At 41.0% G+C, this 60,948-nt stretch overlaps 3 protein-coding genes across 3 annotated transcripts; 1 reads left to right on the plus strand and 2 right to left on the minus strand.

Moving 5' to 3' along the window:
* Positions 1-3,454: 3,454 nt before the first annotated feature.
* Positions 3,455-15,443, minus strand: cnot6a (CCR4-NOT transcription complex, subunit 6a). Its single transcript, XM_070962260.1, has 13 exons — positions 15,337-15,443; positions 14,093-14,214; positions 13,014-13,200; positions 12,547-12,632; positions 12,345-12,449; positions 12,066-12,134; positions 10,500-10,657; positions 9,542-9,696; positions 6,951-7,105; positions 6,600-6,833; positions 5,279-5,481; positions 4,903-5,111; positions 3,455-3,802 (listed from the first exon to the last, which is right to left on the minus strand). The coding sequence occupies exons 2-13, from the start codon at positions 14,202-14,204 to the stop codon at positions 3,766-3,768; spliced, it is 1,710 nt and encodes a 569-aa protein (XP_070818361.1). The 5' UTR covers positions 14,205-14,214; positions 15,337-15,443; the 3' UTR covers positions 3,455-3,765.
* Positions 15,444-15,725: 282 nt separating this feature from the next.
* On the minus strand, positions 15,726-23,341 carry simc1 (SUMO interacting motifs containing 1). The gene is made up of 10 exons (XM_070963491.1): positions 22,739-23,341; positions 20,073-21,368; positions 19,686-19,933; positions 19,462-19,531; positions 18,993-19,153; positions 18,325-18,417; positions 18,039-18,170; positions 17,283-17,439; positions 16,918-17,002; positions 15,726-16,130 (listed from the first exon to the last, which is right to left on the minus strand). The coding sequence occupies exons 1-10, from the start codon at positions 22,871-22,873 to the stop codon at positions 15,922-15,924; spliced, it is 2,586 nt and encodes an 861-aa protein (XP_070819592.1). The 5' UTR covers positions 22,874-23,341; the 3' UTR covers positions 15,726-15,921.
* Positions 23,342-56,921: 33,580 nt separating this feature from the next.
* adra2db (adrenergic, alpha-2D-, receptor b) lies at positions 56,922-59,604 on the plus strand. The gene has a single exon (XM_070963510.1). The coding sequence runs from the start codon at positions 57,298-57,300 to the stop codon at positions 58,567-58,569; it is 1,272 nt and encodes a 423-aa protein (XP_070819611.1). The 5' UTR covers positions 56,922-57,297; the 3' UTR covers positions 58,570-59,604.
* Positions 59,605-60,948: the final 1,344 nt, after the last annotated feature.

Consider the following 60,948-nt stretch of genomic DNA (forward strand, 5'->3'; position numbering starts at 1 on the left):
TGTGTCTCCAGTTAAATCAAGTCAGAGAGAGTCGAGAAATCTTTAAAAAATGAGGGGAAAAAAAACAAGGAAGCAAAAGGAGGCAATACAAGGAGAACAGATATAGAATTTATTTTCAATATCCATTGCAAAGAATAAGAGGTGACACAGCTTGAAACAGATAATATAGAATTTATTTTCAACCAGAAGTAGGAAAATACATAGGTAGGTGTAAAGGAAACAAGCAGAACCTGTAGTCAAATGGAAAAAATAAAAGAACAAAACTAGTCCAAAGAGAATCGAGAGGACGGCTAAGGGGTACAACAGAAAGCATTGTTTACCATTCAGTTTCTTTTAAAACAGTATGTGTTGATTTGAAAACAGCTGCCTTGATTTCTCATCTGGGTTAATGGACATTCTACAACATTGTGCAAGTGGTTTGTCGTTATTCTCTCTTTTTTTTTTCTTTTTTTTTGCTGGTATTTCATGAATGGTAAACAATAGTTGGTCCAGTGCATAAACACAGTGACACAGATCAATATATGTACTCAGCTGACTACAGATAGACAATCCTGATCATTGAACAACTACCACTAGATTGGCAGGGAGAAGGAGATGAGCAAATATACAAGATGGATGATAAGAGGGAGGAGAAAAAGCATAAGAAGGTGCTCAGGTAACAAAACGGTCTTGAAGGTTGAAGATGGAGAGTTCAGAAGCCAAGAAAAAAAAAAAACAGACCACAGATTGAAAGATGAAATAGCTACATTTTCCGGAAAAAAACATCTAAAAACCCATTCTGAGTGTGTCTGAATGTTTCTGGGTATTATTGCCAAGATTTTTTTTTTTTCTTTTTTGAGAAGAGTGCGTTGAAAACAAGTTGAGACACCAAAGTCCAACAAGAGACGAGCGTGAATATGGATGCAGTGTGTTCATGTGATTCAAGGAAAAGGACAAAAGTACCTTGCTTTCCTTACAGCCCTAACATTTCATGACGACTATGATTCGGATTTAAAGAAAAAAAAAAACAAACAAACATGTGATTGATTGGTGGGAGAACTCGCTCGACAACAGAGAACTGAACTACAAGCAGCTTTGGTGTGCACCATTACAAAGAGATGCAGCCTGGGAAACCACTCTACGCCTAACAAGCCAACTATGAAACACAATGCAACAGTGGAAAGTACAAAGCCAACAATGTGATCACTCGCCGAAGCTTACAGGGTGACATAACTCGGCCCAGTGATTTGCCAGATTTTCAGTCAGAAGCCATAGTTTAACAAGACAGCGATGAAGAGGAGAGGGGGGGGGTCGACAACGGAAAAAGGTTCACGAGTCAAATCAGTGACTATCACTAGGATCTAGCTACTGTGACAGATTTAACCACTGTGATGCACAAGAACAGAGCGAGATGGACTAGTAGTACTCAAAATCATCACAGGACCAGTCTAGCGACCAGCAGCAGGTCATTAGCTTCGTCTTACAAACACGTCTTACGCCAGTCAGAACAGCATTCTCTAGTACTGAACGGCAGCCACAAGTAAGACAGCTCTGCTGCCCTAACCTACAGGCACCAGCACTCTCCAGCTAGTGCCATGCAACACCCAACATAAAGCTGAAAAGTAAAAAAGAAAAGAAAGAAACGTGAATATCCCTGTACTGAAAGTTTACCAATGACGCACGTACTTTTCCTCGGATAAGCACTCAATCCTTCATTCTACGAGGCTTCAACAGGAACATTCGACTCCTCTAATAAAACCACCAAGACAACGTCTCATCATGATTTCGAGAGGATTTGGTTTGTGATGGGAAATAAAGAGTATTATGGGAGGGGAGGGGAGGGGGGGGTATTGAGTAAAAGTAAAAACAATGTAGCAAACATAACACCATCATAGAATTCATGATTTACACATCAACAACACAATTCAATATCTTTTTAGAAAGGAAACATGAGATACATCTTTTATTCACACTTTACAAAAAAGCTAGCCTTTAAATCTACTACAATACTAATGCCATTCAGGAAAAAAAATGGACACATCAGTTTCCATTTGAAAACAAAGGAAAAAAGTTAAAAACAAACATGTCGGGAGGAAAGAAACGGGACAAGAGACCTTGATCTGAGGACTAAACTTATACTTCCTATTTACTCGCTTCCCTCTCGCTATAAAAATGTCATTTCAGCATATACATTAATGAGATCTTTATTCGCTAATACGATGGAACGGGGGTGTGAGGGGAGCTGCATCTGAATCTACTAAGTGCTCATCGTCTGTTGTGTCGTGTAGAAGCGTGGCTCACCGCTGACTGATTGCTTGGGATGGAACAAGTTAGATTCATAGCGACGCCTTCGACTGGTTTTCAGAGAGGAATAGCTGAGCTCACTGCCCCTCCAAAAGCAAGAGCAAAGTGGACCTTCCACCTTTTCTGATACAGAGGTAGGGGGTCCACAGATGGCACTATAGCTGCAGTGACAAGGGTAAGAGAACTATACAAAGTGGTTGAGCGAAGGTATAACAGACACAGCTTGAGTAATATAGTGGGCAGGAAAGTGTGAGGTTGGGCGGTTGAGGTTTAGGGGGTGTAGGGTGATGGACAGGCTTTAGGAGTTTTAAAATTCATGGCCAGGGAAGGAGCTAAGGGCTACGTACTCGGGGGGGGGTCTGGGCATGGAGCTGTGCTAGGGTACAAAGAGGGTGCAAAACAATCTGAGAATATGGATCCAATAAAGGTAAGACATCATACTCGTGTTCCTTAAGGAGAGCAGAAAGGGTCAGTTGAGAAAGCATACCTGATTACTAGAGCTCAATGAATAGGAAGGATATACACATCATCATAACATTGTCACAGCTAATAAAAAAGGAAATCAACATTAACAAAACCCAATAAAAGGACATAAAATCTTCACAAATGTCTCAACAGTATTTAAAAATAAAAGGAGAAAAGGTTGTTCAGGCGTTCGTCGTTATGTAAATAGTGCAAGACAACGACAACTGCTACAGTGAGGCACGATGTTTTGTTGTACATGTGGGATTTATATAGGTTTTGTCAGTCACACGCCACTGGTGGGAGTGTATGCGTGTGAGATCTATAGATAAACAGATGTGGAGTCACTGGTGGGCTGCGACTCATCCTTGCGTGTCCGTTTGTCTGAACTGATGGCAGCAGTGTGGATCAATGGCTTTGTTAATGGGCAAGAAGCAACAGGCAGAGTTTACTCAGTGTCTATTTACAATCGCAGCAATATGCTGGCAAATCAAATCAACAGCAAGGGGGGTGGGGTGGGCGGGGGGGGCAAAAACAATACTGATACATTAATTACAGTTCATCCCTAGGGAGTGCAAAGTAGTGACAGCGAACGCCTTGAACAACCTCTTCTTACGTCTTTTGTACAAGCTGGTAATATCAATTCATCTCAACATTAACTGGATAAAAATTTAGCCATAGTTTACAATACAATCTTTTTTTTTTTTTTCAAATCTGATCATAATTTACTCTTAGTACAAAAAACGCCAGAAAACAGGTCTTTTGTGGTTCATATACAATCATGTAAAGACTGAGTCTAGATTTCTATTCTGTACAAACACTTGTGAAAAAACCACTGCTTTTGTGTATGGAATTTATGGCTGGGGAAAGTCACTACTGGCCTCGGAGACAGTGCTACAGATCTGCCTGCAAATTACCTGTGTCGTGTGTGTATGCAAGTGCGTGCGTGTGTGTTTCTGTGTGTAAGCTTGCATGTGTGGAGTTGGGAGGCAACTCCAGACAGTGAGAGGAATGCTGGTTTTACTCCTGTGTATCAGCCATTACTCGCTCTCTCCGCCTAAAAGCAATCAAGACAAAGAAAAGATTTGTGAAAGCCCCTCATTGCTTTGCCCATCAGCCTAAATCCCTTGCCCCGTGACCAAACAATGGTGGTACCTGGGACACATGAGCTCCTAAGCACAAGACTAGCCTAACAACTAAATGAGCTGGGGTGAAAGCCTACAAACAGGACGGTAGCTGCTCTCAGTTTCTCACCGTACCCTTCCTTCACAAATTATCACCACACGCTGCCCATGTGAAATCGGGCAGGTCTAATTCTCAGATGTCTGCTTCTTCTTGAGGCATCTGTGGGTGTTGATAGCTAATGCACCAGGGCCAGGGTCAGAGGTGTAGACTATCTTGTAGCACCACGGGAGGCCGTGACCACACAAAAGGCCTCAGCACCACAGAATGACAGCAGGAAATCTCACCTCATACGAGCTGCGCTACATCCACCTCCAGGGATGCTTAACCACCAGCTAAAAGCTGCTCTAACCCAACGACATCCGACTCAACAAACATGTGTATCCAAGATTGACTGAGAAAGTACACTGGCTGCCCAGAGTACAGGGGGAAACGAGCACAAGCCAGTGATGGAAGTCTGAGACTGACAAGTCTGCTGTCTTTGCTGGTTTCAGATTTATACAGGACAGACAGACAGGCAGACCGTGGAGCTTTTCAGGTGAACGTCGTCCCCTCAGCCACTTCTAAGCTTCCTCTTGGTCTTAAACCAAAACAGCGCCCCATGTGACAAATCTGAATGAGCTACCATCCCCTCTAGTGTGAAAGACAGAAGCAAAGTGGGTGGGTGGGTGGATCTCTGGAGGAAAGGGAGTCCAAAACACAAAATATGATACACGAACGGGACTGAATCGAGCAGTTAAAAAAAGAACAAAAAAGAAAACGGAGAAAGAAAAAAAGAAAAATATAGAATATCTATAACATTATACGAAATCCCTGTCGGCCAGACCTCACTGTACGAATATTTTACAGGTTGTGTTTTTTGTCTTCCTCCTCCGTTGTGGAGGAGGGAAGAGCTGGTAGTGGGAGGGAGGAGGGTTGGAAAGGGAGAGGCTGTGGTTGCAGCTCCCCCCTGGTGATGTGGCAGGGACTCACTACCTGCGTGAAGGCATATGGAGCCCATTGATCTGGGGGGGCACGTTGAGGAGCAGCTCCAGCTGGGCGAAGAGGGAGAAGTGGTCAGAGGGGATGTGGGGATGTGGGCAGCCGCTGACATTGTTCTCTACAAGCCAGTGGGGGTCCAGAGGGCCCAATATGCCCAGCACGTTCAGGTGAGGCTTGGAGTAGAAAATATAGTCGATGACACCCTGAAAAGAGAAAAACACTGGAGTCACCTCACCTTCTACATCAAGGCAAGTTTGGAGGACAGGTTTAAAGCTGTGAAGTGTTACCAAAAGTGCTTCTTTGTTCATGGACAAACAAGATCATCAACTACAACCACAATCACAAACATATGTGCAGTCAGTGCCATCACCTTGAAGTCGAAGGTGTAGTTGGTATAAGGCATCAGGCCGTTCTCGTAGGCGCTCTTCAGCTTGAAGCCATGGGTGATCATGCCATTGGACGTGCTGTTCTTGCCATTGCAGTTGAATTTGGTCAGACTGTCGCTATAACGAAGCTCCTTGAAGTCCTTGTGGGTGCAGTCCACTCCACCAGAACTAAGGTACTCCACTACGCCTGAACAGAGCGGAGAGATGAGGAGTCGTCTTCATCAGAATCAAAAAATGTCAAGTGGCACTTCAGGGTCCCGACAGACCATGTCTGTTCATACTGTTACCATAGGTACCGCTAAACGGAGCTTCTTATGGCAGACACTTTGGATACTGTAGGTTATTAGTAGTATTAGCTGTAATCAGTCACCCCCTAATACTGAAAGTCATGCTGTGTATCACAACAATTTTGCATCTGAAGAATTAAATTTTCTGGCACATTTGCAGGAACAAACACCAAAATAAATGTCCCATCTTTTCTCATCTTGCCGGCTAAAGTGAACAATGCAGCAAAGTTGAAGCAGAAAAGCTTCAATACATCTTCAGGACAACTTTACCTTCAACTGCTGCACCTTAGCATAGAGGCTGAAAAGGAAACAAAGTCATGACGCTAAAGAAAAGAGCAAACAGCTCGAGATAATGGATCGATAGGTTTGACACATGCAGGTGAGTTAGCTACACCTTTTCATCCATCCACACATTGCCTGATTACCACTTAATGTTTGGTTACTGCCGAATTTACACTGATATGTGCGAGGTCTAGGTACATCTTATTTCAGGAGAGGCTTTATTCCATGCAAACAAACTGCAAAACATTAATACTGTAGTGACTAATCTGCAGATTATTTTCTCCATCAACTGAAAGTTGATAAAATGTTGATAAAACTGGAGAAACTTGCTCAAAGTGTTCACCACGATTCTTCACAGCCAATGGCGACATCTACAAAATCCTTGTCTATCACAGAAGACCTCTAATGTTTATGTTTTAAAAGTTATAAACACCGTTTTTGACATTTTTACGGTTGCCAAAATTGCTGCACATTTTTTTTTTGCTGAACGCCTGATCAGTTTCAGCTGTGAAAACCTTAACCTTGTCAGAGAGTCATTCTCTTCCATTTGGTCTTTTCTTGCAAACAGGGCTGCACATACCATAAGAAATTATTGGTATAAAGATATTTTAAAAGCTGTGAACCAGACATTTGGGTTATGTTTTCCTTTTTTTCATTAATCTGACGAAGCAGCCATGAAAGAGAACGACATGATCATTACATTCCACTGCAGCTGCATGTAGCCTTGCTTACTTACCAGAGTCGGGCAAGGAGTTGAGGTCAGCGCACAGCACCAGTGGAATGGCATTGGTCTCACCAGAGACAGAGGACAACTTGAGGCTGCGTGTGGCCTTGTCCACTATGTTCTTCACCTCTGACAGGAACATCATGGTCTGGACCAGCTTGACGTCAGAGTACTCTGGGTCCCAGTGCATGTGGGCATTGGCTACCAGCAGCAGCTGCTTCTCCATGCCGTGGAGTGACTTTCCAGCTGAAAGGAGGTAGAGGCGATACAAAGCGACCATCAGAACAGTTATTTATGCACCATGGATCAAGTCAATCGCAGATCTTAAAAACACAGGAATCGCAGCATAAGGTGTCTACTCACAGGAGACCTCCATCATCTCTTTGCGGACCTCGAGCAGTACAGCTACTCCAATGTTGTCCTTGGTCATCACCCTGTTCAGCATAGCCTCTGAGCCCTCGGAGTTAGCCATGGCCAGCTGGTTGAACTCCACTGTGTGCTTCTGCACTGCGCTGAACCTGGAGATGAACAGGGGGATATGAGAGAAGAGAAGGCTTAACACAAGTGAGCAGTGGTGGGAATAAATAAATGAAAACAAGCAGATAATTTATGATGTATAATAATCTCCAGGTTCAAAATTATTAAGTTATACAAGTTATAAGTTTATTTTTTCAACATTACTGACATGATGCATCGAGATCGCTCCCCAGACTGGGTCACACTTGGTTCATTTGGTAAACTGTAATGCTTCTCAATATCATGGACACACAGTGATATAAATTCTAATACGGCGTACCACTAAGAAATTTTCCCTTATTTATTGTTTTTATGAGTGGTGATCTATATGGCCGATAGCGTCCGCTCAACCTAATGATGCTTTAACAAAATACAGAGATCTGTACTTCCTGCTGCTGCGTGGATGAAGCTTCAAAAACATGCTGTTGTATTTATCTCAAGTCAGGTTGCATTGCTGTCAATTCACCAACACTTAAAGCTTCAGCCTTTGAGGAATACTATGTTAGCCACTGAAAGAACACTGATCAAAACTCAAAGCAACTGTGAGTTACTACTGGTTTGACTCAGTGTGTCAGAAGTGAGAGCAAAACACAAAGAGACTTTCAAAAATGTCTTCCTCTCCAGTCTCCTGAACAGACATGAGTTAAGTCTCACAACACCCGTTTGTTTGAGGGTGGGAAAGGGGGGGTCACCGTGGGTTGGTCGTGGGCAGGGAGATGTCACGGCAATCTGTTTGGGAGGCAGGTTTGGCGCTCTTTGGCCCAACTCCAGAGGTGGTCAATCTCGGCCAACTTGCCGTGTGTAAAGTGGTGCTGGAAACTGTACGCTGGCATTAGAAACGCAAGTCAATGCGGCACAGCTTGACTCAGCCGGCCAAAATCAAAGCAGTAGAACAAAAGTCTTTTTTATTCCACACGTTCCTCCCAGTCAAAACCAGATGTGTACATTAGTCACAATGAAAGTTGCCCACCAACAATTCAGTCAGAGGTTCAGGTGTGTTGTGCGAGAAAAGATTAATGTGGCTGCTCGCCTCAAGCAGAGATGAGGAGCAGGCTGGTAACTCACTTTTTTCTGACTCTACAACACCTAAGTTTTATTTTTTTCTCACTTTGAGTCCTTCAGCTCCTCTAACTCAAGTGATACCTTTAGAGGAAATTCATGCAGACTTCACACCGCTCCCTCTGGAGCCACAAAAGGCTTTAAACAACTTATTCTCATATCCAGTACCACTGCCAAGTACCTAAAAAACAGACTGTAAAATGAGCAGGGTACCCTTTAAGAAGAATCTAAATTGAACAGTTCAGGACTGACTGACCACAACAAACCCAATCTGTACTTTCAACTTGTATTTAAAATGTCCCACCAATGATGTGATCTGATTTGTGCTGCATTTTGAAAACAGCTACGGCAGACTCATAAAAGCACGACATCCCAACCACTTTCATATTCCACAATTAACATGTATGTTTATGCAACGTATTCAGAAGATGGTCTCTCAAAATGTGGATAAAAGATCTACTAGTCACATCTGTGGTTGTGATACAAATCAGAGCGCGACTTTAACACTGCTGTCAATGTCGGCCCTAGCATCCAGTCTAAGAACACACCATTGGTCTAGCATTTGTATTCAGCTGTGAATGAACTATGAACTGTTTCTAAAACTGTATTCAAGGGAGAAAGCAGAGTAAACATAGATAAAAGGAGTCTTGACACAAATGCTTTACCAAGATGAGTACAATCAACGTCATCACTGTCTGAAGGCTACAATAAAAACTTATTTGCTGGGTCATCAAACTGGTTAGATAGGTCAGCAGTGGTCACTTCACTCAGCTGATAGACCCCTCGACAAATACTAGAAACCATTAACATATCGAAGTCTAAAATAATTTAGTTAAGTTTCCCACTATTACAGATTAGACCTGGAATGAAAGGCTCACAATGTAACACGTAACTTCATTGTGAGAATTACTGCACCTGTTTAATGCAGGGAAAATCTCACAAGCTTAGAGATCAGCTATAATTGCACAGCAGTCAATCTGTATTAATCACTCAGGCAACAATATTAGGTGCTATTCTACAAGGAAAAGGTTTCCTCGTATGATACAAATGGACATTAAGTCATTCACCAGATATCCAGTGAAATGAAAAATCCTACACAAATCCGTCTATCTGTATATATATCTCAATTATTAATGAAGATTCAATTTTAGTCTAATTTTAGTAAATATTGTTAATTTGATGAGCAGAACCTGGACTTAATTTGGAACTTCTGTGTGATTGGACTATCTTAAACTACAAGCCAGTGATTACAGAATTTATACACAAAAATCTTTAAATGCATGTTTAACAGTAATAAAGATTTAACAAATAATTATTAAAGCTTGTCAAAAAGAGATACAGGCCACAACTACAGTAACTACAAAACTGTAGGTACATACTTTTCTGTCTTGTAGAAAATTGCACAACCGTCCACGTGTTTGCGGTCCGACTCTGACATAGTCCTGGCTCGTGATTTTGGACTGAAGAACCCGTCGTATCCCTGCTCCTTCAGTTCAGGCAAGAAGAAGTTGTAGTACTGCTCTGTCTCAACTTCCTGTAATCAACAACAACAACAACAAAAAACTTGTGTCAGGATAGACAACAGGAAAGGCTGACAGTCATGTAAGCATAACAAACATCCCCCCTCCTTCCAAGAGTAGGAGACAGACAGAGATACTTTTTCCACTGAAATGACTATTTGCACAAGTTGAAACAATAAAAATGTTTACAGCTGAAAAATACTGCAAAAGGTAGAGCAGATACAATAATACAGGCAAACAAGGCAAATGTGAGGGAGTAATTCTGCACTGATGAACATAAAGAAGCATCTGTGTGCAAGAGATCCATTATGGATTTTTTTATTTTTTAAAAGACATGGGTCCTTATAAAATCCAGTTCTTCTTGAAATAGTTTTCACATTTTAATGTTTTCCTTGTAAAGAGGAACAAAAACTATTCAGATACAAAAACACATTGAAAGAGATAAATGACAGAACCTACCAACAAAGATCAACCAGGATCTCAGCACCCTCCCAAAACACACCTCCACACATCATAAAATAGTCAAATTATGCAAATAGTGTAATAACTTTCTAAGATTAGTTGCAAAACATTCTGACCCATTCCAGGAAAATGAGAAAATGGTCACACATCAGTGGTCAGTGTTAACGCAGGCTCAACACTGAACACAGTGCTTCACAAAATGGAACATTTACTGCACAACACTTCACAGGTGTTGCTTTTATTGTGTCGGTCCCACCCAACCCAATTTCCTTTCCCTTGTTGGATCTACTCTGACATAAAATAAATATTAATTTCTGTGTGAACCTTAAGGCACGCTTTGGCGTCCATTTCTCACCTGCAAACTGACGATGTCTGCATTGCAGCCCAGGATCTCCTGCATGATGGATTTCTTCCTGTACTCCCAGTTTAGAGCCCAAGAGGGGCAGTAGCCATATAGCTGTCTTGTGGCGTACTTATCACACAGCACATTGTAGCACATCACGGAGAACAGTGCTGAGGGGAGAAAAATGTAAAAGAAGCTGATGATTTTTTGGTTCACTCAGATATTTTCAAGGTAACATACACTGCCACACTTGTTTGACTATTAGCCTTAAACTTAAGATGACCAAAATAAAATCTAGCTCTGTCCTGTACTCTGTACTCTTCCTGCCTCTACGCAGAAAACATCCACTTCATATATGCAGTATTTTAGTAAGAGGGTTAACTCTATGCTACTCTGTACTGTGTTTCCTAAAAACAGAATTTGGGTAACACATCCAAATAGATCTCTTAAAGCCATACAATCATGCAATCACCTGCAGTTGTAAATGACACCAAGCATTGAGTCAGTCAAAACAGTTATGGCTGCCCCCCAACAGGGTCCACCAACTAAGTAAATACTCAGCCCATTGGAAACACTGAAATAGTGTATAATCTATATATTGTATATTGTTTTCTCTATATTATTTAATTTGGAACTTCAATACAAACAAAAACGGCCTAACAGACACCTGAGTTTAAACACAAAAAGACACAAAGCAGTAAAACTAAGTTTCTTTCAAAATAGAAGCTTTAAGGTTACAAATGAGAACAGACATGCAACAGAGGTGCATTATTGTCACCAACTGTCACTCTCATGCCATGTGAGAACGTGCTAAGCAGTCCTGCTGCCCAAATCACATGACCTAGCCAGGCAGCTTGATAGCTGCATCGCACTGACCGCCCTGAATATATAGCAGAATAAAGCTGTTTTCTCATATGAACTCTGGACAATGCCCACAGAATCAGTCCCAGACATTGTCCAGAGTTGCCCTTTCATGCATGTAGCACATTTGTCAGTGCCAGACGCAATTTCACTGACTGGAAATACTCCATTAGGTTTAGGCGAGGGGTGGAGCCTGGGTCGAGCGTGCAGGAGGAGAACTCATCCATAATGTTGAACATAATGATGAATGTTTTCGTGTTGACATCAATACAACATGTATTTGGATGTACCCGCAAAATCAGCGAAAGGGGGGAGAGAATGCAGAAGAGACTACGAAGCAATTACACATCGCGCAATGCCATCAACACGCCCACTCGCTCGCTGTGAAACAGGGGAGCCGTGCATACAGTGTGAATGTAAGTGTGTAAATATGGCTTAAGAGACAGCTCCCATGGTGAAAACAGTACTACCAAATCACATAGGCGTGAGATCTATTGCTCGTTCTGCAAAAACGTTTGATAAGTTAGCCTTGCTCAGGTTAAACCACGAGAAGTACATTGAAAATGTCTTTTCTCTTTTTCCCCAAACAGATAAATGTGGCTGAGAGTTTTTATGGATACAAGCTGGATCCATATGTATGGAACAACTGTGTATACAATACGATTGCTAAGACAATATTTACATGTTCATGGTCGTGTTTGGTGCAGTTATCCTTACCTGAGGGCCACGTTCGGTCTGGGTCCTGGAGTGAGATCCATGACCGAGCTGGGGGCTGCTCTGTTGGTACTAAGCAGAGGGAAAAAATGGTTCAATATGGGTGATGACTTGAACAAATATCACACAATGACTTCAATAAATTTAAGGTCACATAAGCTGTTGGGTTCACAATGTTCCCATCTATACACTGACAGGCCTATCTTTTGGGGAAATAAAAACAACTTGCAACATGCAATTCCTGTTCCAGTCTCATAACTGCCAGAGAGAGGGTGGACTCACTGCGCTTGATAGCCCCTGCCAGATTGTCTAACAAGTAGTTGAGCAGTCTCCGCGTGCCATCAGGTTCCTGGTAAAGGCTCATAATTTCTTGTGCAAGTGGGTTTCCTGGTGAAGGAAAAGCAGGGCGGGCTGAATCATTGCTAAGAGAACAATGGGATTTCAAGGCTGGAATGGCTACAAAACACATTGATAAGCCACTCACCTTTCAACCCCAGTGTTTGTAACTGAAAAAGTTTCCCCAATTCAAATGGCAGAACCCGCAACTGGTTGTTATTTAAAAGCAGTTCCCTGTGGAGGACATAGTGGAATGTGATCATTAGAAAACGGCCCTCCAGAGAAACAACCATCTTTATTACCTTTCGAACACTTTACTAAATAGCTGCTGTCAAGAACGTCTATGGCATGCTTGCCAACTTTAGACTGCTTTTTAATGTGGAACTTTATATTAAACTGAAATGTACCAATAGACAGAAAAATAATGGAAAGCTAAAAACAAAATGGCAGCTATCCAGAGGATATATGATTCAAGGAAAAACCCAGATTGCCATGAGTGGCACCAGTGTGTAGCATGTGTGAGTGCTAATATTAAAATCAAGACCAACCCTGTGACAGTTACTTCTTTCCATTGTGTCTGAATTAAAGGGTAAATGTACAGCCTGAATCACCCACCTGAGAGACACCATGTTGCCGAGCTCTGCCGGCAGGCTCCTGATCTTATTGGATGAGAGATCCAGGTACACCAGGTTGTGTAGTTTGGCAATGTCTGGCGGGATGCGTGACAATGAGTTGTCACTGAGGTGCAGGGCAGTGAGATGGGTGAGAGACCACAGGGCTGTGCTGAGACTCCTTACTCGGCCTGCAGTGACAGTTGGAAACAGACAAACATCAAAGAATTAAGTCCCAGCACTCAACCATTACTTCCTTCATGCCAGAGGGAAACCTTGGAATAACATGTTTTGCATTGGTCCGATAAGGTCAACATGGTTTCATGGATTTTACAATGATTAAGATGATACTTGACCACAATTGCAGGGCTGCATTCATTCCCTAAAATATACAGACCACATAGACAAACAAAATCATGTTTAAACTGTCAATTATGCCTGCCGTGTTGTTCTCCTGTGTTATGTTACAGTGACCTATTTTTAACCCTGCAAAATCCAGTTTGGGAAAAGAGCTGATAAGTCAATTAATCCATTAATCAATCAACAGAAAATTTACTGCCAACAAGTTTGATAATGGACACATCTTTAAATTAATTTTTGAAGGAGAAATGTCCAAGATGCACTAGTCCGAGTTTCTGATCAGGTTAAAATGCAGAGATATGCTGATTGTTGTACTTTCCTGTGACAACAGACTAGATATCTTTGGGCTTTGGACAGTTGGTGGAACAAAACAAGAAATGTCATGTTGGGCTCTGCAAGACTGTGATAAACATTCAGCAACATTTTATAGGTCAATCAGTTAGTCCAAAAAAATGATTGACAGATTGATTGATAATAAAAAAAAAATCTTTTGCCACAGCTCTACATGGGACTGCCATGTGCAGAGCTACAGTGGCGTAACCACATCATATTTCAAGAGTGAAGCTCCAGTAATTACCTGTGCGCAATAGTCTGACATGACAGGAGGATGGACAAAAGAAGATATGATTAAGCTCTATGACAACATCAAAAGATGTATGTGAGCAGTGCAAATTAAATATAGCAACCTTATCTACAAACTAGGACCTCCCTGACAATACTCACCGCTGATTTCCAGCTCAGCCCAGTATGACTTCTTCCCGTTGGCTGCCTCCTCGCTTGACATAATTGTGTACATCCGCCTGGGATCCGGCGGGTCATATTTTTCCTTGGGCATTCCTATAACACTGCACAGATAGTTCTGAATGTAAATGTCAGTCATGATCATAGTAAAACAATTCCCAATATGCCATCCACTATAAAACAATATGCTCCTTTTAGCCTGAAACTAAACACAGAATACTCTCAATCAGGTTAGAGATACAGAGTATAGATCTATCTTAAGAGGTAACTAAATTTCCATTGAGTACTTTCACAAGCTAACTCATGTACACATGCTGGCTAAAGACATCGAAAGTAACATTTACCAGTCATAAAGAGCACGTTTTTATCAACATGAAAGTAAAGATAAAAGTAACACGGTGCTGCCGTTTATGATGCAAGACAAATTTAAATTTAAACAGATTCCTACAAAGACTATGATTTGATTAGGGTTACATAATAAACGTAAAGATCAGCAACGTGGTGCAGTATTTTTCATGGTAGACTTGGCTGATAACAACTGTGTAAACCTTTAATTTGGCAGAGATGTAAAAATGACATTCTGTTCTGTAGAGGAGTAAAAATAGCTTAAGCTATCTCAGATTGGACGGTTTTTGTACACATTGTCGCTAGCTGATTAGCCTAGCTTAACCTAAATAGGTAGCTATCAAACTATGCATAACAAACGCTAAATAGCTAACGCTAGCTCGCTTGCTAGCTAACTATCAAGATAGAAAACCGACACGCGAAGTTAGTGACATTGAATAACTGGCTAGCTTTGACGCCATACACAAGGGGGTTAGAACAAAATGTGTAAAATGGTTTTAAAAGACACTATACATTTGTTGTTTACATAATAGCAAAGCACTGACTTGCGCATTAACACTAGGCCACAAAACAGCGCATTACTTAGCTGCCACTAGCTAGCCTACAGTACCAAGAACCACTATCGTTAAGATAAACATTGAGGAAACGAGCTCACAAAGCTGCACAATGCTGGGTTTGCAAGCAAATGCGAGCTATTTAGCTTAGCTGGAGTTAGCTTGCTAGCTAAAAGCTAACAGATCCCAATTATTCGAAGCTGACCGACTTCCGACTCAAATAAGTCCTACGTCGGAAAATGGTCACATCGCTTTAAATACCTGAATATGATTTGCGTGAAATGAGTGAAAACAGTTCAGGTCTGAAAGAAAGGATTTCATTTTTACCTGCAAGAGCATACCAAATCGCGAGGACGACTGCGTGTTCTCTTTTGTTTTCTAGCTACTTCTCTCCCGTTTCCGCTGCTGTATCATGGCGACTGTAAGGATTTTTTTTTCTCTGCCGATAACAGCGCTTGATCCTATTGGTCAGCGTGTAGACGGTCCAACCAGCTGTTGAGCCAGAGTAAATAAAACCCTTAAGTGATGAGTGATGGATCATGACATGGATAGATAGGACACCGGAGTTCGATTTACTGTGGCTTATTTTGAAATAAACATATTAAGCAGAAATACCAGTTTATCAATTGCTTTGTAGTCTATCAAAGTAATGGTGTAATGGCTGCATGTGTACTGACATCCAAGACTATGCTTAAAGAAAGATAATACAATTTATTAGATAATACAATTTATTAAAATAAGCCAAATGTTAATACATTTTTACTTCTTGAGAACCAACAAGGCACAGCCTTATTCAAAATACAAAAATGGTACAGGTCAACCAATACTTGAACAAACATATAAAAGTTTAAATTAATACAATGCTCTAGTATTAATCCAAGAACATGAGCAGAACAAATATTTTTTTTTAATTCAACACTGGCAGACATCCAGCAGGTGATCCTGTAGATAAGTAAGGGACTCCTCCACATGGATGGGTAAGGGTTGGCCGAGATCAGCCTGAGATCTGGACAGGAAGGCCTCCACAGCTTCACAAACGGTGGGCTTGGATAGCATATCATCCCGCTTATAGACCAATGGGCCTCCGCCTCTTTGTTCAGTGATGGAGCTATACAGATAGCCTGGGTGTAACAGATGAAAGAAGTCAGGAGTCACCAATGTGGGCTTGGGAGAGTCAAGTGAAGCAATTAAAATTATTGTTGAATTGTTTTAATATCCAGTCTTATAATATTCATATGCTATACCGGGAATAAAAGAGCTAATATAACCTAGATCTTTGAGGCATTCCGCAGGAGAGATACTATCTAGGATTAAAATCAGTGTTGAAATGACACAGGACTATGACAAATCTACTTTAAATTGAATGACAATACAAAAATAAACACACATGAAAAAGGACCAGTCATAGGTTCACCACTATTATATGTATTGCACAAATCTGGCATATAGTGTCACACAAAGAAAATTATTCAGTAGAATACACCCACAAGAAATGAAAGACATGAGGTGATCAGGATTCAGCTGATTCAGCTTCACCCTTTTTCCTTCTTTGCAGTGCAAAAATGATTCCAATAAAACACTTCAGTACATCCCGTATGGTATCGCACCACATATTGCACAGTCACTGGTGTCTGAGGTTTCCCACTGGCTCCGAGCACTGTCTGCTTCCTGGCAGCAGGGTACTGGAATGCTTTCTCATGATCTTGGTTTCAATTCTGATACGATCACCTGACTCACCACATTTTTAAAAATATTTGTTGAATAACAACACATCTGATAATGTGTATAATGAGCATTTGTTTCCTTCTGAGACAATGTTCTCTTCAGTTATACTGAATTTATAGGGAGTCATTTCATGATAATAGCTGCAAATGTTGCACAGTACACTGGTATTTACACACATCCCACCTTTCATTGCTTTATTATAGCTGAGCAGTAACATCCAGAGGAGATGGACCAACTCTTCCCACCTCTGCCACCTTTCAGCACCGTCCTGGAGAATACAGTCATGGATCAGTTACAGTGTTTGTTGCTGCGAGCTTTGAAGGATTACATTTTAAAAAATTAACCAAAGATATCTTCCTGGAAAACTAAATTCTTGATGGGAAATGTAAAGAAGGGGGCAGTCACTTAAAACTTTCATTCCATCATGGTTGTGTTTCTGATAAATGTATAAATCCCTTGTAAATCACATATTCTTCTAACATACAGTATGTATGTGAAGCTTGGCCAATAAGGTAAAGATGAAAGCAGAACACAAGAGTGATATTCACCATAGGGTCTGGAGCCAGAGTGCAGTTCTTCATAAAGTGAAGCAGAAGACTGAGCGACATGGGCAGAGAGATTTTCTGTGGGCATGCATAGTCCAACAGATGTTCCAACAGCTTACATCTCAGCAGCTTGCTCTGCAGGCTCTCCAGCAACAACATCCTGGGTGTCAGAAACACATTAGTCAATGACAGCTTGGAAAACTAGGGGAAAGAGGCAGACCGTGCCACTGGAATGATTATATACATTTTTTCTGTGGTTAATTGTGAATAAGTTGGCTGATGCATTAAAAAATCTATTTAAATATCCTTTCTTTAAAAGATAAATACATTCATGAAATTAAAAAAAGATTAACAATATAATATGTAATTTTTTTTGTGACTCCATTCATTAATGAGCCTTTTTATGATATACACTTTGAAATTTATTTGCCTGGTTTAATGAATTCAGTTTCAGTTAAAATTCACACTTTAATAAAAAAAAAAAAAAAAAAAAGAACTTTTAAATTTAAAGACACTCAGATTTTTAAAATATAAAGTCCCCCATTTTTTTCCACAATGTTTCTACAGTAGCCCAGAAAGGACAAAGCAAACACTGCTCTAGAGAGCACCGTAGCTTCTCCTACACGCTTGGAGAAGGAGGGTTGAGGCGAGGAGTATGCAACATGCAAAGCTCACCACTAAAGCCTACACACTGGTCCTTTAATGGACACAAAACTGCTTCTCTTACTTACTTTCACCTGTCTCAAATCTCCTCCTCACCTGTGTGCCCGTAGACGTATGTTGCTAATGACCATATGGAAGAGCTCCTGGGACAGTTTGGCCGAGTTTAGCGCTGGAGTGCGGTCCACCTCCACAGCCAAGGACAGCATCCGCTGCAAGATGGACACCATTCTGCAGGGGACAAAGGGACAAACACTTGAATGTGGAAAAAAACAGTCATGAGGATATAACGTACATTTAAACACGACTAAAGTTACACTCCAGTTGTTCCCCTCTGCTTAAGTCAACAATTCATTATGAAAAGAAGCTTTTCTTTGGAATTAACCTGATTTGCTCATCTCTCTCTTTGGCAGCTTCATTACTCTCTCTGGGCTCTGTTGATTTCATGATAGCAGAAAACAGCCACTTCATGACATCCCTGGAAAACAAGGAAAAAAAAAAAACATCAACAGGACTTAACAAATGAAAAATACAAACAGGATCTTGCACAAATTGCTATCCATGTACATGATCATCCTGGAGTTATTTGTAATATTTATTACAGATGTTGTAATGTGGTCTGTATCACAAAGCAAGTTTAAATTTTGGGTTGTCTGTTTTAATTATCTAGCTTCAGGACATCTAATAACTGGTAATCTGAAATAACCACTCTCACATTATTATTGATTATCGATTGTTGCTGTATGAAGGACTACGTGTTGGAATGATTACTTGTGAGGTCAATTTACATGTTTTGATCAGACCTTCTGACCTAAACATGCTCTGAAGCAGGTTAGCTGTGTAGTATACAGCATACTGAGAGGTGTTTCTAATATTTTGTCCACTCCAATTATGTAAACGAGTGTAGACAATGATTTTGAAAGTTATCACATATAATAAAACAAAACTCAACAGCATCACAAAACTACAGCTTTGTACAAAAAAGTGGATTTAAGTGTATATTATCTATCTCTGATCTTGCTCTAAGATCGGGCCCCTGTTAACCAAACTCACCTGACGCGAGGGAACTGCAGATCACATGACAGTGTTGCCTTGGCGATGGAGTGGTGGAGCGCAGAGGCAGAGCGTTTGGCCCGGAAGTCGTCCTCCAAAGTCTGCACAACGTACTCCAGCAGCATGCGCACAACCTCACATCGATGCCGCTTTGTGTTGTCCTACAGCAGCGAGAGGTGCACAAATAAAAGACATGTCAGTTTCTGAAATCACAAAATAGATGTTCTGCTGTAAATACGTCTGCATGAAAAAATAGCTAAATATTTTCGCCAATGTTGATGTCAAAAATGAAAAAATATTTTGGAGATTACTTTTCGTGTTTTCAGAATATACTGAAAAGGTTTTTTTTCCATATTTCAACTTAAATCCCATTCAAAACGATCTTTTTGAACAACACTAATTGTACCATATATTGATATATCACCAAGCTTTACTTTGTATTCACACATTTTGCTGCCTGTCGTAGTACCTGATTGGCCATGACGGAGGTCAACAACTCCCAGTCCCAAGGAACTGTGGTTTTGTCAGCGATGTGGTGTCTGCAATCAGAAAGCAGCTTTAATCTCTGAATTCAAAGAGGGAAAGGTGTGAGATAAGACTGAAGAGAGGATGTAAAGGACAGTTTAAGAATTTAAATAGGAAAGGCCGCAAATAAGACATTGCTATTAACTCTTATTCCTCTGGCTCCCTCACCTCTGCGTCCTTGTCAGCAGATTGAATGCCTGTACACACAGGTGATAAGGACATTGTGGGTCCAGCAGAATGCCACTCAGCAGGTGGAGGGTGATATCTCTGGGGGGATAGTAACCAGGCTGTATTAGGTCAGACAAAAGCTCCAAAGTCCCCTCTGGGTAGTTCACATCTATGGTGCTGTAAACCAGGTTCAGGCTCTGACGGCATAGCACCTCTGGAGTCCCAAAATCTTCACCGTGCTCATCAATCTAAAAAATAAATAAAAAACATGAAAAGGGAAAGAAATACTGTCCATTCAGCCTTGTAAATAATCATGTTCGATGTTTAATGAAGACAAAAGAACAAATAGAAAAGTCCAGAGCAAACATCTGGAGAAACGTCACTCACCAGGGCTTGAGCTGGTCCAGACATGATTTTCCTGAGTGTGACTGGGCACACAGAATGCCTGTCCTCTCTACTGGCCAACCTGAAGTCCACATCAAACCTGTCCTCTTCTCCATCTCTCCCCTCTTGCCAAAGAACAGACACTTGACTGTCAACTCCAAGATCTCCTCCATATATCCCAGTCCAAGATTCATCATCCAAGTCCTCACTTTTACATACTGACAAAGGACATTCACCAGGGACGCTACAGTGCAAGTGGTCTGAGCTGTCTGAGGCCTCATTAGCCTTAACCACCTCTGACTGCCACTCAGCTGGTGTATTTTCAGATGGAGGTGTTGGGTCAAGTTGTCTCATAAGGTTATGAGATGTGGGACGCGTGTGAGACAGAGAGTCGAGGTCAAAAGGCTCAGAAGCGTTCAGTCCAATGGCAGGAGAGTCGAGGGATGAGTGATCGGAGAGACAGCTTTGTCTCAAGTCTGCTTGGTCGAATTCCAGTTGTTCCAGTTTGGAGCAGAAGACTTCTTTTTGTGCTTTATCCTGAGATGAAGAAGGGGATATTGGAGAGGGGATGATCATTGATGAGCCAAAGCCATCCCTCTCGTCTTCACGAGTGATGTGCTCCACTGAAGTTGCAACTGAGCTTCGTTCATCTGAGCAGGGAGAGTCAGCTGGGATCCGTAGATGCAGACAGGTTTTCCTATGTAACTGCGTGCTTGGGAGTTCATCACTGTTCACTTGTTCTTCCTGTCTGCAAAGATATTCAATCGCCATCGGAGAAGACTCATCCAGTGAAGCCTCCCTGTGAGGACCATTTGATGCTGTAGTTGTCCTCAAAGCACTAATGCATTCCAGTGCATCACTGTTGCTGTCCAGCTGTCCGGGCTGCAGTGACATTTGTGTACAATCTTTGGTCAAGTACACAGAACACCTTAATGTTTTAAGTTCTGTGACATGAGTTTCAAGAAAAGGCAATCGCCTTAATTTTACTGTTGGTGTGTGATGATGTACTTTATCCGTCTGTTTTTGGTGTTGTGTTTGGGAATCCAAACGGCTCCGCTTTGGCTTTAGGTTGCCACTGTCCTGCTGTAGTGCAAAAACAGGAGGATCTCTTGAAGAGCTCTTCAAAAACTTAAAGTCCTGTGTGTTTAAAGCTTGTGTTTTATCTGTACTTCCTGTATTTATCTGACAGTCATCTTCTGGAAATTTCTCTGTCTTCGGTTCTGTCCCATTTGCTATTAGTCTTTTCTGCACTGTCAGCTCTGGAAAACTCCATCCTGAATCTGAGAGCTTAATGTAAGACTAGGAAAAAAAAAACCATAAAGATATGTCAATAAATGCTGTGATCATCAGGTTTTCCAGTTAAAGAGTAAAATAATTCTTGAGCCACCAATGTTAGAATATTGTATGCTGACACTGTGGATTACGGTAAGAACTGCTGAAGCTGTAACATGGTTTTGGTTAATGATCTGATAATTGAAAATAATTCACTTTTTCTGTTTTTGTTGAGACTAAACAATGATAGAGGCTTGTCTTCCAAACGATACTTTTTATGAGTCAATTAGACAAAACAGGAAAGCAGGAGGGACTGCAGTGTTTCTCAGGCTGTGTGTAATGACATAGACCTGGGTGAATTTACATCATTTTGAATACCAAAGCAGAATTATAAGTGATCATCATTACATCGTAATGACCACAATTCTCAGAGCTGACTGCACTTGCTGTCACTAGATATGACAGATCAACTTTTCATATCAACAAAAAGAGTGACTCTAACATGTAAATGAGACCACTCATCAGCATGGTAACACTCTGGACTGTGGTAATAACAGCAGGGTTAAACACTGTCAGTGTTTCTGTATTAGAATGACCTTTTTCACTGTGTGTTGTTTGATGCCAAACTAATCTTAACAAAGACTAAAAGGGAATTTTTGGTTCAAAAGAGACTCACTGATGGCAAGGACTGAAGCAAAGTTCAGTAATATTATGAGATCATCTGAGTCACACACCTGTGACTGCTCTTTAAATGACATGGTTGACAGTTCCAACAGTATCATGTCACCTGCCTAAATACTGCTGCTGCACTAGAGGTTAACTCGTCATTAACAAAATAACCTCAATTAAAGCCAGCATTGCTGCTGATGTGAACACAGACGACCTCAGCAAACCCTGTAAAAAAGATGTAACCATGGAAAAATGTGTTAAATTAAAGTTGTGGTACTGTTGTAAAATAACATGAGCTGATTTGCTAAAGCTAGCTAACTTTAGCTCAACTATGCTAGATAAACTTACCCTCACCCCATGAAGACATTCGAAGTTGAACTTGACTGACGGTGGCGCTAGTGAGCAGACTTACACACCTATGATTTACGCCACTTTTACTCCTTCTCACTTTTTGTTCAATTAAATCTGCGACATCTTGTGGAAGTTGGCGCTAATTTGTACACTAACAGTCCGGTATTTTGTTTTAACTTTATTTACAAAGCTGACATGACAACAAGAGGACGCTCGAGATGGTGCGCACAGCGATCATATCACATGAAAAAATACCAGAAAAGAGTAATAAATACGCGTTAAAGGCACGTATGAGCAAAATCAAAGAAATGGCAAAATAAATTCGTTATCAGAGGCTCTGGATGTTACAGCTTCAGAAGGGCAGTTTGCTAGCTTACCGGTGGGACGTTCACCCGCACTGACGCGAGGGGCAGGGGGTCGGTGCAGGTTACGACGTTACTGAAGCAGCCGATTATTTCCACATCAGAGTCATCTTGATCACTGCTGGAACTGATGGTAATCACATCCTCCATTTTTCTCACTCATTCAACCTCAGACGAGACAGACGCTTCAACAGCTAATGTTATGTAACATTAGCCGGCTCGGCTCACCAGAGCATCAGCCAAAGCTGACCCATAAGAGTCGCCACAGTCCGAGAGAATGAAGGGCTGACAGTGAGGCGGAATTCCCGTCATGTTTTGGAGGAAACACCGGATAACAGCGGCTGCTTGGGACTTGTGGTATTTCCTTGTTAAGATCCTCGGTGAGAAGTTATCCTGACGCTGCCGGAGCTTTTCAATCTTATCGTATTCTTCCTGATTCACGGGACGCGTACGTGAAGAAGCTATCGAGCCGATAATGCACACGCCAAAACAAAAAGTCCAGTGACCGGGTGGCCATGTGTTCGGTTCAGCTGTGAAATAGCACCTTTGAAATGTGAAGCTTCCTGGTTTTTGTTGTCATGTTTTTTCTGCAGTATGGCGCATCGCGAGCAGCCACACGGATGCAAGTATCTCCACCTACTGTACAGGAGTGTCTGCCACCATTTCCACGAATCATTTATTTATTTAGTTTTATTTTACACATTTTTTACCAATATATTTTACCCTGAAATATATGTCATTGTGTTCTAAAATGAAACACGGTGAAATATATTTTATATGGAGCAATACAATATGTCAATGTTTAACAAGCCTCCATAATACGGACTATTAAATCTACTGAAGAGATGAATTCAATTCAGATTAAAATTTAGTGTTTCAGTTTCACTTTCTGACAAACTGATTGATTTAAGTATTTGTATTATTGGAAAGAAAAACAGTCAAACAAAAAGCAGTCATGATGATTAAATTACGTCCTTAATACACAATTTTCTTCAAATTATTATTATTATTATTATTATTATTATTATTATTATTATTATTATTATTATTATTATTATTTTACTTGGCAATTTAGTTGCAGTAACAATTGAACTTGTGACTTGAAGAAAACAAACAGGTTTTTATTTATCCATAGAGTCATAAAAGTCATTGCAGTTACTGGAGTAGTGAAGTGTTTCAAGTCATTGAAATACCACGTGTTTCATTTATGCCAAAGGCCTGATTTGTTATGATAAATAAACATCAACTCTCCCTGTCTCATTGGCTGTGTCCCAATTCAGGGGCTGCATCCTTCGGAGGACCCTTCCTACGCGGCCCACGGAGGACCCGGCCCACGGAGGACGCGGAGGCTCCTCCGTCGGCCGCATCAACCATCGGTAAATGGGACCATAGACATAATATACGTAGACGCCTCATTGACTGACGCTTCCTATTGGAGCTGACGTTCTGCGCGGCCGCCATCTTGGATGGGTCTCCTATGCGCTCCCAGTGCATTTATTTCTACGGAGGAAGGTGTATGTCCAGCTACTATAATCATCATAACTCCCCGAATTTTTACCCGATTTTCACACGGTTTGGTTTGTTACAAACGTCAGAGATGTAGTTATGATACAGGACGCTGTCACACATTAAAAACAAATGCTTTCATGCTGAAATACTTTGTCTTTGTTAAAGAGCAGAATACAAACATATGGTATGGCATGTTAATAAATGATATAGAAATAATAAAGAAAGTTTGATTGTTCATTTGAATTTATTTATTTCTCTCTCTCTCTCACACACACACACACACACACACACACACACACACACACACACACACACACACACACACACACACACAAAATCATGACCCTTCTGTACACACCAATAACACAAGAAGTGTTATATGAGTGTGATATTTTTGTTTTTGTGCACTGAGTATATTTAACTATTTCAGGCACAGGCACATGCACCATGACAAAGATTCCATAACAGACTGGACTGAAACTGCTGATGTCTACCCTGTTAAGCTTATGACTGGGGCTGGGGAGCTAAGACCCTTGAAAAAGAACTGTTTTGCACAGCTTCTTGCGTGTGCTGGCACTCTGTAACTCCAGGGTAGTAATTTTGCGACGTGGTGCAGCCTTGGTTTGTGAAATACAGAGATAACAAATGACACAAGCATGAAATGATGGTTCTCAATTCCAAACTGGGTTTCTGCAATGTGCTCCCCAAGTAAGAACACATCTTCTGAACCAATCTCAGCCCGAACAAAATGGTTGACAAAGGACACACTGACACTTTGTTCTGTTGTGTTTTGGCGAATCGCACGCTCTGCTGCTCTGACCACCTTCGCTGTTCCCTCTGAGGAGATTATCAACCCACCATTGTTTTTAAGTTGAAGCAGGTGGTAGCTCTGCTCAAAGGATGAGGGTACGGCAGCTGTGACGAGGCTTGCACGGCACACCTCACATGACAGTTTCTTCAGAATTTTTCTGACAACAAACCCTGAAATGTAGACCAGGGCACTGTCCACAAGACCACCAAAGCGGGTGGGCAGGTAACTGTGGTCAAAGCAGAGTGCATGTCTGCAGTTGATAGGTACACAGTCTCGTCTTGTGCTGCCACGTTGCCTGACCCAGTTGGTGAGACACCACAACGGACCATAAGACGGCGGAAAATGCCCTGGAACTGCCCGGCAGTGGGGTTGTTATTCCAGCCTCCTAAAAAAATTAAAAACATTTACACATTTAGATTACAGAGATGTTTAATGAGGACAGTCAGAGTTATAAAAATGACTATTTACAGAGATTTGCAGATTTACAGAGAACATGTATACAGTTGAGGCTGAGCAGGAGTCCTGGTGGTGCTGCAAGATTATTGAAGCAAACAGTTTCCTGTTCTGATAACAGTGACCATCAGGACTGCTTGGAGGCTTGATCCTCACATGGCAGCCGTCGATTGCTCCAGCAGCTTTTCGAAAAGCTCTGTGTCTTACCAGCCCTGCAAACCCCCGAGTTACTGCCGCCAGGTCTTCTGTGGTCTTGGGCAGGTAGATGACCCTGTGGCGAATGGCCACCACCTCTTCAGTGACTGGATGGACGATGCGATGAACAGTGGAGCGAGGCATCCCAAACACCCTTGCCACCACAACTGGAGGATGTCCCACTCGCCAGCCAGAAGAGACAGACCAAGGTCTCTATTGTGGCACCCCATCCGTGTCGCCTTTCCTGGTGGAGAAGCTCCAGCAGCACCGCCAGGGACTCTCTGCTCAGCCTAAAATCTTGTCTGGTGTCATGATCGTTGAAAAATAATAGCAGAACAGGAACACTGATGTTTATGCAGCAGTACATCGCCCTTGCCTGGATGGAGAAAAGAGGGTAAGAAAAGGAGGATTAAACAAGAGCAACTGAATTTTAGTTGATAAAACTCTAATGAATGTTAAAGACCAATAATGCTTCATTTCTCCATCTATTACACTTTGGCTCCTCAATATGGTTCTGATGTTTAATAACACAACATTTTAATAGGCTATTGAATTAAGTCAGGGTTATTTACAGGGTTCGTACACATTAACTATTCAATTCAAGCACTTTTCAGATCTTGAAAACATAGCATTAAAATTACTGCATACAGAACCCTGTATCAAGACTCATGGTTACATGACATATATGTCAGTCCATAGTTTATATGGCAAGCCTTTGTCACTAAACGGTATCGTTTATTAACGGGTAATGTATGAACATTAATATGGGTTAAAATAGCCGGTTAATGTTATCTCCCGACGGCGCTCTCCCAGCCGGTAAACGAGCCGCCGGTGTCGCAAAACCTCTGGCTCCATTGTCGTCTGTCGTCTGTCTGTTATGTTTCCGTCGTCTGTCGGTTATGTTTCTGTTGTGTCGTTTGTCGTCTGTTAAATTTTTGTCTCCGTACGTGTGAGGAGGAAAGAAGTTATGACGTCGTGACGCAATCAGGAAATGCTCCGAAGGCTAAACCGTCCCATTTACTGATGGTTGATGCGGCCCACGGAGGAGCCTCGGTGTCCTCTGTGGGCCGCGTCCTCCGTGGGCCGCGTAGGAAGGGTCCTCCGAAGGATGCAGCCCCTGAATTGGGACATAGCCACAGACGCACGACCGGGGTCCTGCGTGGATCCCCTCACGACAATTTTGCTGGCCTTAGTATTTCCTGTGTTTTATTTTGTTCATTATTGTTAGATTTAGTGTTGATGTGTGTGTGTGACAAACATGTGTATTGGACATTTGTGAAAATACGGAACAAATCGCGTCCCGTATTAGTTCAATACGGGAGACAACGTTTAATTGTCAATTAAAGGACGATTCCATATTTTACGGGACGGGTGGCAACCCTACCTATAATTGACCTTGAACAGCCAATTCTGTGGAGAGATTGCTGCCCCATACAAAATAAAACAAATATAGAACAGAAATGTGTCAGCTAAGACGCTACATTAATGATCCGTTAATGTCAGGAAGCACCCAACAAGCCATAGCTTCGATGAGCCATAGACGAACGCAGTTCGATTCGCCTGATCTAATAAGCAATTGATGAAGCACTGAAAAAACACTTTAAAAACCTTTTCATGGTCAATTTTTTAAGCCGAATTACTCAACAGAGCATACTGATTACTTTCCCAGATCGAAAACACGCGGTCCGACGCAGATTTTGGAGAAAAGCGAGATCACTTTAAATTTGTGGATTTTTGACTGCGGTTCGGCGAGCCCCGCAGCGTCCCGTGAGAGTCCTCACTTCGGGACGAAAGCGAGTGCCACACTGTCAAAAACAGTTATATTTCTCCGTAGATTTTACAAAGAGATCATAAACTATCGCTGGGTTTTAGGCATGTTATTCAAATGTGTACTTTTCTCATAATGAGTCTTACCTGGCCACAGTTTCATGCAAACGATGTCCCCGTGCGCCTGAGGTGAACGGCAGAGTCCCGTGATCTTGCTGGGCAGGTGGAGGTCTGCTGTCCTGCACGTTCACATACAACCAGATTGACTGTCCGTGTACATGTATGAAAGAAGATTCACCGACCGGTGTCGAGGAACACTTGTAAGTCAAATTTCAGGTTTCTGCGTGAGCTCAGAGCGGGACACAGTGGAACTACACTGTTAAAAGGGATTTGGGCTTTTAGTCAGAAGGACTATTGCTGTCAAGCTGAGAGAACTCTGCCCATTACAACAAAGTAAGAAGAGTTCAAACAACTTCAACTTTAAAAAAGCGCGGAAACTCATGAAAAACCCATGATAATCCATTCAGTTAACTTCAGAAAATAGGTCGTGGGCATTTCAACCAACACGCATGCGCCCGCAATGTGACGTCACGCGCAGTGTTGAATCCGAGCCGACCGCCATCTTTTTACCTCGGAGCCGAGCCGTCCAGTAAGTACATTTAAAATTATGATGAAAACTGTGATGAATATTTCATGTTCGTTCTTTTTCGGAAATACTTCAGCATGTAGCGCTAGCTAGCTAGCGCCGCCAGAGTGAAACAGCAAGTTAATGTAGGGTTGCGCCTCATATTCGACTGTAACAAGTATTCGGCACTGACAATGTACTCTTATAGGAGTGAAACAGTGCGAGACTTGTCTTTATTATTCCGGAAAAATGTGTCACCTGTGGGAATATATTATACCTGGATCAACCCGCTAAAATACGTGATGTTGCGACTTGTACAAGAGGCTTTGCTCGCACTCAAACAACCTGGCACAGGATTGACAAGGCAGTGAAATAACAGAGCAACTTCTGGTCCACGAGGAAGAGTAGTGGAAAAACACTGACCACCGCCGTAGTGTATGGATATTTTTTATGTAGAGTTAGATGCTGTATAAACACGTAGTGATAGGTGATTGTTTTCAGGTGTGCCGTTACACTCTGTATCCATGGCAACGCGTAGCAGTGGGGGTGAACGGCCACGGGTTTTTTGGCCAGTGGGAAAGGAGCCCTATGCCATTTGAAAGCGGGTCCACCGCGTTTAAATAAAAAAATAAATGTATAAATTAATTAATTATATATTTTAATAAAGAAACATTTTGATTGTTCATTTGAATTTATTTCACTCTCTCTCGCGCGCGCGCACACACACAACACACACACAAAAACCCAGACATCTCACATAACCTGTTGACATGCGTATTAAACTTTGAGTAAGTTTTTTTACTCAGTTGTGTTGGAATAAAACTTCACCAAAACAAACTGTCGAAACGAGGAAGGTTTTTTTCTTTTTAGCCAACACATCATGTGTCATCCCACAGTCCACTGCTGCTTTCAAACACACACACATACACAAACACACACACCTTCTGGCCTGACATGTCTAACTTTAAACAACTGTTCACAGCTTTAGGATGACAAAGATTCCACAATAGCCTGAACTGAAACTGCTGATGTTTGTGATACACTGATTTTAACACAGATACATACATACATACATACATACATACATACATACATACATACATACATACATACATACATACATACATACAAAGCTCCCATATATACCTGGTCAGTACATTTTTTTCCATCTTTAATTTTTTTTTAAGGCCTGGAAAAGTAAGCTTTAAAATTCCAGGTCATTCCAGCGTCTTACACTACCCTGTTAAGCTTGTAACTGGGGCTGGGAAGCTAAATAAAATAAAATAAAATAAAATAAATAAATAAAATAGGGGCATAGTTGCTCTCTGTACGTTGACTTTGGTTGGCTCTGGTGCTAGCGGAGACCCACCCAATATGGCGGCGATGCTGGATTACGCTCCAGCACGTAATGAGGCGTCTACGTATATTATGTCTATGGCTGCCACCGCTGTGCGTTGCCATGGATACAAAATGTAACGGTACACACATCACTCATGAGAAGCTCTTTTTTCTCGCTGTCTTGTCAGTGCTGTGCCATGTGGCTTCTGTTTTTACAATGTAATCACTTACCATTCAAATGAGTGACATGGCCAAGTGTGTCCACTTTATAATAAAGTCGTGTTTATTTCATGTTAATATACATTAAAATCTGGAAGCTTTAAATTGTGAACTGTACAATTTTTCAGAGATTTGTGGCGATGCACAGTATTTTGCACATCTAAAAATACACATACACATTAAGGAAACTGAACTTAGAGTGTTTTGTGCTGATAATGGTTGTATATCTTTCTTTCTTTCTTTCTTTCTTTCTTTCTTTCTTTCTTTCTTTCTTTCTTTCTTTCTTTTTTCTGTACAGGGATACTTCACTTCAGTGTAGGCTGTGCTGTTTGGGGCAACTGCCCCTCAATGAGGTGGTCCTGCAAGTGTTTCTCCTCGCCGAACCAACGCACACTAATTGCCCATTATATGTCCACCTTGTTTTCTTTTTCTGACTTATTTCTATTGCTCTGTTTGGAGGAACACTAATCCATGTGATGTTAGAGAGAAATTGTCAAGAGAGTGGACATTTCAGTAATGTTTGAATGTTTTCATTTTCAACATTTTGAGCAAGTTTCTCAGATACATTTTTTGGTTTGTTTTTATGAATCTTTGCAATTTGGGGGAGAGAGGAGGATGACAGCCAAGCTGTCCTCCATGACAGACAATGACTCCCACCCACTCCAACACACACTCACTGCACTGAGGAGCTCCATCAGTGATAGGAGGCTACATCCAAAGTGTGTGAAGGAGTGGTATCGCAGGTCATTCCTTCCTGCAGCTGTCAGACTACACAACAAGAACTGCTGAAAGTAATTTTTTGATAATTTATCTGTAAATCATCTGTATATTACCTGTGCAATAATCTGGGCAAAAACTGGTGCAATAATCTGTGCAATTCATCCTGTACCTAACAGTCCACAAATACAATTTATAATTTAATAATGCTTATTTTTATATAATGCTTATTTTTATTACACTCTTTTGTATATGCTTGCTGTTTTTTACCTAATTCTATCTTTTACTGGTGCTGCTGTACATTGGAATTTCCCCTTGCGGGACAAATAAAGGTATGTTGAATTGAATTGAACTGAATTTACTGCAGCAACTCTGAACATTCACTCAGAAAGGACTCTGTTGAACTCGGAGAGTTATTGTTTTTCCCCAAAGGATGGGTGCGCTTCTTTTTATGTATTATTATTATTATTAGTAGTAGTAGTAGTAGTAGTAGTAGTAGTATTAGTATTATTATTATTTATGTGTGGGACAGTGTACTTTCAGTTTGTGAGCAGAAGTGTGTTAGAGGGTGTAAGGGCTATTTTTTTAACATGTCCCAAGGAAGGTCTTTTTTGATGTCTCGACATCCATTGACACTTATTTTGAAGCAAGGCTGGTTGAAGTTGGACTTGTTGGGGGTTAAATAAAGGTCCTTATTGAATTGTCTGTTCAGCTATTTTTTCTTGTGTTAATATTTAGTTTGTCTAATTCTCATGGAGATTCTTTGTAGATATTATTTTGCTTAAAATTTTGAAATCTAGCAATTTCTGTAAACTCAAGTAACTTGGCAATAAAGCATGAGAAAAAATAATAATGTTGCCTTAACTTGATAAAATAAGTTCAACCAACATCTTTTTTTAGTTCTCTTAAGTAATGTTTTCCAGTCCACATTACTTGATACAGAAAGTTGAGTCAACAAATCACAAGTTGTAGCAATTATGTATTCCATGTTGAGCCAACTTGATCCACAGTCGTAGGAACTTGATAAAATAAATTCAACCAACATCTCTTAAAGTTATCTCAAATAATATTTTAAGTTCAACTTGCTTGATACAGGAAGTTGAGTCAACAGACTGTATGTTGCATGAACTCATGTTTTGAAGTGTAAAAAACTTGACACTATAAGTTGACTCAAATTAACTCAGTCAAAGCAACAAGATGACTTGACATAGTTAAATCCGGTCACCTAATCTTTTTATTTTTTTATTTTTATTTTTTTTACAGTGCATGCTTCCAGTGAAATTATTTTCTCCGCACGCCGGCGCCCGGGGACCAGTTCTCCTTCGGTGCTTCGGTTCTCCTTCCTTTGGTGATCTTCTTGCATGTTTTTAGTGGGAGTTATTTAAGGAGGAAACCTTAGCTTCATGCAAACTCCACACAGAACATGCAAACTCCACACAGAAAGGCCCCCTTTTTTCCTCGAGCAGCAGGCACCGAAGGCGTGGTGGAGGACACGCCACCAGCGCCCACAGCGGGATTCCGGGGGCCTTCTAGCTGTGAGGCGACAAGTGTGACCACTTGTGCCACCGTGCTACCCTACAAATAAGTGTCTGACATTATTATGGAAAGAATCCATACAGAGATACTTCTTTGTTGATGAGTAAGCTCTGTTTTGCTTAAGCAGAAACAGCTGTTGTAGCGCTGTCGCCAAAGCCACCAGACTCCATTCAAAAAAACAGTCATTTTAGCATTTTTAAAAAAACTTCTTCAAATGCATCAAAAACAAAATAAAACTCGACAAAAACCTTCTTGGATCACCTTTTTAATGTTTCGGCATCAATTACTAACTCTGGATTGGTTGAAATAAACTTTCAATTCACCGAATGGGGAGAGGAGCGAGAGAGCTGGCTGATGTCAGAGAAGCAGCAGGGGAAACAACACATTGAGTCGGAATGTTTGATATTTTTACACTTAGACTGACACTACTACGTAGACATAAACATGTCGGACTTGGTTCTTGGTAAAAATAAATAAATAAATAAATAAATAAATAAATAATAGTAACGTACAGCACAATGGAAACTCTGATTGTGTGGCTCCTGTCCATCATGAAGTTCTTTCAGCAGGCACCAAAACAATGCTGCTTTTTTCCCACAATCCAGTATTCGTTTTCACATTGGAATGTATGGATTTTTCAACAATTTGAATATAAATTAGAATTTAGGATATTAATTGACAGCCCTACTCCTGATTTTCACGATCCCCTAGTTTTTTGTCTGGCGCCATAAGATGATTTGTAATAACTTTTATTAGCCCTTTTTATTTAGTGCCATCATCTGGTCAAAAACATGGTGCATGTCCATATCGTCAGGATTGCACTTTTTGTGTTTCTGAGCGTGTTCCCCTTTGTTGTGCACAATAAATTATTTTTGCTCCTCGGACTTCTGACTCCCGTCTTATCGGACACCTTTTTATTCTATTCGACTCTTTTTCATTTTTATTGGACATCCTCTTTTTTTATTCGACACCCTTTAACTTTATTGGATTTTTACAATTTTATCTTTATTGGGCATTTCGTTAAAAAAGAAGGATTTCTTTGAAAACAACTGGACGGCTATTTTTGAGTGGTTTGGGCCTGATTGTGGTTTGTGCATTTGGCCTTCACACTCCACGACAATTCCTCAAAAATATAAACATTTTGACATAGATTACACAGAAAGCTCTACAAACATTTTTAGTCTAGGAAACGATCTGAGTAGCAGCAAAGGGCAGTTTCCCCTGGTTAAACTCCGACAGACGCTTGAAGTTGAGGAAGATTCCCTGAGCTGACACTCTCACCTGTTACCAGTGAACCTGTTTACCTGTGGGGTGTTCCAAACAGGTGTTTTTGGAGCATTCCACAACTTTCCCAGTCTTTAGTTGCTCCTGTCCCAACTTGTTGAAACGTGTTGTCGCATCAAATTCAGATTCAAGCATATATTTACTAAAATCGATGAAGCTGAAGAGGTCAAAGCTCAAAACTGATCAGCAGGATGACTTCATCGTTGTTACAGAGTCAGCTAAAGATGTCATTTGACATTCATAATCCCAAAGCATTACATAACATGACTCGGCATATTTTAGCAGATCCATTCCATTTTCAAGTTTGTTCATGTCATTTCTTTTCAGCATCTGAGCCAATTAGTCTCGGAGTCTTTCAGGAACTGGCATTTGCTTCTTATATCTCAGATTTCCCTCCAGCTCTTTGGAAATGTATATATATTTTAAAAATAAACGTTTTCTCTTAACAATATTTATCTATTAACTGTTAATCCATTAGTGTCATTTGTTCGTTAAATGGCCATTTCTATTGGCTGATACTGCTGTATATTAAATAAATGATCATTCATCTGACTTTAAAAACTCAGCATCCTAAACAATCAATCAAACCACAATAGTCTAAGAGGAATCATCTCCACTGACGCTGTCCAGCCAAGGATGTGCCTCTTCCCACTCACGTCTGTACTTTTGCAAACGTTTTCGCTGTTGAGGACGTGCTGGAGTATCGGGTGTAGTGGACATTTTTAAAAGGCGCGGGTGTTGTGAGCAGCGCTGGTGTGTGATGTCTGTCTCTAGTCAACTGTGACAGCAACACACGCAGACAGCGAGGCACAGACACACGACCGGGGTCCTGGACACCGGCGGCTCGTTTACCGGCTGGGAGAGCGCCGTCGGGAGGTAACATTAACCGGCTATTTTAACCCATATTAATGTTCATACATTACCCGTTAATAAACGATACCGTTTAGTGACAAACGCTTGCCATATAAACTATGGACTGACATATGTGTCATTTAACCATGAGTCTTGATACAGGGTTCTGTATGCTGTAATTTTAATGATATGTTTTCAAGATCTGAAAAGTGCTTGAATTGAATAGTTAATGTGTACGAACCCTGTAAATAACCCTGACTTAATTCAATAGCCTATTAAAATGTTGTGTTATTAAACATCAGAACCATATTGAGGAGCCAAAGTGTAATAGATGGAGAAATGAAGCATTATTGGTCTAAGCTTTAACATTCATTAGAGTTGTATCAACTAAAATTCAGCTGCTCTTGTTTAATCCTCCTTTTCTTACCCTCTTTTCTCCATCCAGGCAAGGCCAATGTACTGCTGCATAAACATCAGTGTTCCTGTTCTGCTATTATTTTTCAACGATCATGACACCAGACGAGATTTTAGGCTGAGCAGAGAGTCCCTGGCGGTGCTGCTGGAGCTTCTCCACCAGGAAAGGCAACACGGATGGGGTGCCACAATAGAGACCTTGGTCTGTCTCTTCTGGCTGGCGAGTGGGACATCCTCCAGTTGTGGTGGCAAGGGTGTTTGGGATGCCTCGCTCCACTGTTCACCGCATCGTCCATCGAGTCACTGAAGAGGTGGTGGCCATTCGCCACAGGGTCATCTACCTCCCCAAGACCACAGAAGACCTGGCGGCAGTAACTCGGGGGTTTGCAGAGCTGGCAAGACACAGAGCTTTTCGAAAAGCTGCTGGAGCAATCGACGGTTGCCATGTGAGGATCAAGCCTCCAAGCGGTCCTGATGGTCACTGTTATCGGAACAGGAAACTCTTTGCTTCAATAATCTTGCAGCACCACCAGGACTCCTGCTCAGCCTCAACTGTGTATATGTTCTCTGTAAATCTGCAAATCTCTGTAAATAGTCATTTCTGCTGATCTTTTGTAAATAGTTGTACATTTTAAGAATGCCTACTTGTAAATAGAAATATTCATATTGTATCTTTGTAAATATCTGTAAATATCACAGAAAAAATAAAATAATTGTGTTGTCACTGAAAAATAGTTCAAAAGTTTACTTATACTGTAAATAAGAAATGGAATAGATAATGTAACGAGGTTATAAGATTTTAATTTAGAACACAATATTTTAATCAACAATTTAAATCTAACACAGAATGTAATCAAACAGAAAAAAAACATTTAAAAAAACATCAGCACCTGTCCAATATTTTTTGTTAATCCCATTTTCTGCAGGATTGTTCTAAACATGAGTGAAGCATGACAAAAGGTAAACACACAAAATATTAAACATTCCGACTCAATGTGCTGTTTCCCCTGCTGCTTCTCTGACGTCAGCCAGCTCTCTCGCTCCTCTCCCCATTCGGTGAATTGAAAGTTTATTTCAACCAATCCAGAGTTAGTAATTGATGCCGAAACATTAAAAAGGTGATCCAAGAAGGTTTTTGTCGAGTTTTATTTTGTTTTTGATGCATTTGAAGAAGTTTTTTCAAAAATGCTAAAATGACTGTTTTTTTGAATGGAGTCTGGTGGCTTTGGCGACAGCGCTACAACAGCTGTTTCTGCTTAAGCAAAACAGAGCTTACTCATCAACAAAGAAGGATCTCTGTATGGATTCTTTCCATAATAATGTCAGACACTTATTTGTAGGGTAGCACGGTGGCACAAATGGTCACACTTGTCGCCTCACAGCTAGAAGGCCCCCGGAATCCCGCTGTGGGCGCTGGTGGCGTGTCCTCCACCACGCCTTCGGTGCCTGCTGCTCGAGGAAAAAAGGGGGCCTTTCTGTGTGGAGTTTGCATGTTCTGTGTGGAGTTTGCATGAAGCTAAGGTTTCCTCCTTAAATAACTCCCACTAAAAACATGCAAGAAGATCACCAAAGGAAGGAGAACCGAAGCACCGAAGGAGAACTGGTCCCCGGGCGCCGGCGTGCGGAGAAAATAATTTCACTGGAAGCATGCACTGTAAAAAAAAATAAAAATAAAAATAAAAAGATTAGGTGACCGGACTTAACTATGTCAAGTCATCTTGTTGCTTTGACTGAGTTAATTTGAGTCAACTTATAGTGTCAAGTTTTTTACACTTCAAAACATGAGTTCATGCAACATACAGTCTGTTGACTCAACTTCCTGTATCAAGTAAGTTGAACTTAAAATATTATTTGAGATAACTTTAAGAGATGTTGGTTGAATTTATTTTATCAAGTTCCTACAACTGTGGATCAAGTTGGCTCAACATGGAATACATAATTGCTACAACTTGTGATTTGTTGACTCAACTTTCTGTATCAAGTAATGTGGACTGGAAAACATTACTTAAGAGAACTAAAAAAAGATGTTGGTTGAACTTATTTTATCAAGTTAGGGCAACATTATTATTTTTTCTCATGCTTTATTGCCAAGTTACTTGAGTTTACAGAAATTGCTAGATTTCAAAATTTTAAGCAAAATAATATCTACAAAGAATCTCCATGAGAATTAGACAAACTAAATATTAACACAAGAAAAAATAGCTGAACAGACAATTCAATAAGGACCTTTATTTAACCCCCAACAAGTCCAACTTCAACCAGCCTTGCTTCAAAAAAAGTGTCAATGGATGTCAAGACATCAAAAAAGACCTTCCTTGGGACATGTTAAAAAAATAGCCCTTACACCCTCTAACACACTTCTGCTCACAAACTGAAAGTACACTGTCCCACACATAAATAATAATAATACTAATACTACTACTACTACTACTACTAATAATAATAATAATAATAATAATACATAAAAAGAAGCGCACCCATCCTTTGGGGAAAAACAATAACTCTCCGAGTTCAACAGAGTCCTTTCTGAGTGAATGTTCAGAGTTGCTGCAGTAAATTCAGTTCAATTCAATTCAACATACCTTTATTTGTCCCGCAAGGGGAAATTCCAATGTACAGCAGCACCAGTAAAAGATAGAATTAGGTAAAAAACAGCAAGCATATACAAAAGAGTGTAATAAAAATAAGCATTATATAAAAAAAGTTTTATTAAATTATAAATTGTATTTGTGGACTGTTAGGTACAGGATGAATTGCACAGATTATTGCACCAGTTTTTGCCCAGATTATTGCACAGGTAATTTACAGATGATTTACAGATAAATTATCAAAAAATTACTTTCAGCAGTTCTTGTTGTGTAGTCTGACAGCTGCAGGAAGGAATGACCTGCGATACCACTCCTTCACACACTTTGGATGTAGCCTCCTATCACTGATGGAGCTCCTCAGTGCAGTGAGTGTGTGTTGGAGTGGGTGGGAGTCATTGTCTGTCATGGAGGACAGCTTGGCTGTCATCCTCCTCTCTCCCCCAAATTGCAAAGATTCATAAAAACAAACCAAAAAATGTATCTGAGAAACTTGCTCAAAATGTTGAAAATGAAAACATTCAAACATTACTGAAATGTCCACTCTCTTGACAATTTCTCTCTAACATCACATGGATTAGTGTTCCTCCAAACAGAGCAATAGAAATAAGTCAGAAAATGAAAACAAGGTGGACATATAATGGACAATTAGTGTGCGTTGGTTCGGCGAGGAGAAACACTTGCAGGACCACCTCATTGAGGGGCAGTTGCCCCAAACAGCACAGCCTACACTGAAGTGAAGTAACCCTGTACAGAAAAAAGAAAGAAAGAAAGAAAGAAAGAAAGAAAGAAAGAAAGAAAGAAAGAAAGAAAGAAAGAAAGAAAGAAAGAAAAACATATTTTACCATTATCAGCACAAAACACACTAAGTTCAGTTTCCTTAATGTGTATGTGTATTTTTAGATGTGCAAAATACTGTGCATCGCCACAAATCTCTGAAAAATTGTACAGTTCACAATTTAAAGCTTCCAGATTTTAATGTATATTAACATGAAATAAACACGACTTTATTATAAAGTGGACACACTTGGCCATGTCACTCATCTGAATGGTAAGTGATTACATTGTAAAAACAGAAGCCACATGGCACAGCACTGACAATACAGCGAGAAAAAAGAGCTTCTCATGAGTGATGTGTGTACCGTTACATTTTGTATCCATGGCAACGCACAGCGGCGGCAGCCATAGACATAATATACGTAGACGCCTCATTACGTGCTGGAGCGTAATCCAGCATCACCGACATATTGGGTGGGTCTCTGCTAGCACCAGAGCCAACCAAAGTCAACGTACAGAGAGCAACTATGCCCCTATTTTATTTATTTATTTTATTTTATTTAGCTTCCCAGCCCCAGTTGCAAGCTTAACAGGGTAGTGTAAGACGCTGGAATGACCTGGAATTTTAAAGCTTACTTTTCCAGGCCTTAAAAAAAAATTAAAGATGGAAAAAAATGTACTGACCAGGTGTATATGGGAGCTTTGTATGTATGTATGTATGTATGTATGTATGTATGTATATGTGTTAAAATCAGTGTATCACAAACATCAGCAGTTTCAGTTCAGGCTATTGTGGAATCTTTGTCATCCTAAAGCTGTGAACAGTTGTTTAAAGTTAGACATGTCAGGCCAGAAGGTGTGTGTTTGTGTACGTGTGTGTGTTTGAAAGCAGCAGTGGACTGTGGGATGACACATGATGTGTTGGCTAAAAAGAAAAAAACCTTCCTCGTTTCGACAGTTTGTTTTGGTGAAGTTTTATTCCAACACAACTGAGTAAAAAAACGTACTCAAAGTTTAAAACGCATGTCAACAGGTTATGTGAGATGTCTGTTTTGTGTGTGTGTGTGTGTGTGTGTGTGTGTGTGTGTGTGTGTGTGTGTGTGTGAGAGAGAGTTGTGTGTGCGCGCACGAGTGCATGTGCCTAACTTTACATTAAATATACTCAGCGCACAAAAACGAAAATAAAGAAACTCTTGTGTTACTGGTGTGTACTGAAGGGTCATGATTTTGTGTGTGTGTGTGTGTGTGTGTGTGTGTGTGTGTGTGTGTGTGTGTGTGTGTGTGTGTGAGAGAGAGAGAGAGAGAGAGAGAGAGAGAAATAAATTCAAATGAACAATCAAAATGTTTCTTTATTAAAATATAAAATTAATGAATTTATACATTTATTGATATGCCATACCATATGTCTGTATTCTGCTCTTTAACAAAGTATTTCAGCATCAAGCACGTGTTTTTAATGTGTGACAGCGTCCTGTGTCATAACTACATCTCTGCCATTTGTAACAAACCAAACCGTGTGAAAATCAGGTAAAAAGTTATGATTATTGTAGTTGGACATACACCTTCCTCCGTAGAAATAAATGCACTGGGGGCGCATGGGAGACCCATCCAAGATGGCGGCCGCGCTGAACGTCAGTTCCAATAGGAAGCGTCAGTTAATGAGGCGTCTACGTATATTATGTCTATGGTGGCAGCTAAGTAAGACCATAAGTTGCTCTGTTATTTCGCTGCCTTGTCAATCCTGTGCCAGGTTGTTTGAGTGCGAGCAAAGCCTCTTGTACAAGTCACAAGTCACGTATTTTAGCGGGTTGATCCAGGTATAATATTCCCACAGTTGACACATTTTTCCGTAATAATAAAGACAAGTCTCGCACTGTTTCACTCCTATAAGAGTACATTGTCAGTGCCGAATACTTGTTACAGTCGAATATGAGGCGCAACCCTACATTAACTTGCTGTTTCACTCTGGCGGCGCTAAGAACGAACATAAAATATTCATCACAGGTTTAATATCTTGACGGATCATTTGAGATGGAGAGACATTAGACGACCAATGCACATTACCAACAGATGAACTAACTAAGCTAAAATAATTTTAAATGTACTTACTGGACGGCTTGGCTCCGAGGTAAAAAGATGGCGGTCGGCTCGGATTTAAAGTTCAACACTGCGCGTGACGTCACATTGCGCTTGGTTGAAATGCCCACGACGTAGTTTCTGAAGTTAACTGAATGGATTATCATGGGTTTTTAATGATTTTCCGCGCTTTTTTTTTTTAAGTTGAAGTTGTTTGAACTCATCTTACTTTGTTGTAATGGGCAGAGTTCTCTCAGCTTGACAGCAAAATCCCTTCTGACTAAAAGCCCAAATCCCTTTTAACAGTGTAGTTCAACTGTGTCCCGCTCTGAGCTCACGCAGAAACCTGAAATCTGACTTAAAAGTGTTCCTCGATACCGGTCGGTGAATGTTCTTTCACACATGTACACGGACAGTCAATCTGGTTGTATGTGAACGTGCAGGATAGCAGACCTCCACCTGCCCAGCAAGATCACGGGACTCTGCCGTTCACTTCAGGCGCACGGGGACATCGTTTGCATGAAACTGTGGCCAGGTAAGACTCATTATGGAAAAAGTACACATTTGAATAACATGCCTAAAACTCAGCGATAGTTTATGATCTATTTGTAAAATCTACGGAGAAATATAACTGTTTTTGACAGTGTGGCACTCGCTTTCGTCCCGAAGTGAGGACTCTCACGGGACGCTGCGGGGCTCGCCGAACCGCAGTCAAAAATCTACAAATTTAAAGTTATCTCGCTTTTTCTCCAAAATCTGCGTCGGTCCGCGTGTTTTCGATCTGGGAAAGTAATCAATATGCTCTGTTGAGTAATTCGGCTTAATAAATTGACAATGAAAAGGTTTTTAAAGTGTTTTTTCAGTGCTTCATCAATTGCTTATTAGATCAGGCGAATCGAACTGCGTTCGTCTATGGCTCATCGAAGCTATGGCTTGTTGGGTGCTTCCTGACATTAACGGATCATTAATGTAGCGTCTTAGCTGACATATTTCTGTTCTATATTTGTTTTATTTTGTATGGGGCAGCAATCTCTCCACAGAATTGGCTGTTCAAGGGCAATTATAGGTAGGGTTGCCACCCGTCCCGTAAAATATGGAATCGTCCTTTAATTGACAATTAAATGTTGTCTCCCGTATTGAACTAATACGGGACGCGATTTGTTCCGTATTTTCACAAATGTCCAATACACATGTTTGTCACACACACATCAACACTAAATCTAACAATAATGAACAAAATAAAACACAGGAAATACTAAGGCCAGCAAAATTGTCGTGAGGGGATCCACGCAGGACCCCGGTCGTGCGTCTGTGGCTGTGTCCCAATTCAGGGGCTGCATCCTTCGGAGGACCCTTCCTACGCGGCCCACGGAGGACGCGGCCCACAGAGGACACCGAGGCTCCTCCGTGGGCCGCATCAACCATCAGTAAATGGGACGGTTTAGCCTTCGGAGCATTTCCTGATTGCGTCACGACGTCATAACTTCTTTCCTCCTCACACGTACGGAGACAAAAATTTAACAGACGACAAACGACACAACAGAAACATAACCGACAGACGACGGAAACATAACAGACAGACGACAGACGACAATGGAGCCAGAGGTTTTGCGACACCGGCGGCTCGTTTATCTCCGGCTGGGAGAGCGCCGTCGGGAGATAACATTAACCGGCTATTTTAACCCATATTAATGTTCATACATTACCCGTTAATAAACGATACCGTTTAGTGACAAAGGCTTGCCATATAAACTATGGACTGACATATATGTCATGTAACCATGAGTCTTGATACAGGGTTCTGTATGCTGTAATTTTAATGCTATGTTTTCAAGATCTGAAAAGTGCTTGAATTGAATAGTTAATGTGTACGAACCCTGTAAATAACCCTGACTTAATTCAATAGCCTATTAAAATGTTGTGTTATTAAACATCAGAACCATATTGAGGAGCCAAAGTGTAATAGATGGAGAAATGAAGCATTATTGGTCAAAGCTTTAACATTCATTAGAGTTTTATCAACTAAAATTCAGTTGCTCTTGTTTAATCCTCCTTTTCTTACCCTCTTTTCTCCATCCAGGCAAGGCCAATGTACTGCTGCATAAACATCAGTGTTCCTGTTCTGCTATTATTTTTCAACGATCATGACACCAGATGAGATTTTAGGCTGAGCAGAGAGTCCCTGGTGGTGCTGCTGGAGCATCTCCACCAGGAAAGGCGACACGGATGGGGTGCCACAAAAGAGACCTTGGTCTGTCTCTTCTGGCTGGCGAGTGGGACATCCTCCAGTTGTGGTGGCAAGGGTGTTTGGGATGCCTCGCTCCACTGTTCACCGCATCGTCCATCGAGTTACTGAGGAGGTGGTGGCCATTCGCCACAGGGTCATCTACCTGCCCAAGACCACAGAAGACCTGGCGGCAGTAACTCGGGGGTTTGCAGAGCTGGCAAGACACAGAGCTTTTCGAAAAGCTGCTGGAGCAATCGACGGCTGCCATGTGAGGATCAAGCCTCCAAGCGGTCCTGATGGTCACTGTTATCGGAACAGGAAACTGTTTGCTTCAATAATCTTGCAGCACCACCAGGACTCCTGCTCAGCCTCAACTGTGTATATGTTCTCTGTAAATCTGCAAATCTCTGTAAATAGTCATTTCTGCTGATCTTTTGTAAATAGTTGTACAGTTGTACAGAATGGCCACTTGTAAATAGAAATATTCATATTGTATCTTTGTAAATATCTGTAAATATCACAGAAAAAACAAAATAATTGTGTTGTCACTGAAAAGTAGTTCAAAAGTCTACTTATATTGTCAATAAGAAATGGAATAGATAATGTAACGAGGTTATAAGATTTTAATTTAGAACACAATATTTTTAATTAACAATTTAAATCTAACACAGAATGTAATCAAACTGAAAAAAAACACATTAAAAAAAACATCAGCACCTCAGTCAATCATTTTTTGTCAATCCGATTTTCTGCAGGATTTTTCTAAACATGAGTGAAGCATGACAAAAGGTAAACACACAAGATCACATTATCACAGATATGTACAGATTCACAAACAGTGACATCAGGACAGACATAATTCCCACCCCCACCCAAAAACAACATTCATTTGATGTGATCCAAAGATTATATTTGTTCCTTTATGAAACTTTCACATACAAATACAGTATGTATAGAGAACAAATGGGCTATTCATTTATGCCTCTACAGTTACCTCCATCCAAGTGTGGCCGTGTTTTTGGCTCCTGTAAACAGGTGGTCGTTTTGACCACGGAATTTAATAAACTCCTCCGTCTGCTCCTTGCTCATAAAATGACATATAAAGCATATTTTCTGTTATGTCAACAGACAAAATTATTGTTCGATATAATAACAACAATAACAATAATAATGGTGCTGCTGGTGCTGTTGGACGCTATTGTTACAAAAAAACAATCGGTGCGCAAAGCATTTTGGGATATGAGAAGCCGCGAAGGATAGTAGTGATGCATCCTCCGAAAACAGGGAAAAGGAGGACGCATTTGTCGGCTGCATTTGGGGGACCCTTCGAATTTGGACAAATTGGGACAGCCTTCACGCAGCGCTTTGACGTAATCGGCCTTCAAATGTGTCCTCCGAAGGATGCAGCCCCTGAATTGGGACACAGCCACAGTCTTCTTTGACATTGTGTAGTCTCACATATCACCACTGGAGTGCACTCATGTCGTGCAAGAAGATTTTGAAATTTGTCACATACTCCATGTACACCTCCTCTTCACCTTTTGAGCACAGACAGGGAAATATATTTTCCTTGTTTTTTTTCTTGTTTGAAAAGGGGCTGTCTGCTGGTCCTCTGTGATGATATGAAGTGAGACATGTCATGCAAACATTCATTGCAGTCCTAATGCTTAGTCTGTTTTCCTCTTACTTCTCTGACCCTTGGGGATGCTACCCTCTGGACTCAGTGGAAAAACTGATAAAACCATCAGTCATCCAAACCCTGTTATAATGATATAAACACAGAGACGGGGTCAAGTTGACTGCAGGAAACAGATGTAATGTATTTCTGTATTCATAAGCCAGCCACAGATGACACATTAAACCCTGCGCTACATGCTATTTTACAGCTTGCTTTCCTGTTATAGATGAGAGCTTTGGGTGTTTTTCTATGATGCATGCCATCATTAAAAGCTGCTTCCTATTGATGGGGAGTCGTGTCACAGACATGCACTTGTGTGTTGAGTTGATAAGAAAGCTGTAATTGTGATAAACACGTTGCTTAGGCTGGAGAAAACATACACACTGAACTGTTGTCAGCTCTCTTTGTTCATGATGTCCTTTTGTAAAGCACAATATCTCTGCAAAAAACTGAATTATGTTTATATATATGGACAGGGGATGCTGTAGGAAAAGATAATGTAACTTGTGGTTGTTTTTTAAAGAAATGTAAATTTTGATGCTGCATTTTCATGAAATTGGATGAAAGGAGGTATTAACCTCAGATGCCTCCAACAATTACACCTTCTGAGGGATATCAGGCAGGATGAGTCATCATAACCAGACATACACAATCTCTTGACACCTATTCAGCAATATGAAGACTTTATTAGCATGGTTACAGAGAGAAATAAATTGTGTGTGTGTGTGTGTGTGTGTGTGTGTGTGTGTGTGTGTGTGTGTGTGTGTGTGTGTGTGTGTGTGTGTGTGTGAGACTCTTCTTAGAGATCATTTTTACCTTTGGTGCTCAGGGTGTCATAATGCCATAAATTCTGGATCACATATTTAGCTAATTTTGAAAACAGGCCATGCAGCAGACCAGTTGGATTATGCTATAAATGTCCGATAAAATTAGCAAGTTATTATATGGGTAATAATGTCAGACACAGAACAGTGGTTAATGATGAATCATTATTGTCAGTCAGTCTGTGCTATTGTATTCAGTTCATTAGTTCCAAGAACACAAATATTACCACAACGTCAAACTCATGTCAGATGGAAAAGGTGGTCCAAGTTCAATGAGACGGAGAGGGAGAGCTCTGGGGATGTTTGAAATCCCCAGGTGAAGCTCCACACACTCCACTGCCCATACATGGACACAGATTAAGGATGAAATACTTTATCAGCAACAGAGCATGCGGTTTCCTGTGTTAAAAGGTGAATAAAAGCATGTCTGTACTCATTAGCAGTTACTTGCATTGGGATCCAGTGAAGTTTGATATGAGGCCAGCTGGCTTTAGATGGATACGTTTGAGGGGATCTATGAAGAGGATTGGACTGAAAACAAAACACTATGCAGGTCTCTCTTATCAAAGCAGAGAGTGAAATCAAAATTTGTGATCTGGAAATCAATTGACCAACTAAGTATTGCAATAACTGCCTATTGTGTGACAAGTGCCATCGTCTATATGTACAGCTACCTTTTCTGAACTAACTTGAAATAAAAATTAACTTTACGTGGGCTTTTGTGTGAGATCACAATGTCTTGGCTGGATTTAGTCACTTTTGTGTCCCATTAATGTTGGTAGTGACTCCAGGGAGTCACTGTGCTGGGCCAAGAAACTGTCCCACACATAACCCCCCGAATTGTTGTTTTTACACATTGATGAAACAAATATATCTAATCTTTATTTAACCAGGGAACACCATTGAGTGCAAGCTCTGTTTTGCAATGACACCCTGATAACAACATGTATAAAGAACACTACATCTTAAAAAGTACAATACATATCAAACAATCGTGGTACTCAAAAGACATAGAAAATTAGCTGTCTGCTAAATCCTGTACAATATATGTGTTTTGCACTGCTCCTGCAAAATAAACAATAAATGAAATGAAATGATATCCACATCCAAATTTTACAACAAACAGGCCAAAGACAACAACATGCGAGATAACATCAGTTCAAACATCAACAGTCATGCTGCTTTAAGTCTATCAATAGAGATTTAAATTGGATAAAAGGGATCAGCTTGTCTAGCTTTGAGAGTTTCTGCATATTTCAGAGCCAGTTACTCAAACTAAGTATTGATATGGCAATCCTCGACAACCAGTCTTGGAACCAACCGCACTGCAAACTTGATTTATAGGTAGGAAGACATGAGAGATACTCAGGTAGTTTGCCAAGAAGTTCTTTATAGATCAACAGAATGCAGTTCTATTCTCCTCTGACTGCTAATGACCGAAGACCAACTTTCTCGTAAACATCGATGCATTTTGCAACCAGCCTCAGTTGTGAACCTAAGGGTAGATTGATAAACCGCATCTGGGGGTTTTAGAGCGGAGGCAGAATAATGGATATAAATTACATCACAATTTTCCATAAAAGGTGAAAAGGTTCACTGGACATTTTGCTTTCTGCAGTTTTGACTAATAGAAGCCTTGTTTCTATAAAAATGCTTGTCATCCAGCCAGAAACCAAGATATTTATTATAACATACTCTTTCAACTGCAGTCCCATTAAGAGTAGTGATGCTCATTTCAGTGGCATCATAAGCACGTTTTCTAGAGAACAACATGCATTTTGTTTTATCTGGGTTCAACAGTGATTTAAGATCAAAGTTTGCTGTACAGTACAGAAATCAAAATGGTAATTTTGAACTATTTGGGCAACAGATGGCGCTGTAGTATGTTGTTGCAGAATGCTGTCTGCATACAGATGAACTGTACTGTTTCTAATGTTTTCATCTCATTCATTTATAAAAACTGTGAATAAAAGTGGTCCAAGAATAGAACCCTGTGGCACACTTTAGCTATCTGTCACATCAGCTTGTGTCAGACCTGTCAGCCCTCCTGTTTTTCCAGGGATTTGCCCGTATTTTACCTCTCTCTTCTACTGATCTCCCACTTAAATAGTTTCTTGTAAATCTCACGTACTTTTAATGTTTTAAAACAAAAAACTTCACAAAAGGTTGGCTGTAAGGTAGAAAGGAAGCATAATCGCCAGGCATATGTTTGCTACATTCCCCCCTGCTGACAATAGCCAGTTGTGACAAAAAGTCATTCACTGAAACAGCACTCATCAATTAAAAAAGAAGAACAATAAGCTCAATGAATGTTAGGGGGATGGAGTACCTGTAGTAGTTAAGTCAATAAAAAGGGTGACAAAAACGTGCCTATTTCTGATGCGTCATTCAAGACTTTAACTATGCCCTGGTTTAAAACCTGACTGATAACATTGTGAAATTAAGTCTTGGGGTAAAGTGCTCTCACCTGCTTGTTTATGAGTTTCTTTAACACTTTAAACATGAAAATTTGGAAACTGGTCAATAATAATTAATGACCTCATTTGACTGACCCCTTTATGCAAAGGTAGGACATCGGCTGCCTTCCATTGGTCAAGAATGCTTTCTGGTTCCAGTCAGATTAACAGTTTAAGACAGGCGTCTCAAACTCATTCCACAAAGGGCCGTGTGGCTGCAGGTTTTTCCTCCAACCAATCAAGAGCATGCAGTCTGACCAATCAGCTGTCTGAAGACTGAGATCAGCTAATGAAATGAGTCAAGTTTGGTGTGCTGCTGCTTGGTTGGAAAGAAAACCTTCAGCCACTCAGCCCTTTGTGGAATGAGTTTGAGACCTGTGGTTTAAGATAAGCATTCAGGGAAAAATGGAGCTGCTAACAATAACAGCCTTGTCAGTAACTGATCACCCCCCATGAACTTTATTGGATTAATACTAAGAGCTTTAAACACTTCAAGATTTGTAAAATGCTTCAGTGAAAAGATCAGAGTGCCAAGTTTGTTTGCCCAGCAGGTGCACTCTGATTAGAGCCAGAGGGAGGAGATCCAGCATTTTTGAATGTATGGCCTGAAGAAATAAACAAGTGTGAAGTGAAAGCATCACATACTCTTACTCTTACATACTCACAACTCTTTCCAGTTGAGGTAGTGGTTGAACCTTGAATTTCACAGGGTCAGGATGAAATATAATAATGTGATAATGATTTAACGCTGTCCAAAACTGACCTGGGTTTCCTTTACTTTCAGAAAGTGCAGAGACATAACATGATGGTTTGGCACTTTGAGAGTAACAGTGAGCCATCTATTACGCTGCTGACAAAAATACTGCCAATCAGCAAGTGATTTAACTATATGCATTTTGCGCCAGGCAGCATCTCAAGCACATAACGTACAATGTCTGCACAGAACCAAAGATTGTTCCCATCCATCACTCTGAGTCTCTCTAAAGCTGCATGCTTGTTTGCAATGGAATTAAATGTTTTCATAAAAAAGTCTAAAGTCAAGTTTGGCTCAGTCACGGTAAAGCCAGTATCACTGTTGTACGAGTACTGCATGCTGAGAGGAGAGTTTGAAATTCCTTTTGATCGTGATACATGGTTTCGACCTTTGCTCTATCTTCTATCTATCGTCCCTATCTTCACTGAAGTCAAGAGGGAGAACACCACTTCATTCATAATGCTGTCATCTATTGGTTAAGATAATATCTACCTGATATTTTTTGGATCTGACCCATTGGTGAAATGAGTTGCATGGGATTGAATTCAAGAGTTTTTAAATGAGCAGAAGCATTAGTTCATTAGTGTTCACATCACCCAGAATAAGACGTTCTGAACTATCATAGTTCAGTATCAAGTTAAATGAATCATCTATCACACCAGCAGCTGCAGAGGGTGAACCATAAAACTCATTGATAAGTAGTACTTTTCCAGTGTTATTTTTCCCCAGGCATAAACTGTGTTTGAGAGTCTGAGCACACAGCAGCACAGATATATTGTGTTAACTAGTGAGCTGTGGAGGTCCTGGGTGGCAGATGGTGTCTTTGGGCTGAGTGAGGCTAGCTGTTTCCCCTGTTTCCAGTCTTTGTGCTAAGCTGAGCTAAACCTCTCCTGGCTGTATCCTTATATGTATTACCACACAGATATAAGAGTGGTAAGAGACAACAGCAAGCTTCCCAAAACATTCATCTAAGTGTATTATATTTTCTCATGCAACATGTTTCAGGAGAGATGTGGACTGATTTTCTCTTGTTGAGGTAGCAGTGAAGGACAGACCCAGTCCAAGTACGGATATGTCCACTTACTGCAGCTTGCTGTCTGTTAGTGGCGTGCGCTGCACATACAGTGTATGACAAAAGTTTCAGTCTTTTTCAGCTCTGCAACACAAATCTCACTTTAAATCCACTCTATCTGAAGATATTTTTAGCACGCTAATAACACAAAAGAAAACTAATCATCTTTTCTGTTGTCCTTTGCTTTGGGCTGTCACAGCAGAGATTCTGACATGGAGGCCCACAAGGACACGCACCTGAGACAGGCAGCAAAGCATGGCAGGAGCTGTTATTGTCCATTATGAGTGTTGCAGTGAAAACAAACATAACAAGGGTTAACTTTGAAAAGAAGTCTTATCTTAAATTTCCAGACATTTTGAAAGAACAGTATCTGTGGATGAATTGAGTTCATGCCTCACAACATAAAACTTACTTACATAGAGAAGGATGTATACTTTATTTCACAGAAGAATGTAAAAGAAATGTGACAAACAATGTAAACAGCGTTAAGTTTTTTTTTCTGGGAAATAGGTTTCAAAAATGCCATTGTTCAACAAAGGTAGATACAGCAGTAGATACATGCGGCAGTATGAAGACAAGTAGATTTAGTCTCAAATAGGAGTTAAAGCAAGGAGAGAAGAGGACTAAGTATCTGTGTGAACTGAGGAGCCAACAGTGAGTTGGAGGCAACTGTGTTTATCCCTTCCTGTCCCAGCCAGACAATCCGGGCGGCCTGTGACACTGATACAGGGGTTAGCCAACACTCTCTGCTACAGTGGGTCAGAGGTCACATCTGCTGTCTTATCACATTTAGCAGAGAATGAATAACTTTTCGAGAAAGAATTGGAGAGCAAATATCTTCTGGGGGGAAATCTACACTCTCTTCTCATTCTGTCTTAATTGTTTTGAGGGTGTAATTGATAACTTCAGACAGACAGCTTGATAAATCTAACACACTCCTCAAGGACCTATAAAATATATACCAGATATTGTAGGAAATGCATGTTCAGCTTTGGCAGATGTAAGATATTTGTCATATTTGTACCATCATTTTACACTCTGTACTATGTAGTTATGCCAAAAGTGCAATAACGTATGATAATTTTTCCATGTTGTGATACTTACAGTTAGTAGTTGGTTCTAGTCTATGTTGTCTCACTTTAATTCATTTCTCGATATGTTAACCAACCCAACCAACAAAGGCAACCAATCAGAGGCAGAGTAGGGCGGGTGTTGCCAATGAAAGTAGTGGGATCCATAACACTACAAGCGGATAAGCGTTGCTACACCTCAATCCTGACTGAGAACTCAAGGCCTGGTAGCGATTTGTCAACCAGAAGGCAGCCAAACCCTGAAGCATAGCCTGCTTTATCATCTGTTTTACTCAAAATGTAAAGGAGACCAAAAATGGGACCATTTACAAAACATCATGCTGTACTGAAGAATGCTTAAAACTCGTGATTGAGATCATAAACTTGTCAGGAAAAAGCTTATTAAGGTAATAAATCAATTGAGAATCAGGGTATTTTTCTCATAAGCTTACATACAGACCACGCAGATCCTCCCACTGTGACATGATGTCTGTGCACTGTTCATAAAAAAAAAAAAAAAAAAAAAAAAGGCAAAAGACAAGGCTTTTTCTGTAGTGGCTCTTTGGCTCTGGATTAGCCTCCCAGATGCCATTTGGCTGAGACTCTTGATGTTTTTAAGATGCACCTTTTTGTCCTCTGGCTTTCGTTGTTTTTGTTTTTTATCTGATGCCTCGGCTTCAAAATTATGCTTCAGCTATTTTAATCTTTTAATCAGCGACATCTGTTTTGCACATATATGTCCTCATGCTTGCATGTGTGTACCTGTAAATACATGACTGTCTTTGTGAAGCACTTTGGTGCAAAACTTTGCTTTTTGATGTTCTAGCAGCACAAACTTTAACTTGAATGTACAGTTGGACTTATTTTTGCAGCCTGTGGAGTCGCCCCCTGCTGGTCATTAGAAATATTGCCTCATTAAGTCACTTTCTCTTCCTGTCCCTGAAGCTCCATCTGCTTATAATACTGTCTATGGTCACAAGGCAACCACTGGTTTATTTACAGTGCATTGCATCATAGAGGCCAATCATGTGTAAAAGCTTAATATGAAAAGTAATTAATAACCACATCTGTTAATGTTTCCCTCTGGATTGTAGCGAGGTATACATTTCAAGTAGCATAAAATAGATATAGTCATGTAGATGGACGTACTCATGACTCAGAAACTTGTGGTTCTTATCAAAGTACAAAATCCATTTTGTTCACATGGGATGATAATGGTCAGGCTTGTTTTGTCAGAGTCTCAGCAGTTTTTGGACACGGATGCTGGTGGGTAGTGCATTCCTGTGGTCTCGTGATTATGGAGAAGGGGACATGAACGCTAGACACTAAACACCAGATGGTCAGGGCAGCGCGTTGCCTCTCACGGCAATGTGAAGTGTCAACAGGAGAGAGAGAGAGAGAGGTGGAGGTAGAGGAAGGTAGAGGTGGAACAACAGCTCACAGAAGCAACATGTGTCAGCTGTCACCACAAGAATGTGACAGAGACAGCAAGAGGAACGGGTCTGACAAAGTTAGACAGGGATCGGTAACACAAGGACATCATCTGAAAAGTATCCAACAACCACCTCCTCACATTTCTGTTTTGCCGTCCATATCCATGTCATGCCCTTAAGCTGTTTAGACCATGCCTGCCACACATCGTGCTTCACGTTCCCATCAAATTCACGACTGTGTCAGTCACTTGTTTTTTTTTACCCCCCTGTTGCTGCAAACCCTAACGAGGTTCATTTGACTGGCAGAGCGTACCAGGTTCGTAGACAGTGGAGGCTGATGGTGGACCAGAGCCCAATGACTCACTCTGCAATCTGTGACCCCCAGACGCTGATGAGTGTCACAACAAAATCCTTCACCGGACAGCTATATACTGTAGCTATCAACTACTGCTATGTCAGAAGACTGAAAAGATATTTTGGCATATGCTACTTTGTAAACACCTCAGTAATCACAGATGTGTGTCACGTGCAATTTTAAAGATGCCTTATCCTGCTACCTCTCTCAGGGCTGAAGCTTCATCTTGCTCTGTTGTAGTTGTTCTAATAAAGCACTTAGCAAACGCTGAGTACAAAAAACTCAGAGCAAAGACTGTTGTCGTTTCACCACATTCATTTCATGGATGTTTGAAGCTTGTGAGTCACAGTCTATGTTCAGGTGGAAGTATGTAATATATTGAAACTGAGTTTAAACTAATAGGAAAAAAGCCAATCAATCAAAATAATAATAAAAAAAATACCAGAAATGCTCCTCTTTTCCTTTCTCCGGTATTTTTTTTTCCCATAAGTAATGTGCAGTGTCTGGGAGAGAGCAGCATTGTGAGCCAACAAAAATGCTCATGGTTAATAAACAGAGATGTTTTCTGTGATAATAAAAAGGCACAATTGCACTCTGCAGGCTGAGGCAAAAATAACAGGGAATGAGGCCAAAGTCAAAATCAAAATGAATGCTCTAATGAGCACTTGGCCTGGTGGCAGGATGCAGAGGAAAACCTTGAATGCTGAATACCAACAGTTCTCTTTCAAGAGCTGGGGCGTACACAGCAAAGGAAAGTGGCAAATTGCGAAGATAAGAGTTAACAAGAATAGTTTTGAGGTAAATGACTTTATTTTCACAGATGACACTTGAGGAAAGACCATGGCCCTTACAGCAGAGTGAATTGATCCCACTAATTTAGACAAGAAAGGGCTTAGTTGGCTTGAGGGCCACACTTGTTGGCTCTTATTTCTCAACCATCTCTCTTAATTCTACGCCACAGCCACTGGTTGACAAGGCAGTTAACCAAATCACACCAAAACACCCTCAATATCAGCCACTTTTATCCAGCTACAAATGTGTCTTTCCCTTGAAATTCACATCTAATTAGGATTTAATTCCCTGGAGTGTTTTTCCAGGAAGCTTAATCTCTGAGGTCTTGGAAGCAAATTTCAGAAGCACCTTCCTCTGCTGAATGGCCACGCAGTCATTTCAGCTCTTTATCAATGATGAAGCCCTTTATCTTATTATCATTCTGGGAGCAGTGGATGAGGCTATTTGATCAGTTGTAGTTTCAACAAATTCAGGGCTGTAATGATCTACAGAGATCAGAAGTATTTGAAGTTGTTAAAAAGAACCAGCATTGTTCAAAAATGTCCAATTTTAACAACTGGCTGTGACATGTTTGTTGCCCTTTGAGTCTTAACAACTTCCCTGATAAAAAGTCATCCCAGACTGCAGCTGAAATCTTTTAACATTCAAGGTGAAACTGTCAGGGAAGGGGCTAACACGTGTGACCTTCAAGGCTTCATTAATTCAGTCACGCTTTTAAATTCCAGAGCGGTTTTGTCCAAAGCTGTGGAAGAAATCAGAGGGAAATCTTTTTTGTTTGGGACACAACAAAGGTCAGCAGTGATGTATTTATACAGATCTGCCAAGTCTACTGACAGCAATAGCAACACTAGAAGAAGGTGGGAGATGCGGAAAGATGTGTGATCTCTGAAAAAAGAACATGTGAATCAGAGTGTGGCTGACACACACACACACACACACACACACACACACACACACACACACACACACACACTGAGTCCTCTCCCACTCCCTTGTACGTTTTCTCCTACAAGTTTACACATCAACAAGAGCCGATGACACACATGCACGCAAACAATTATGCGTATACAGTATTTAAGTAAGCAGGCTGGATTTCTGCAGGCTGAATTCCCTGAAAAAAAATGTCTATTATAAGAAATCACCTGCAACCTGAGGTGAGCTTTTCACACACCACCTCAGGCCATTTATTCCTGGAACATTGCATAATGCAGCAGTGGGTTCTGCTCACAGACTAAACAGCCTCCTTAGAAGAAAACAGGAAGGTAAGAGGATTGAGGCAGCGAGAGAAACACAGCCATCAGCCGCTTCTGTGTGCAGTTGCCCTCTCAGGGATCTTTTCTTTTTATCTACACAGTCTTGTGTGGCCAATAAACAGTGTTATCTGCATCATCATAAGTCAGCATACCTTTTTTTTTTTTTTTGCAAGGCCTCTGTTCATAAAGGATAATCAGAACATCTCCTATTAAGCTCCTATGAGCCTGAGCCTATATGACACACTTTAAAAAGCAAGTGAGAAAAAGTGCTTATGGAGCTTATAATAAGCGTGTTGATTTGGCAGTGAAATGGTGTTCAATGAGTGTATTAATACTCACTGCTAAGCTAAACACTGCTGAGTCATTTCTGGGGGCAGCAACAATCACAAAAACATTACCTGCTGGCAGTGGGACAAGTTATCAAATCAGGGTGCATATCTAATGATTGACGAATTGACAAGATTAAAGCCATTTGTGTGACTCGGTAAAACATTTGAGCTGCTCCTGATGCTCCTGTGGCTTCCTAGAGCCTCTAATTTTTTCAAATTGTGACAGTAAATGAATCTGGCATCTGCGTCACACAGGTCTCCAGTGTGTCACTAAGATGCCATGTAACATGCTGAATAACTGATGAGGTTTGCTTGTGCAATGATGGCTTTTTACTCTCAACTGCAATCTCTAATTGGTCAAATAATTGGTTGATGAGACATTTGTTTTGTTTAATTTCTTAATTTGTGGGAAACCCTTCAGCACACAGAGGCAGGAGACCTCAGGACGGGCACGTACATCTAGCCCTCATTAGGTGTGACGACTGCATCATAACAGGAAGCTGGATCCAAAGTGACAGGATGCTGGGCATTGTTGTCTTACTTGGAACAGAAAGTACGTAAGACTGGAAGGAACATGTGTGTAAGTATTTTTCATATTTAGCTTTCCTGAATCACAAATGAGTTTCTCTGTGATAATGACGAAATGATTTCAACAGCTTATGAAAAGACAGACAGTATAATAAAGAGCAAATGTGTGTACAAATACATGCCTGCTTTTGCGTGTGACACATTATGCATGTGCATGTTTGTGATGCATATGAAATGTACGAAGGTGTGCAGGTGTGTGTGCCTGCTGCAGGTGCATTACCTCATAATGGAAATCACATTGAAAAGATTGTAAGATGACTTTCAGCTTCTAAAGACATTTAGAAAAATGCGTTATGTAACTGCAAATCCTGCACCTATCAAATTTTGTATTAGAGAGGACAACGGTATTGTTTGTTTCTCTTGTACAACTGTCTGCAAAGTTCTCTGTAGAAAGTAAAGTCAGCGCACGAACCAACACGAACAAAAGATTTTGTGGTTGTTTTGACTAGATTCTGTCAACACCTGCAAGCAGAAAAATTCAGAACTGTTGTGTAATTTCTGTTTTATCATGGTAAAAGTTAAATGATTTTCAGTCATACAGTACAAAAGCATATATCACTTACAGTATATATAAATATATTTATATCACCTTTTGGCTTTGTCTGCTCTCTCCTCTGCATTGGAACAAAGCCAAACATTTGTTAAGGTCCATTTAATGTTAAAGCAATAAAACAGGGCAAATGTGTGTAATTGCATCTTCCATCAAAGGATTGCATAACAGGACTAGCTCATTTGTAATAATTATAATTGTATGTAATTTCTTGGATCCCCTCAGGTTTAATAGTCAGACACAACAAAACGCTCTGTTTTTCTGTTCGTATCAAGAGCATGTTTTTGTTGGAGGATGCTGGTTACTGAGGTCACTGTTTTTTTCCCCATTTTTATGCAGCAGGTAGACCCTTAAGGGGATGTCTACAGACCACTGATATATGGTGACAGTCACCCTTTAGATGATCTTCACTGTTTTTTATGTTCAACCAGGGGAGTGAGATCATAGTGAGAGAGGGAGGGAGCGGAGAGGGAAGCGAGATAGGCTCCCTGAAATCCTCCTCCACATCCTCCTCCAAATCTACTTCTGTGTTTCGTCTCACTGCAGCCACCAAAGGATGTTCTTGCTGAGCCTCCAGACACCTCACTTTCAAGGGTGAACACAGATATGCACGCATACACTGACGTTAATGTTGGCATCCATTGAGCAGCTTTAGCTGGACTGCAAATCCCACACTGACAGGCTTCCAGCAGATGCTATTTACTTTGCAAATAGATTTTGTTTTTAATCCTAAATTAGTGAAGTGCATCTGGTGAGCAGAGCTACAGTCTGTTCGGCAGCTCTATTATATTTCATAGATTTATTTCACATGACCCCTGAATGGCCGTGTGTGTGCATCTTTTTGCATCACCCCTGGCTGGTAAATATCCTCTGGCTGCATGACTTGCTGCGTAACTCCGCTGCATACGTGTTATATAACAAGACCTCCAGAGCAAAGAGATGCAACCCATCAGCAACAGGTATAGTGGTTATGTGCCTGCTCAGATCAATTCCAGATTACACTGTAGGAATAATGGAAAACAGTGAGGGTGCATAAAAACAAGTCAGGGCCTCAATCTGAGGGGTGTACAATAAAAAATGTATATCACTAAATTTCACAAATTTCATCAGTTTCATCACTGTTTCATGAAAGCTGTCTTACTTTGAACAGGGTGACAGACATAATTGGCAGCCCTGCGGGGATGATAAAGTTCAGAGGAACCTCCTGCTGTGCTTTTTCCTCCATAGCCATCAATGGCTCTTGATGGCCATGTCACCCTAAACATCCCTGTAGTGGTAATGTCAGTGTCATCTGAAAAGATTACAATGGAAATATTCTGAAAGTCTTAGTGTAAGGAAAGCTGCAGTGGTACATTTTGTTCAGCAACACAACACTGCTGCTATTTTCCCCTCTTTGCATGCTGAGACATGTAATGCTGGGAAAAGTAAATATTAAAAGAAAGAAAACAACAAAGTGAGGTGTATAAAATCAAACAAAACAAGCAAAGGGCTCGCCTGAAAACAAATACTCTCAATTTTCAGAGAAATCTGAGGTCCAACTATCCAAACAATGTCCCCCCCCCCCCCCCCCCCCCCCCCCCCCTTAAGTTTAGAGATGGGTTGGTCCTCGAAGTGATGTCATCTCCCTCCTGCATGGGCATTCAGTCCACCAGCAGTGTGCATCTCCCGTGCGTCTCCGAGACGATGCTGTTCTCCAAAACGCAGAAGCAGCATTACGCACGGCGATGTGACAGCAGAGGGAGGACTCTTTTTGTGGAGCGCTGGATTGTGAAATGTGCTCTTCTCATTTTCAGAACTCGTGCCCGTCTGGACTATAAGGAGGACCTGTGATGACGGTTTGCTGTTTGAGGAGATACATTTCTGCAGGCACTGTCTTATGTGGGCTACGCTCTGCTTGTGCTGACCAGGAGCGTTACGCACAACGTGTCTCCATGAGTTAGAGGAAGGCAGCTCAGCGCACCCAGTCCTCGCTCTTTTGGAAAGGGAACGGGTGCAAAACAACAAACATGATACGAGAGGACCAACTGGTGGCAGAATGGATTTAACCCAGTTAAATCTGTTGGCGGAAAACGTTTCGAGCGATGAGAACACCACGGACGCACCGCTTGCCTTGCCACACACGGAGGCAGCCACTGCGCTCATCATCCTCGTGGTTACTGTCATCATTTCTGTTACCATTGTCGGAAACGTGTTAGTGATTGTGGCGGTGCTGACCAGCCGGGCTCTCCGTGCGCCCCAGAACCTTTTCCTGGTCTCTCTGGCCTCAGCGGACATCCTGGTGGCCACGCTGGTCATCCCCTTCTCCCTCGCCAATGAGGTCATGGGCTACTGGTACTTTGGGAGTACTTGGTGCGCTTTCTATCTGGCTCTGGACGTGTTGTTCTGCACCTCATCCATCGTGCACCTGTGCGCCATCAGCCTGGACCGCTACTGGTCGGTGACAAAGGCGGTCAGCTACAACCTTAAGCGGACACCTAAGCGCATCAAGTCCATGATCGCTGTGGTGTGGGTAATATCTGCTGTCATCTCCTTCCCTCCTCTTCTCATGACCAAACATGATGAACGGGAGTGCCTGCTGAACGATGAGACCTGGTACATCCTCTCCTCCTGCCTGGTGTCCTTCTTCGCTCCGGGTCTCATCATGATTCTGGTTTACTGTAAGATTTATAAGGTAGCCAAGCAGCGCTCCTCCACCGTGTTCGTGGCCAAGAACGGCCTGGAGAGGCAGCCATCTCAATCCGAGACCTGTTTCGTCAGGAAGGACCGGTTCGAGATGGAGAGCCCCAGCAGCCAGAGCTCCGGCAGCCACCAGCAGAGGCAGGGGGAGCTGGATGACATCGACTTGGAGGAGAGCTGCTGTCCGTCGGATACTAAACCCCGCAATCATCGCTTCACCAAGCGGAGAAAGGTGGAGGGGTCAGACTGCTGCCCTCCTCAGAATTGCCGTCTCTCCTGGGCGTCGGCCCGGGCGTTACAGCTCTATCCAGAGCAGAAGAACCCAGCTGGGCGACAACAGCTGGCCGCGGCCAATAAAACCAAAGTGGCCCAGATGCGAGAGAAACGTTTCACCTTCGTGCTTGCGGTAGTGATGGGGGTGTTTGTGCTTTGCTGGTTCCCGTTCTTCTTTACTTACACCCTGCACGCTATCTGCAGAGACAGCTGCTACATCCCTGGCGCACTTTTCAACCTTTTCTTTTGGATTGGCTACTGCAACAGTTCTGTGAACCCTATAATATACACTATTTTCAACAGGGATTTCAGGAAATCCTTCAAGAAAATCATATGCAGAACTTCTAAACGCACATAAACACGGAAAGGGTTCCTGGGACAATTTATGTTATTTTTTTGGACAACAAACAGTGCTTGGAAAGAAATACACTAGTAGAATTCATCCTTCTTGGTTAAATGTCTCCCATAGATCATTTTAATGTAACTGCTATCATAATGAAAAAAACACCCAGTGTTGTGTTAAAAGTCTATAAATAAAATGTAAAGTTTAGCAAACAAAAGACAAGTATCTGTAGTGCTTCAGTGTTGAAAATTTGATGCAAGCATCAAACGTGGTCAGATATTTTAAATAAGATATATTTATTCCCCTTGAGATATGTAAGTTGTAATATATAGGTCACTGTATAATAAGTCCAGCAAACCTGCACCTTTGCAAAAGAAATCTCTGTATTGGATCAATCTTTTATGCTGCTGCAGCAAGCAGTAAAGAGCTACAGAGGAAAACTGAAGTCATGTAAGCAGCCGGATTCCAGCGCTGGCAGCTGGTTCACAGTGGGTGTTTTGTGTTGAGATAAGTAGAAGATTAATCCCACCATCTATAAGATATGAGCCTTGGGATAAGCAGGCAGGCAAGTATTGCCTCTGAGTGTATGTCATGGAAAAACAATGAAATTAAATCCTATAGATTCAATGATTTAAACAAGGTTTATTATCAAGTGTAGAAAACATTGCATGTTTGAAATGTTTGGCATTATTACAGGTCATTCAGACACACAGGTTAATTTTTGCTTGCTGCAGCTTCGGCGAGGCCCGTGGCCATTTCTTATCAACGAAGCCCCAAAGTTACATAAGAGTCTAATCTCACAGCCCCGCCACGCCATCACACCACCTCACACCAGAACAATGGCCAAGCTGAGGCCTGCGAATCTATTGGATAAATCTGTGCATTTCTTTTCAATACCTCCCAACACCTTCGTGTTTTGCAAGTAAATATTTAAACCTTGTGAGATCAGAATTCTCCTCATACAGCCTGGTTTTAGTGTCATGGGACAGAGATCAGACCTGGGTTACATTGTCCAGCAAATATGACTTTCATTGTGCTGTAAATTTATTCTCCTACATAAAAAATGATCAATTTTTTTCAGATATATTTGATTTGACTCACTGAAGGATGCTCACAGGTGACACAAGCACGATACAAACAGTCCTGCTCTCTCTATCTTAAATATAACATCACTGGAGACAGTTATTGCAGGTGGAGCTGGACTTTCATCCGGCATCAAATCTCCCTGGTTCAATAAGAGAGCTTAATATCCACGAGCGAAGCCTCAGGCTGCAATCCTCTGCTTTATAAAGCTGTATCATCACAGGAAAAGTCCCACGTATTATGACTTCAACTATCATCTAACTTCCTCACTCTTTAGAATATATACAAATAATTCTTCAACTTTTATGTGTGTGTATATATATATATATATATATATATATATATATATATATATATATATATATATATATATATATATATATATATATATATATATATATATATATATATATATATATATATATATATACCGGCTTCCTCCCACAGACCAAAAACATGCTCATTAGGTTAATTGATGACTCTAAATTGTCCGTAGGTGTGAGTGTGAGTGTGAATGTTTGTTTGTCATTACATGTGGCCCTGCAATCGGCTGGCGACCGGTTCAGGGTGTACCCCGCCTCTCGCCCATTGTAACTGGGATAGGCTCCAGCCCCCCGCAACCCCGAAAGGGATAGGCGGTATAGATAATGGATGGATGGATATATATATATATATATATATATATATATATATATATATATATATATATATATATATATATATATATATATATATATATATATATATATATATATATATATATATATAGCACAGCACAGCAGTGTTTTCCATAAAGCCTCCAACTGTGGTAAGTTTATGATGCATCTGGGATAAAAAAGTGTATGTTAAATGTTGCATATATGATGAAGCCTGCTTGGGAAGGCCTTTGCTTTCACTGGGAAAACTCAGGTTAGTGAGAAGAAGGCTGACCGGCTCCATATCAGCCTATTGTCTGCACGGGGGTGCTGGGAGTAAATACACTATTTATATCCTCTTAGGAATGTCTTCAAAGCACTCCTACGGCTCGCTGGCGCCTTCCCAAAGATAATCACCCAGTTTGAGTGGTGTCATGCTTATATATATTTTTTAAAGCTTAATGAAGTGGTTTTTGGTGAAGTGTGCCCATAATCATGAGGGTGTTGTTAAAACATCATCAAGGGAAACAAGAGTAAAGGTGGATGCTTCCTCTTCTCTCGACGTGCGGCACCGTTTTATTCATGAACAGAATCAGGCAGTCGGGGAGGAGTGGGGCCGGGGTGAGGAAGGAAGCTGTATCTCAAAGGGATTCACAGACTCTTGAAACAGATGAAA

Source organism: Chaetodon trifascialis, chromosome 5, assembly GCF_039877785.1.
Source record: "Chaetodon trifascialis isolate fChaTrf1 chromosome 5, fChaTrf1.hap1, whole genome shotgun sequence".
Taxonomy (NCBI): Eukaryota; Metazoa; Chordata; class Actinopteri; order Chaetodontiformes; family Chaetodontidae; genus Chaetodon; species Chaetodon trifascialis.

Coding starts and splice junctions, on each gene's coding strand:
- adra2db (XM_070963510.1), top strand. CDS start 57,298: ATGGATTTAACCCAGTTAAATCTGTTGGCGGAAAACGTTTCGAGCGAT.
- cnot6a (XM_070962260.1), bottom strand. CDS start 14,204: ATGCCCAAGGAAAAATATGACCCGCCGGATCCCAGGCGGATGTACACA. Junction 12,135..12,344: donor GGCAGGGGCTATCAAGCGCA/GTGAGTCCACCC, acceptor CCCTCTGCTTAG/TACCAACAGAGCAGCCCCCA. Junction 5,112..5,278: donor ACTACACCTTCGACTTCAAG/GTGATGGCACTG, acceptor TTCTCTTTTCAG/GGTGTCATCGACTATATTTT.
- simc1 (XM_070963491.1), bottom strand. CDS start 22,873: ATGGAGGATGTGATTACCATCAGTTCCAGCAGTGATCAAGATGACTCT. Junction 19,154..19,461: donor CCTCCGTCATGGCCAATCAG/GTACTACGACAG, acceptor TCGCTGCTGTAG/GACAACACAAAGCGGCATCG. Junction 18,418..18,992: donor CTGCAGTTCCCTCGCGTCAG/GTGAGTTTGGTT, acceptor CTTGTTTTCCAG/GGATGTCATGAAGTGGCTGT.